The sequence below is a fragment of the Pantherophis guttatus genome, chromosome 4 (assembly GCF_059756535.1).
Source record: "Pantherophis guttatus breed Tessera chromosome 4, ASM5975653v1, whole genome shotgun sequence".
Lineage (NCBI taxonomy): Eukaryota > Metazoa > Chordata > Lepidosauria > Squamata > Colubridae > Pantherophis > Pantherophis guttatus.
In genome coordinates, this window is record NC_142066.1 from 102,616,270 (window position 1) to 102,673,627 (window position 57,358).

At 38.7% G+C, this 57,358-nt stretch overlaps 1 protein-coding gene across 3 annotated transcripts; it reads left to right on the top strand.

Moving 5' to 3' along the window:
• The first annotated feature begins 771 nt into the window (after positions 1-771).
• On the top strand, positions 772-49,012 carry MTURN (maturin, neural progenitor differentiation regulator homolog). 3 transcript variants are annotated; one of them, XM_087894223.1, is made up of 5 exons: positions 964-1,045; positions 1,179-1,440; positions 16,795-16,917; positions 30,142-30,287; positions 45,670-49,012. In XM_087894223.1, the coding sequence occupies exons 2-4, from the start codon at positions 1,279-1,281 to the stop codon at positions 30,247-30,249; spliced, it is 393 nt and encodes a 130-aa protein (XP_087750349.1). In that variant the 5' UTR covers positions 964-1,045; positions 1,179-1,278; the 3' UTR covers positions 30,250-30,287; positions 45,670-49,012. The 3 variants fall into 3 exon arrangements, with proteins under 3 accessions (XP_034259927.1, XP_034259926.1, XP_087750349.1); XM_034404036.3 differs by having other exon boundaries at positions 772-1,440; XM_034404035.3 differs by lacking the exon at positions 45,670-49,012 and having other exon boundaries at positions 913-1,045; positions 30,142-30,697.
• The last annotated feature ends 8,346 nt before the right edge of the window (positions 49,013-57,358 follow it).

A 57,358-nucleotide genomic window follows, 5' to 3' on the forward strand; every position in this document is an offset into this window, starting at 1 on the left:
AGACAATTCAAAAAATCCCTTCAAATATATTATGGTTCTAAACAGTCTAAAATTATTTCCACCTAGTAAGTGTCCAGTTATAAAGGGGACTGTCTTAATGTTTGTTCATTCAGTAGTTTTTTTTATCACACAGTGATAAAAAAACCCTCTGGTGATTAATGTAAGAAAGGACATAAAACGTATTATAAAACAATAAACACCTACTGTACAAAGCATCAGGATCATACTTTGATGGCTAAAAGGAACATAATGTTAGTGCCTTCTGATCACACAAGAACCTGAGGGTGGGGTGGGTGGGAGTGGGGGAGCAAATTGAGTTTATAGGTTTTTCACTTACAAATGTTGCCTGCCAATTTAGTAATCAATAAATACTAGTCAAACAAACAGACTTCTGTGTAAAACACATAAGGCCAGATTGCCCATATATTTCAAGACTGGAATGTAACTAAAGAGCATTCTTACACTTTTAGTTTTGAAATACATCAAAGGCAGATCTTAATATTCAAAAATGCAAGTTCCACTTTGGTTGGATTTGGTAAGATCCAGAATGTTCAGTGTGATTTTGCAAGGCTTTAATGCATTCGATTGCTTTGGAGTAGAAGAGGCCCAACTTGGTTTTTGTTTTGGAGCAAAAATCGACGTAGAGAAAAAGAGTTGTCATGCAAATATTGGCAAGGGGCCCTTAGAATTTATATATCCGGTTTTATATATGCGTGCTGGCAGAATATTTCAAAAATTACTATCTTACCAGTTGGTAGGAGGGGCCTTCAAGCAGGTGGAGAGGTGGATGCAGCTCGCGAGCTTAACAGAAAGACTCGGGTTTGAGAAGAAACGGGTGGATCCTTTAAAATCCAAGTAGGATCTGCCAAAATCCAGCTTTTACCCACACCCGTTAATTGACACCCCCCCCCCCACACACACAAAACTTAGCGAAGCTGCCCTGAGCCTATATTAGGCGGCCGCTGAAGAGGAAAAGGCGGCGGCAGGAGGCGGGGAAGAGACAGTGAACTAGCGAGCGACAGAGCCAAGCAGCCCTCTACACTCAGTATGTAAACAATATATGGAAGTTATCAAGTAATGTTAAGCTACTAAGCAGCAACAATCACCCAGGGTGCAAAGGAGGCCCTTGGCCTGAAGCGCCCCCACCCTACCCCAGTAACCCTTCCTTTTCCCTGAAGGGCCGACTGCCCGGTTTCCTAGCGGGCGAGGGGAGCAGAATCGGATACAGTCACATACCGAGGAAGGAGAGGCTGAAGGCAGCAGCCAGTACAGAAAAGGATGAATTTCCAGCAGCTGGCTGATGTTGCGGATAAATGGTGCTCCAACACCCCCTTCGAGCTTATTGCCACGGAGGAGACCGAGAGGAGGATGGATTTCTACGCAGACCCAGGCATTTCTTTTTATGTCTTGTGCCCGGAGAACGGATGCGAAGACAATTTTGTAAGTGGAGGAAGAGGAGGTGGGCGAGTGAATGGGGAGCGAGCGAGCGGGAACCATCGTGTTTTTTGGCCGGGGCAAAAGGCTGGAGCCGGGAGGCTGCTCGCGGTTTTTGATTTCGTCCAATTTCCATTCCTCCTTTCCCCGCTCGTTTGCGGAGATGGCGGAGAAGAGACGTTTTTCCCTTCCTTCCCCCACACCCATACCGGGTGGAAGGAAGATGGAAGAGTCTTCCATGGGTGAGAAGAAGGACCGCCATCCTGTTTATTCTGGATCGTTTTGGGGAAGTCTAGCAAGGCATTATTCCACTCTCCCCTCCCCTCTCCCCAGAACATAGTGGAAATGTCACCTGCGTTTTTTATTCATGTTGGTCCTAGAAGGTTAAATGGTGAAGTGTGTTTTGGTGTGGTATACATCATGGCCTATTGTGGCAGTTTAACAATAACCAGTTACTGTAATTTCTCCCACTCTCTCATCTATTCAGCATGTGAAATACAACCTTTGCTTGTTTGCTGTTGCTTTTCTCAGAAGATATCCTAAATTCTGGTTAGTATTTAGTCTCCCCTCAGGGCTGTGCTTGCGCTCTGGAACTTTCAGAGTACCAGAAGATGATCTCTGAGGTTATGGAGGGTATGTAACTCTATGTAACTTGAGCTTTGGAAGTAGAATCACATTTAGGTTATCTTGAGAACAGGAATTTCAGATACTGATTGAGTTCACCACAGTTTGGCTAAGGAACCCAAAGCTTATTCTGGTTTTCTAGACCTTGGCCTTTTGAAAATATGTGGACTTCTACTCCCAGAGTTCCTCAGCATTACTAAATGAGGAATTCTGGGAATTGAAGTCCACATATTGTCAAGTCAAGATTGAGAAACACTGCTTTATTCTGTTAACCAAGACGAGGTATTTTGTTACCCTGTTTTCATAACACTTTCAACCATGTGGCCTTGGTTTTGTACAATGGGCTGGGCCAAACTGTTTGGTTAGCTGTTATTGATTTTGTATGTCATGGAAGCATCAGTAGGCAATATGATTAGTTATCAAGAATATTGAATATTATCTGAAGAGCCAAGAGTTCCCAGTGTTACTCAATACATGGATTTCCCCTTTTGCAGTTATCTATAGCAACCTCTTTTTTCTATTTTCATCTGATGCCTAGCACATAACTGGTAGTTTTAAGCTATTAAATATCAAAATAAGAGTTTTCTCCCCAAACAGGTTTTGCCATGGATACTATCTGACTCATTTTACTAATAATTGGTCAATGACTTCTACAGAATGTGATCAGCCTGGCACTTACTGACCACTTTAGATTAGCATGAATTTACATACCCCACTTCAAATCCTGGGTACTGTTTTCAAGGGTTTGCTTTTGATAGGAAGCAAGTCTGGGCCTTTCAAATTCAGCTCACCCTGTTTAATCACAACTGGTAGGTCTCAAACTGATCCTTGGGACAGAACTGGATCAGCCTGAAAAGCAGCTGATCAGTGATTATAGTGGGATTGTACAGTAGACCAAAGAAAGAGAAACTTCACTTTTCCTATGCTCTCCATGGCACAATTCTCTCCATGCCAGTTTTCACACTACTTTTGAATGGGGTTTAATGGTGGTTAGGTACCCCACTTCAAATCCTGGATACTGTTTTCAAGGGTTTGCTTTTGATAGGAAGCAAGTCTGGGCCTTTCAAATTCAGCTCACCCTGTTTAATCACAACTGGTAGGTCTCAAACTGATCCTTGGGGCAGAGAACTGGATCAGCCTGAAAAGCAGCTGATCAGTGATTATAGTGGGATTGTACAGTAGACTAAAGAAAGAGAAACTTCACTTTTCCTATGCTCTCCATGGCACAATTCTCTCCATGCCAGTTTTCACACTACTTTTGAATGCGGTTTAATGGTGGTTAGGTCGTGTTGAATATAGCTGACCAAAATATTTGAGCAAGACCAGAGATGTTTTGCCAGAAAGCTAAACCCCACAGTCTAGTCATCTATTAAAACTTACCTCCTGTTCCAGCTCCAGAGGATGGTGGATGTCTCTCCCCCCTACACACAAACACATCAGTTGGTGACTTTTGGTGGAGGAGGAGGGAAACAAATAATGTATATTCCCTCTCCCCCTCCCAAGTTTTTTTCTGAAGAACCACTGTGGAAGAATGCCTTTGATTTGCTGCCTTTAGTAATTTAAATAAGCAAATGTTTTTAGGATGGGACATACCTTCCTTAACCACGCCTGCCTGTAGAACATGACACAGGCAAGAGATAGCTACTTTCTGCCAACAGCATGTCTTAATTTGCCAAAGTAGCAAGTGTCCTACCCTTTTTCTTAGTAATAATAGAGATAAAAAGCAAATCTAGTTTGGTTAACCATAAGGGGAAAAGGCAATTTGTGTTATTTTATTCCATAACTTCTAATCTACTCATTAACTCAAATTCTCCAGATAAATTAGAAAGTTAAAATATAAAATCCGTACTCAGCTAACTCAGGATCACAAAATAGTGTGCAAGCTTTGATTTCCCAGAACTATGTTTTAGGGAGGGGTAAAAAGAAAAGGGTTGCTATTCTGGTTATTAGTCTGCCTTTAATTTCAGCTGCATATTCCAGTTCAGAGGCTAAATATAATCTTTATAATAAAAACTATTAAGGGCTTGAATTGGAAAATAGAAAAGTCCCAAAGGTGCTTTGGATGAGAAGCGAAATGTTTTCAAGGAAAAAACCTAGGAAAGTCCAGTTGCCTTTCTGAAAAAGCACCTTTGGGATAACCATGACCTGGATGATTGGCAATCTCCATAGACATATAGACTTTGAAAACTGGACACTTAGAGATTGCTGCAAAAATAAATGTAATAGGAATCCACTGTGTTTCTTCTGTATACTTACATTTTTCCTACTACCTTGAATGATAGTGGAATGGTCAGTTTTTAAGTGTGTGTTATAATACCAAGAGGGTTGCAAGTTCTTGGTATAAATCAATTTAGGCCGTCAGTTTTAGATGCAATCTCACAAATCCACTCTATATTTTTAAATTATTTATTTATTTATTTTTATTTAGTTTGTCGATCATGTACTAGATAACAGGTATAAGTATAAACATGGACATGAACAAGGAATGAGTACAAATAAATGGGGACAGTAGGACAAGGACGGTAGGCACGCTGGTGTGCTTATGCACACCCTCTTTACGGACTTCTTAGGAATGGGGTGAAGTCCAAGGTAGATAGTTTAAGGTTGAAGCTGTGAGGGTTAGAGGATGTAACAACAGAGTCAGGTAGAGTATTCCAGGCATTGATCACTCTGCTGCTGAAGTCATATTTTCTGCAATCGAGTTTGGAGCGGTTTACTTTGAGTTTGTATCTATTGTTTGCCCGTTTATTGTTGAGATTGAAGCTGAAGTAGTCATCAAGTATTGCAGTACTTGAGAGGCTGCCACAAAGAGGAGAGGGGTCAATTTATTTTCCAGAGCACCAGAGGGCAGGACAAGAAACAATGCATGTAAAATAATCAAGGAGAGAAACAACCTCGAATTAACGAGAATCTTCCTTACAGTGAAGACAACAGCTTTCCTTCAGACATTGCGGTTGCTTCATCACTGGATGTTTTAAAGAAGAGACTGAATAGTCACTTGTCTGAAATAGATCCTATAGGAATGTCAATAGATCCTGAAATGGTATAGGATCTCCTTGAGCCGAAAGTGTGGATAGGGGCGCCAGCCGCTGAGGACTTGTACTGAGCTTAGGACTTCAGTCACCAGGGCTCCGTCAATTCCTGGATGGACAGAAGAAAAAAGTTGTTTCTCTGGGGGGTCTTTAAAAAGAAAAAAAAATCTTCTGATTCATTAGTAGATCCAGAAGTGAATTAAAATCTTTCTCTAACAACTCCCATCTCATCAAATTGGAACCCCAAAGTATTAACAAAGGTGTTTTTTTTTAAAGTCACTATCCTCCCCACTTATTGGATATAATTGCCAAAAAGTCTCCAAAGATTGTTCAGGACTTTTGGTCTTTATTGTAAAAAGAGATGAATATTATTAGATGACTTGAGCTATTGCCTTTTTGAAATGTTTCTAATTTTAACTCTAGTTAAATCAAATTTAAATTTTGTTGCATACCATTGCTTGCTTTTTAAAGCGCAGCCATTGACATGGCAATAAAAAGGCCAAGTCTGGCCCTAAGATTAAAGGAAATTTATTTATTTATTTATTTATTTATTTATTTATTTATTTATTTATTTATTTATTTATTTCATGTATTTATATGCTGCCCTTCTCCAGAAGGACGGCAAACACAAGTTAAAGACATCTACAACAAAATCCCATTTTAAACCAAATTAAGTAATAAATAATAAAACCCAGAATCAGAGTCAGCCTATTTGCTTGAACAGCCAAGTCTTCAGGTCCTGATGGAAGGAGCGGAGATCAGGAGCCGTCCAGAGCTCAGTAGGCAACTCATTCCAGAGGGTGGGAGCACCCACAGAGAATGCCCTACCCCTGGGCGCCACCAGACGACATTGGCTCACCGTCGGAACCCTGAGGAGAGCAGCCCTATGTGAGCGAACAGGACGGTGGGAGGCAGGCAGGAGAAGGTCCTGCAAATATCCCGGACCTAAGTCATGTAGGGCTTTATAGGTGAGAACCAGCACCTTGAAGCAGACCCAGAGAACCACTGGTAACCAGTGCAACTCACGCAGGAGAGGTGTTATATGGGAGTAACGAGGGGCTCCCGTAACAACCCGTGCGGCTGCATTCTGGATCAGCTGGAGTCTCCGGGTGCATCTTTTTTTTTTTTTAATTTGATTTATATGCCGCTCTTCTCCGGAGACTCAGGGCGGCTTACAATGCATTAAGCAATTGCCTTCATACTTTTTGTATATTTATACAAAGTCAGCTTTTATTGCCCTCACAAACTGGGTCCTCAATTTACCTACCTTAGAAAGGATGGAAGGCTGAGTCAACCTTGAGCCTGATGAGATTCAAACTTACAGTAATTGCAGACATCTCAGGGGCAGGCCGATGTAGAGGGAATTGCAGTAATCCAAGCGGGAAGTAACCAGGGCATGAGTGACAGTGCGAAGGTCACCTCGGTCCAGGAAAGGGCGCAACTGGCGCACCAGGCAAACCTGTGCGAAGGCACCCCTGGTCACGGCCATCAGGTGGTCTTCTAGGAACAGCCGAGCATCCAGGAGGACACCCAAGTTGCGAGCCCTATTAACGGGGGCAAGTTTTTCCTCACCCATCAAAAGTGATGGGGTCTCTGAAACCCGAGATGCCGGCATCCACAGCCACTCAGTCTTGGAGGGGTTGAGTCTGAGTCTGTTTCTACCCATCCAGGTCCGCACCGCCTCCAGGCAACGGGACATCATGGAAAGAGCATCTCTGGGGTGGTCTGGGGTGGAGATGTATAACTGGGTATCATCAGCATATTGATGATATCTCACCCCGAAGCCATGAATGATCTCACCCAGCGGCTTCATATAGATGCTAAAGAGCAGGGAGGAGAGAACCGACCCCTGAGGCACCCCACAATTTAGGGGCCTCAGGGTGGACCTCTGCCCCCCCGCCCATACAAACTGCAAGCGACCTGAGAGGTAGGAAGAGAACCACTAAAACAGTGCCTCCCACCCCCAACCCCACAAGTCGCTGCAGTAGGATACCATGGTCGATGGTATGAAAAGCCGCTGAGAGGTCAAGTAGGACCAGGATGGAGGAACAACCACCATCCCGAGCCCGCCAGAGATCATTCACCAGAGCGACCAATGCCGTTTCCGTGCTGGGCCCGCGTCGGAAGCCTGATTGGTACGGGTCTAGGTATTCCGTTTCCTCCAGGAACTCTGGGAGCTATTGCGCCACCACAGTCTCAACAACCTTCGCAATGAAGCGAAGGTTGGAGATGAGACGATAGTTATTAAGTGAGTCTGGATCCAGGGAAGGCTTTTTGAGGAGAGGTCCTTAAGAGAGGCGGGGAAGACCCCCTCCTTCAACGAAGCATTGACAATTGCCTGGATCCAGTCTCTAGTTACCTCCCTGGCAGCCGAAACCAACCAGGAAGGACAAGGATCCAATAGGCAAGTGGAGGAACCAAGTTTACCCATAATCCTGTCCACTTCCTTGACAGAAACAGGGTGAAACTCAACCCAGATACTACTCTCAAGACCTACCCTAATCTCCCCATTGGATTCTGCCCAGTCAGAGTCCAATCCGATCCGGATCTGAGCGATTTTATCATGCAGAAATTGTACAAAATCCTCAGCTCTGCCCTGTAAAGGGTCTTCCCTCACTACCTGATTGAGGAGGTAGCGGATCACAATTTAAGATCTATTGAAACAAATGTAGATCAATAGAAAATGTAAAAAGGAAAACCTAATAGTTAAATACTCAGCATTGTTTTAATAATTATGTAACAGGTAGGGAAAAATTAAATAATTTGACCTGGCTCTGACTTGTTGACCTTTAGTGTAATTTATGGCCTTGCAAATTAATTTAACATAGTGTTAAACTTCTTAAATTCTAAAAAGATTAATTAATATGTCGAATTGTGTATTACATTGAAAAATATTATGACAATATTCTCAATGATTTGGGGCTTTTGAAAGGTAATGGAGCAGAGCATATATAGAATTTAATATAGTCAGTGTCATCATAGCATGATTTACCTAGTGCAGTGGTTCCCAAAGTGGGCGGTACCGCCCCCTGGAGGGCGGTGGGATGCCTTAGGGGGGGCGGCAAGAGGCAAGGGGGGTGGCAGGGGGGCACTAGAGGCAAAAGGGGGTGGCCCCCATCCTTTGTTCTGTGCCTCGCAGCAGTTACCTCCTTGCAAGTAAACAGCAAGAAAAAACTCCTTTCAGCTTTAGCATAGGCTAATTAGCCGGTTTATTAGATCAGCCTCCTGACTCTCAGCTGATTTGCTCTCAGCTGTTTTGCACACGGCTCTGCTGCTTGCTGCAAAGAGCTAAATTGCTGGAGCAGATTTTTATTTTCTCCTTGTGCTAATCAAGCTGAAAACGAAACTGAAAGTAAAGCAGGCTGTTGGCTGTTTGCTGCAACATTGGAAAATTAGGCAGAGGCAGATTTCTTTTTCTTCTTTTTCCTCACCAAAAAAGGTAGGTGCAAACAATGGGAAATTTAGGGCAAAATAGGAGAGTTCAAGATTTTAAAACACAAAACAAAAAAAAAAGAGAAAGAAAAAGGCAAAAATGGGAAGGGAGAAAAAGAAATGAAAGAGAAAGATGTTATACATATTTAGAATTGAAATATGAATAGTAGTAAGAAATAAATTGGAAATCATGATTGTAAAAATGAAATGAATAATGATTAAGTTGTGGTTTGGAGGAATATATGGGGAAAATTATTTTGTTTATTATTATTGGTAAATATAATTAATTGATTTGTAAGAAATTGGATTGCATGGAAATAATTGGAATATTCATGTTCATATTGACTAATATACAAAAAAGATAGTTATATAACTAATTGATTTATATTAAAATGTTGAATTTGTATTAAACAACTGTAATATTACATCATTAACCAATGTGAGGATGGATATAAAAATAGATGACAATGGGGGGGTATAATATAGAATAGAAGGGAAAAATGAATTTGATTAAGTTTAGAGATGAGGATGAAGGGTAATATTGGTTTTTTTAAAAAATAGATGAATAAATATGGCAAAAAGGAAATATAGAAATTGTAAATTTAATTGAAATGATTAAACACTGTTTAAATTTGTGAACCGGCCAAATACTCTGTTCAAAGAAAATACATTGTATGTTTGTATGTGTTTCTAATTATTGTTATTTATTCATATTTGTTCTCTTTTATTCTTTAAAGTTTAACAATTCATTCTTTATCTTAATATCTTTATATTTGTTTGGGGTTGCCTTTCTTCCATTTCATCTTTTTTATTGTACAGCAATCTTTCTCCTCAAACCTACCACCTCTCTTTTTTCTTTCTTACTTTCTCTTTCCCCCCTCTCTTCTTCTCCCTACTTCCCCTTCCTTTCTCCTTCTCCTCTCTTCCTCCCTCTCTTACCCTCATTCCTACTCTAATTTCCCTTCCCTTCCTTCCTCCCTTCTCTTCCTTCCCTCTCTCTCTTTCCTTCTCTCTTCCATCTCTCTTTTCCTTCATCCCTCTCTATTGCTGTATTCATTTTCAGTTTTATATTTTCCACTATGGAGTCCAGGCAACCCTGGTCTTTCTTTCATTTATCAAGTATATTTCTCAAAATTTCCCCTCATCTTTTTAATTATTAGCAGTATATTTCATCTTATTCCACTTTTTCTTATAAATCTTTACTCAAACAATCTTCTAATCCTTAGACTTTTTATTTTTAACAATATATTTTTACTTTACTTCTTACAAGTATATCATTTGAATCACTTTTTGCATTTCAATTTCATTCAGTTTTACATTTAATTTCCATATTCCATCTTATTCAATTAATTCTTATAATTTATTCTCTCCTTTTAGTGCTTCTTCCAATATCATTCTTTCTTTCACATTACATTGTTCTATTTTTCATTTAACAGCATTTTCACATTTAATTTCTACAACTAGCATCCTTCTCTTTATTAACAAATTAACATTTTCACTGACTCTTAACCATTTTCTCTTAATCTCTCCACAGTTCTCTTTCTTGATGTTTTCCTCTTTTTCTCCCATTTCTTTACCTTCTTCTTTTTCCTGTTCTTATATCTCCCCTTCAGCCTTTTTCCTTTAATTTTAACTCTATTACTTTTCATTCTCAATCTTAACCGATTTATTTCTCTTTTCTTCATATTTGAGATGTATTTTCCCATATCCATTTTTATTCTATCACTATTGAACCCAGGGTAATCATCTTTATCTTTTTTTCCCCAATTATTTCCTTTTCAACATTATCTCCTTGTTTCTCTTGCTTCTCATTCATCTTTTCTCTTTCTTTTTTTTGCAAGCTAACCAATTCTCTGTTTCTTTATTTCCCTTAAATGCCTCCCTTACTTTTTGAAACATCTCCCTTAGTGTCTCATATTCATCTTCCCAATTCTCCATATTTTCAATTTTAAAAGGCTAGGATTTTTAAGCTTATTCTTTTCATTTACATATGTTGGTGGGGGGATGCTTTTCAAGGAGCCACAAGGGGGGCTGAGAACAGAGTCATTCTGACTGTCTTTTAAACTTGCTTGGAAGACCCATTTTTCCCCTAACAATAATGGTTTGTATACTTTGGAATAAAACATACAGTCAGGTCCAAAAATATTGGGACATCGACACAATTCTAACATCTTTGGCTCTATACACCACCACAATGGAATTGGAATGAAACAAACACAATGTACTTTAACTGCAGACTGTCAGCTTTAATTTGAGGGTATGTACATCCAACTCAGGTGAACGGTGTAGGACTTACAGCAGTTTGCATATGTGCCTCCCACTTGTTAAGGGACCAAAGGTAATGGGACAATTGGCTTCTCAGCTGTTCCATGGCCAGGTGTGTGATATTCCCTCATTACCCTAATTACAATGTGCAGATAAAAGGCCCAGAGTTCATTTCAAGTGTGCTATTTGCATTTGGAATCTGTTGCTGTCAACAGATGAGATCCAAAGAGCTGTCACTATCAGTGAAGCAAGCCATCATTAGACTGAAGAAACAAAACAAACCCATCAGAGAGATAGCAAGAACATTAGGTGTGGCCAAAACAACTGTTTGGAACATTCTCAAAAAGAAGGAACGCACCGGTGAGCTCAGCAACACCAAAAGACCTGGGAGACCATGGAAAACAACTGTGGTGGATGACCGAAGAATTCTTTCCCTGGTGAAGAAAACACCCTTCACAACAGTTGGCCAGATCAAGAACACTCTCCAGGAGGTAGGTGTATGTGTGTCAAAGTCAACAATCAAGAGAAGACTTCACCAGAGTGAATAGAGAGGGTTCACCACAAGATGTAAACCATTGGTGAGCCTCAAAAACAGGAAGGCCAGATTAGTGTTTGCCAAACAACATCTAACAAAGCCTTCACAGTTCTGGAACAAGATCCTATGGAAAGATGAGACCAAGATCAACTTGTACCAGAGTGATGGGAAGAGAAGAGTATGGAGAAGGAAAGGAACTGTTCATGATCCTAAGCATACCACCTCATCAGTGAAGCATGGTGGTGGTAGCGTCATGGCGTGGGCATGTATGGCTGCCAATGGAACTGGTTCTCTTGTATTTATTGATGATGTGACTGCTGACAAAAGCAGCAGAATGAATTCTGAAGTGTTTCGGGCAATATTATCTGCTCACATTCAGCCAAATGCTGCAGAACTCATTGGACGGCGCTTCACAGTGCAGATGGACAATGACCCAAAGCATACTGCAAAAGCAACCAAAGAGTTTTTGAAGGGACAGAAGTGGAATGTTATGCAATGGCCAAGTCAATCACCTGACCTGAATCCCATTGATCATGCATTTCACTTGCTGAAGACAAAACTGAAGGGAAAATGCCCCAAGAACAAGCAGGAACTGAAGACAGTTGCAGTAGAGGCCTGGCAGAGCATCACCAGGGATGAAACCCAGAGTCTTGTGATATCTATGCGTTCCAGACTTCAGGCTGTGATTGACTGCAAAGGATTTGCAACCAAGTATCAAGGGAAAGTTTGATTTATGATTATTATTATGTCCCATTACCTTTGGTCCTTTAACAAGTGGGAGGCACATATGCAAATTGCTGTAAATCCTACACCGTTTATCTGAGTTGGATGTACATACCCTCAAATTAAAGCTGACAGTCTGCAGTTAAAGCACATTGTGTTTGTTTCATTCCAACTCCATTGTGGTGGTGTATAGAGCCAAAGATGTTAGAATTGTGTCGATGTCCCAATATTTCTGGATCTGACTGTATACCTGGAAAAAGTACTTGCAAAACTTGGACAGAAGGAAAAGAAAGGCAGGACTGGACTCATTATCAGTAGCTAGTAGTTCATTGTTATCAGTGACTCCCACTGATTCTAAACTAATTTTAAGACTGGGATTGGGGACTACTGAAATTTAAGTATTCAACATTGGTCTCAGAAATCTTTGATTTGAACTATGGCAAAAAAAAATCATAAAATGGGGCAAAACTCACTTAACCATAATAATTTCTAGATATTTTAAGTGTAGAGAATTCAAGTGTTGAGAATGACCCATTATTTCATCTCTTTTTCCGCACTAGGTACCACTATTTGATTTCATTTTATTCAAATAACAAGAGAAAACCCAATACAGTTCAATATGAATTGGCTTTCCAGTCCTTCCTTGATGCACTTTTTCACATTGGTTATCTAGTTTAAATGCCAAAGAAAAATCAATGATATATTTTTCAGATCTTTGGAGGATCACACTGTCAATTGTTCACACTGCTCAAGCAAAACTAACAGGTGTGAATTAAGTTTTAGCTAAAAAATGGAGCTTTAATTCCAGAAGTCCATTCTTTAAACTTGGACATCTGGAATTAAAAGGCTCTGGATTAAATGGTACTCCAGACAAAAGATGGAGAAGAGTATCTTGCTTTTAGACATAATAATAGCTGTCTAGAAAGGTGAATTATGAGCTATTTTACGTCATCAGAAATTTAATTTATTACCTGTTAAAAATGCAAAGACAAGGAGTACAAGGAGCAAATAAAAGACCTTCATGTTGGGGTTGGTTCTGGACCAAATCTTACTTGTGGGACAGAAACCAGCTCTCAGCCCTCCTCGTGACTTCCTGAAAAGCATCCCCCACCCACACGCTCCACCGCCTGAGGAAGCAGGGGAGGGCTGCAGGTTGATCCCAAGGGGGTCTGGGAATGGGTGTGAATTCATCCCACAGCCCTCTCCATCCCCTCCTCTGTGAAATTGCTTTCTCCCACTCGCTGGTGGTCAGCAAATTCAAAAGGAACCCCCAGCTGAGAATCACTGCTCTAGATTGGTTGATTCAGGGGATTTCTTTAGTATTAACTAATAGTGTTGGCTATTTTTGTTACAGGGATAGATTTGTATTGGAGTAGCCCGCAGGCCTCCCAAAGGCTCTGTGCACCCTGTTTTTGCGAAAAATGGGCCCGTTTTTCACAAAAACGGGACATGCGGGGCAAGGCTTCAGGAGGCCAAAAATGGCTGTATTCCATGTACTTTACTGTTACTATCTTACTTAGTGGGTTGTGCAAACTGCTATTCTGAACAATGCTATTTATAGGGGGTGGGGATGGGAGCAGTGGTGGGTTGCCCCGGTTCTCACCGGTTCTATAGAACCAGTAGTAAAACCGGCAGGAGGCCCCGCCCACCGACCCTGACATCACCAAAACACTTCTGCGCATGTGCAGAAGAGCGTGTGCATACGCGAGCGAAATGAGCGCGCGCGTGCCCCCGCTGCATGACCACCAAGCCACGGCCACAGAACCAGTAGTAAAAAATTTTGAATCTGACCACTGATGGCATGGTAGTATAATTTATGTTCTTTTTTATATTCGGGAATCCAGAAGATTTACTCTTAACCCTTTAAAATATCCAGTTCTGCATGTTATTGTTTTTCTTCCTCTTTCAAGTGTAGATTAATTACTATTTTTCCTTTTCAGCTTCCTATACAATTATAGTGGAATCTTTTCCAATGTGAATTTTTATTCATTCATCCGTCGATGGGTTTTACGAAGCATAAAAATACAATTCCTGTCTGAGGATCTTACAATCTAAAATTCAATAGATTGGGAAAATAAACTGAGAAAGGAAAAGGCAATGAAAAATTAAACAATAACAAAAAAAAGCAACCATGCCTTTATTTTATTTGAACATACTTAGTTCTGCTGTTTTTCTTGGTATAAATGAGTAATCAGTGATTATTTTATTGAACAGATTTTATTCTACTCACTCCTAATGGTTCTAGACAATTTATAAACATAATGAAAACAGTAAAACTTTATCTACCAATATGCACAGCATAGGAACTCTAGAAAGTCTGCTTAAAATATTTAAGCTCCATCGTGAACTGGATGACAAATGCATAATATTGAAGAGGTCCTATCACAGGAAAATAATAGCAGGATGTCATAGAATAATCTTGTAATTTTTATCGTTCCTTCTGTTCTATTTTTATACAAATAATTATTAGTTGGGATATAATGTTTATTGCACACACACTTTTGGCCAAGCTAGACTACTGACCAATCCAACCAAAATACTCCATTTGCTGTCATCTGGAAGATCTCTTGAATGTTGAAATTGCTTCCACAGACAAATCTTGTTTTTTTGAAGTGATGCCAGGTGTTGAGAAAGCTTGGCCTCCCTCATGATGCATGTTAATAAGTCCTCCTTTGATGTTCCTGACATTAAGTGATATAGAGTATCTGAACTTTTATTAGATTGATCAGCCCATAGAGAATGCAGCAGGGGTGAAATTCACTTACCTTCCCTACTGGTTTGCAAATGTGCGTGCGCTATACGCGCATTCACTTCACTCACATGCATCATCATCCGTGCATGCACAAAACCACCTGTGCATGCACAGAAGCTGAAAATCATCGCAAAAAAGGGATATCATGACATCCGCACGGGTGGGCGTGGGCAGAGCTTCGCGCAGTTGACCCTACCTGATTGCACGATCCGGAAAGAACCGGCTGAATTTCATCCCTGCAATGCAGACACACTGAGAGGCACTGTTGGTACTTGCTCTCTAGCTCTAGGATTCAGTGGTTCCTATAGTCTGCCAAAATTTGGCTTGATCATCTTCTGTCAGATTTATTTCTATGGATGATCATTTAGAATTAGTGATAAACAAGATTTCTCACACTAGAGCATCTTAAAATCTGAGCTGTTGTTTGATGTATGTATAGAACGGATTGATACAAGATCTGAAAACAATTTTCTTAAACTATATTTTCTTAGTGTTTGGAAACATAATGTGCAAAAATTTCTAGCCAGCATATCCAATCATCCAACATATTTAAAGATCCTAGTTTAGGAAGAGATGATTTTACTGAAAATACTTAATCCACAATTTGACTGAAGAGGTTTTTTTTAATTTGGACTAAGGCTTTGAAAATCTGTGCCTTTAAGGTCTGCCTCCATTGGTGCCCATCAAATTTACTGCCATGCCTGGCATTTTAGATTTTTTTTAAAATGAGAAGTTGAACAATTGCAAGTCCAAACTAAGATAGTGGAGCTTTCCTAAAAAACTAAAAATATGGCAATTGTAGTCCAATGTTTGAAGCGTGAGTAATTGCTAAAAAAATGACAAAAGTGAATGGCAATTAGAATGTTATGATAAGTGGAATAGTAAATTATCTTCTGATAAATTGGTGCTTTGTAGCTAATACAACAAAATCAGTTTTGGCATAAGAGGATTTATGGACCCTTCCCCCCCCCACCTGCAAGTGTAATCTAATTAACTATTCCAGTTAATTGCATTATTCATTACTTAAAGTTGATTTGCACTTTTTGCTTAATGGAGACTAAATGGAAAGGAAAGGAAAAATATCAAACGGTTACAACTTGTTTACCCAAGACAGGCAATCAGCTGCTAAGAACAGAAGAAGCATCAGCAGGTTCAAGAGGCTCTGGAGTTTAGCTGAGCACCCTTGGTAGTTGCTTGACAATGCCAATGTTTTGCATTAAACCTGGTCATTTTCTGTCCATCTGCTATGTTATGAGCAAGGAACTTGCATGTTGCGTAGGTGAAAAGTATAAATTTTCTTGTCACATAATAGCCGACATGTGCAGAGATATCTTTTTGGTATTTCCTGTGTCTATATGACAGATGTTATTCATGGAAAAGGTAGGATTTAAATGGAACTATAATACAGTAATAATAAACTAGAGAAGGTTGTATTTGGGGGTGGGGATAGAGGTGAAATTCAGCAAATTCTGACAGATTCTGGAGAACCGGTAGCGCAAAATTTGAGTAGTTTGGAGAACCAACAAATACCCCCTCTGGCTGGCCCCAGAATAGGGTGGAAACGGAGATTTTGCAATATCCTTCCCCCAGGAGTGGGGAGGGAATGGGGATTTTGCAGTATCCTTCCCCTGTAGTGGGGTGGAAATGGAGATTTTGCAGTATCCTTCCCCTGCCACGCCCACCAAGCCATGCCCACAGAACCGGTAGTAAAAAAATTTGAATTCCACCACTGGATGGGGATTCATAGTGCCGGATATTAAGTTCTTCCTTCTTGATACTCTACATAGATCTGATTAAAACCTATTGTCTTCCAGATATTGCTGAACAACAGCTTCCAGCATCCCTTACAATTGGCCATGCTGACTAGAGTTTCTGGGACCTGTAGTTCAGCAACATCTGGAGCATCAGAATATCATCTTCCTCTTTCAGAGTTTCAAATAATATTTGTATGTTGGCATTTTTTATTTCTGGTTGGTTACCCTTACCTTGTCTTTCAGCATGTCTGGAGTGAAAGTGAGGACTGCTTGCCTTTTCTGCAGTTGGCTCAGGACTACATTTCTTCTTGTGGTAAAAAGACACTACATGAAATTCTGGAAAAAGTCTTCAAATCATTTAGACCTGTAAGTGCACATTTTCTTATCCAATGGTTTGGATCCAATACACTAAGTGAATATGATATGTTTCTTCTAATGTCTCATAAGCTGTCTGGCAAAACACAAATAAATAAATGTTTATTTTCATCCGCCTCATTTTATTTTCTCCATCTCTGATCTTCCATTTAACAGACTTTCTGCTGGGACAGAGACGGACCATACTGACTCCCCAGCCAAATGGGAAATTATGTGAGGCTTGATATTTAAATGTTGGGTCTGAAGAACTATAGGGAGGATGTCTATATTGATTTCTATGGTGGAACTATTTTCTACTACTTTTTATGGAATTTCATAATGTAGATGTATTGAACAGATGATCAAGCACTCTTTTTTTCCTCACAAACTGAAAAAAAAAAGTGTATCCTGTTAGAAAAGTTTACTTCAAGTGCTTTGATCTTTTCCACACTTCTAAAAACACTCAAAATAGGGACTTCCGGTGGTTCCGCTAGCCTCAAAGATGCTCCTTTACGAGCGCCCATTCCCTGGTTCCATTAAAGCCCCAGAACAGCCGAAAAATAGCTGTCTGGAGGCTTGGAACCCTCTCCCCGGGCAAAGGGGAGAGAGAAGAGCAGATAGGTGGAGGTTGAGCCCCCCCAAACGCCCTAGGAAGGATCCTGGGGTGCGAAGGGTGTGCGCTCCCTAAAAGCCTGTCAAGCCGCTCCGGACCAGGGACGAATCCACTAATTAGCGGATTTAGAAGCTGCGACCAAGTCTGCCGATGGAAATGAGGGGATTTTAACATTCTGAACCAGCAGCAGGCAGAACAAGCAAGGAGAAATCAGACTGCAAGTATCTTTACCTAACTCTGATGTTTGTAGCCTCCTTCGGAACTAACAATTAGTACTTTGCAACAAAATGGCAATTGAAGCCTGAAGGGGCGGGAGAAAGTGAAAGCCTGAGAAAGTTTTGTTTTGCTGGCAGCCCTTTGTCTGAAAAGAATTTTGTACTGACAGAAGGAGGATTTAAAAACGCTAACTAAGACTGGGACTTTTCTTGAGGAACTTTTCTTTCTGGCTTCTGATTAAAATATAAAGAATTTTAAATTGGAAATGGCCTCAAAATCTGTAAAGACTGTTCCTATTAAAGGAACAGGAAGTGCTGGTAGCTCCCCAGCTCATATTCCTAGACTGCAAGCCTCTGCCCCTCCAGCAGATCCACAGACTTTAACGTTGGAGATGTTACAACAAGCCCTCCAAGTTACACAAGAGAAACTTGCTATTTTGATTAATGAAAAAACTAATGAAACCAATGAAAAAATACAGGCTGTGTCAGATGATATTGCAACTCAGAATCAGCAAATTAGGGATGATATTATAAAGACATTTAAATGTTTGGCAGGCAATATTGAAATGGTGGATGATAAAGTTGAAGAAGTTAAACTATCTATGGTAATCTTGGATAATAAATTAGATGAAGCTCAGAACAGAATTCAAAGGGCTGAAGATGATGTAGCTATGATACAATACAGAAATATGGAATTTGCTTTAAGATTTAGAGGGGTGAAGGAGAACAAACAAGAGAACTTGAAAGAAATGATGTCTGAGGCATTGGCACCGTTGGTGGGGGAGTCAAAAAACAATCTGGGCTGGCAGATTGACAAGCTGTATCGCATTAATTCTTGGGTTGCCAGACAGAAACATTTACCAAGAGACATTGTGATATATTTCAATACAAGGAAAGTACGCAATGAAATTCTACAGGCCACTTTTAACAATAAACTCCAGGTTGAAGGCCAGGAAGTGATGACAATGAAAGAAATCCCTCCTAAGATCTTGAGAGCCAGAAGGGAGTATGCATTTCTGGTGGATGAACTGAAAAAACGCCAGATACAGTATAGAGGGGAGGTGCCGGCTGGATTGGTGGTGACCTATTCAGGAGAGAGGTATCGGCTTAACACAATATGGAAGGCAAGAGATTTTTATATTAACGTATTAAAGGCTGGCACACCCAAATCCCCCAAATCACCAGAGGGCAAAAGAAAGAAGGATGTGATGGAAGATGAAAAAGAAGAGCTCCTGAGAGTAGTTCAGGGGGGAGTTTTGACAGGCAAAGGAGAAGAACCATTACAAATTCAGATGGCTGTTCAAGAGTTGGAATTAATTGATTTATCGCAACCCAAGGATCAAAGACAGACCAGATCGGTGACAGCTAGGCTCAAAGAAGTATCAAGACAGCAACAATTCCAGATAGCAACTCAAGAAACAATTCAAGAATCTACCAAGACAGAAGCAGTGGGAGGAGCAAGACCTAAAGGTCAAATGAGACAAGACCACCAGAATCTGCTCCAGTTGCTTCAAGGGCCCAGAGATGGGAACTAGATTTTTGACTTGGAATGTTAATGGTTTGAATTCTCCACAGAAAAGAAGAAAAATATTTCATTATCTTAAACAATTTAAAAATGATGTGATTTGTTTACAAGAGACTCACATAAGAGTACAAGACCAAAAATACCTGATAAATGCAAGACTTGGTACACACTACGCAGCAGCAGCACCAGAAAAGAAAAATGGTATAGTCATATATTTGAAAAGAGACTTAGTTGCTAAATTAATTGAAGCAGACGACCAAGGAAGATTCTTAGCGATAGAACTTTTAGTTAAAGGAGAAAAAATATTTGTAATTGGAGTCTATGCCCCGAATTAACAACAAGAAAATTTCTACAATTTGCTACACTCAAAGTTGACATAATGGGCATATAAAACTTGCATCCTGTTGGGGGATTGGAATGGTGTCTTGGATATTAAAAAAGATAAGAAGGGACCTAAACAAAATGTTTTAACAAGAGCAAAATTGCCCAAAGCGTTTTGGGAGATGATGGATGATTGGGAGTTGAGGGATATTTGGCGTGAAAGAAATCCGGAAGAAAAAGATTTTACTTTTTTCTCAGACAGACATCAATCCTTTTCAAGGATTGATTTTATTCTAATTACTAATGATCTTTTACCTAGGGTGAAGAACACGAAGATTTGTTCAAGAATCTTGACAGACCATAGTCCAGTTTGGTTGGAATTGGAGTGTGGAAAAGGGTCTAGGAGGTCCTGGAAGTTAAATGATAATTTGTTTAGGTATGAAGAAAATGTAAAAGAATGTAAAAAATTTATGAAAGAATTTTTTGTTATGAATATGCAAAAGGGTACATCTATGGAAATGGTATGGGATGCAAGTAAAGGATATATGTGAGGAATTTTGATATATTTGAATAATAAACATAGAAAGAAACAGGGGGCAAAAAGAAAAGAATTAGAAGATGAGATTAGTAAACAGGAACTGGCTTTAATAGTCAATCCAACAGATAAGAAAATTAAAGAGGCAATCAATTTATTGAAAGGTCAATTTAATATGTTAATAGCAGATCAGGTGGCAACTAACTTACGATATGCAAAACATAATACTTTTTATAACGCCAATAAATCAGGCAGATGGTTAGCATATCTGTTAAGGAAAAAGCAAAAATCAAGGACAATAGAGAAAATAAGATATAAGGGTAAGGAGGTTTATGAGCAACAACTGATTAAAAAATCTTTCCTAGAGTTTTATTCGAGGCTGTATACTGGTGATAAAATCAAAGATATAAATATAGATAGATATTTGCAGAAGGAAAATAAATATACAATCTCAAATGAACAGAGGGATAGTTTAAATCAAATGATAACTTCCAAGGAAATTGTGTTAGCAATTAAACAATTGAAAGTGGGTAAACTCCTGGGACGGACGGTCTGACAGCTATTTACTATAAAACTTTACAGGAGGAAATGGTGGAACCATTAAAAGAATTATTTAATAATATACAACAGGGAGGAGAGGTGCCTCCAACTTGGAAGACAGCATTTATCTCATTGATCCCAAAAGAAGGGCAAGACGAAACAGACCCTAAAAATTATAGGCCGATCTCATTATTGAACACAGACTATAAGATTTTTTCTAAAATTTTAGCAAATAGACTAATGACAGTTATGCAGCAAATGATTAACCATGATCAAACTGGATTTATAAATGGCAGACAAATGAAGAGTAATGCAAGGCAAATTGTTAACTTATTAGAGTATCTGGGAAGGAACAACCGGGTCCACCGCAGTGTTAGTGTTTTTGGATGCTGAAAAAGCCTTTGATAGATTGAATTGGCAATTTTTATTAAAATTAATAGAAAGGATGTAATTTGGAGAACAATTTATACAATCTATTAAGGCAATATATCAAAAACAATCAGCACAAATAATAGTTAATGGTGGCTTAACAGATTCTTTTAATATAGAGAAAGGAACAAGGCAAGGTTGTCCCCTGTCTCCATTATTGTTTGTGTTGATGCTGGAAGTTCTACTAAATAAAATACGCGAGATGGATACAGTAAAGGGAATTAAAATTAGACAGCATGAGTATAAGTTACGAGCATTTGCGGATGACCTGGTTGTTACCTTAACCCAACCGGTACAATCGATTACAGCCTTGATGGACATAACCTGCTTATATGGACAAGTATCTGGTTTTAAAATAAATGCAGCAAAAAATGAAAATAATAGCTAAAAATATGGTGAGAAGCCAGAAAGAAGAGATAGAAAGGTTAACAGGATTTGAGGTAGTTAAGAAGGTTAAATACTTGGGGGTTTATATTATGACTGCAAATATGAAATTATATCAGCACAATTATGAACCACTATGGCATAAAATACAAAAGGAGATGGAAAATTGGAAAAAACTACAATTGTCTTTGCTGGGAAGGATAGCCGCTGTAAAAATGAATATTTTACCAAAATTCTTATTTCTTTTTCAAATGATACCTATACTTAAAAAAGATGAAAATTTGAAGGAATGGCAGAAGGGCATAAATAAGTTTGTGTGGGCAGGGAAGAAACCTCGAGTTAAACAAAAGATAATGCAAGATATTCGAGAAAGAGGTGGTCTTAAAATGCCCAATTTAAGATTGTACTATGAAGCCGCTGCCCTCTCAGCAATTACAGACTGGATAAATTTAACAGAGGAGAAGATAATGAATATTGAAGGATATGGTTTGGTCTACGGCTGGCATGCTTATTTAGTCTATGACAAGAAACTGGATAAGGCTTTTAAAAGTCATATTTTAAGAAATTCCCTATTGCGTGTCTGGAAAAAGTATAAATATAAATTAAGTGACAAGTTACCAATATGGACAGTACCCAGACACGCAATAGAGAATATAAACTTAGAGCAAAAGCAAGATAAGATTACATATAAGGAACTTCTTTATAAGGAAGGAGTTAGATTACAATTAAAATCAATGGAGCAATTAAAAGAAGAAGGAATTATTAGGACATGGTTTCAGTATGGACAGCTGCAGGCCAGATGGAGAGAAGATCAAAAAATTGGTATTTTGCAGCAGGATGAGAATTTGATAAAGCAAACAAGAGATAAAGATCAAATGCATATAAAAAGGTTATATAATGCATTAGTGGAAATAGATTCAGAAACAGAGTTAGTTAAGGACTGTATGATAAAATGGGCACAAAACGTAGGTGAACCAATAATGATGGAAACATGGGAAAAGATATGGGTTAGAAATGTAAGATTTACACAAGCACAAAATTTAAGGGAGAATTTTTATAAAATGTTTTATAGATGGCATTTAGACCCAAAAAAATTAGCCTGTATGTGTTCAAACTTACAACCTAAGTGTTGGCGATGTGAGTGTAAAGATGCTACATATTTTCATATATGGTGGACATGTAAAAAAATTAAGGCTTTTTGGATAAAAATATGGTGGATTGTTCAAAACATTTTAAAGAAAAAAATCAAATTTATTTTTTCTGTTGGGAATAGTCATGGATTGTAATGTAATAGAGACTAAGTTGGTTTTGAACTTAATAACAGCTGCCAGGTTACTGGTGGCACAGTACTGGAAGAAGGAAGATCCACCCACCATTGAGGAATGGACATTAAAAGTTGTGCACTTGGCAGAAATGGCAAAAATTTCATCATATCTTAAAGACCATTCAAATGAAAGATACATATTGGAATGGAGAAGATGGATCGATTATATACAGAAGAAGTATCCGAATAAGAAGATTCATATAGCATATGAATGAAGTAATCTTAAGTAATTTATGTATGTTTTTTGAATTATAAGGAGTTAAGGATCAAGGGAGAATATGAAATGTAATAATTTGTTAGCATATTTTAGCTTTTGATTTGTGAATGCTATACCCTGTGCTTGTTCTGGGAAGTCTAGGGAGGGGGGGGAAGGAGAGGAAGGGGGGTGGGAAAGGGAGGGGGGTTGAGGGGGGAAGGGTGGGGGGATGAAAATGTTTGTACTTTCTATAAAACTTTTCAATAAAAAAAAAACCCACTCAAAATAGGTAACAAAGTGATTTGCTAGCTGTTTGTGGTTTATTTTTTCCAAAACTAATAAAACCCTCTCCAGATACAAATAACATGGAGGGTAAGTATTCTTATAATTCCTCAGATGATCTTATATGTATTAGTAGATTGGTGTGAGATAGACAAATGCAGGAAAATAAACTTTGGCCCTGAATGTGTAACTTTTAGATACGATTTTATGATTCAAAATCATGTAAATTATTGAATGTAGTACTTAAGCAGTACTTCAAACACTTGTCAATATAGACACAACTATTTATAAACATATTTACTTGAAAGTGGTTTTTATGTAAATAAAAGCATCAGCTTCAAAAAGAACAAGAAACATTGGGATGTGTAATCTGCTGTCATTCATACAAAAGAAGCCAAGACTGAGAAATGAACAACACTAATTTGTATTGTTCATTTTTTAGTCATGGCTTCTTTTTGTACATGAATGAATTCAGATGCATTTTATGCACATTACTAATATATACTTTCTGCAGTTTTCAATTTTAGTACTTTTAGTACACGTTTTCTGTGGATTTTCATGGAAAACTTAAAAATTCAAGTACAATACATTTGTACCTATCAGCAGAACAATAGATTAACTTTTTGTTCCCCAGCTCAAAATATATGTAGCAGTCTTATAGAGAATTAGAGTATTAGACGAATATAATTTTAATTTGATAATTCCAATGGTTTTTCAGGGATATTTATTTTAAGGGATGTTTCCTTCTGGAGGTTTTCTGGTGCTGTCATTGAAAAGCATTTGTGCATCTATTCACTCTCTTTCTTCAGTTGAATTTTAATTTAAAAATATAGAATCAAAAAAGTTACAGTGCTGGGCTTCTTATTTTTTTTATAACTATACACTATTAAATATATATTCCACCTTTTTTCTTATATTACAAGCAAATTCCAATGCTTATAATTTGAATAATTTGAAAGCCAATTTCACATCTTTCATCTGGAAATGCTCATATTTCTCTTGATACCTAATGTCTCCTCTTTCTTGATACCTAATGTCATTCTCCATTGTTTGGTGGAGACAGCAGCCAGTGTGGGTAGCACTTGCCCAATCAGCTGAAGGACTGAGTCAGCCAATAATGTTAAAGCCCGCCCTTGTTGCCGGGCAGGTCCAGCTTTTGACTCAGTCCCTTCAGTTGATCGGGCGTGTGGTTTCTGGCTCTGTTCTTCTATATCTCTTTATATCCCTTTCTATCGCTGAAAATTGGATTGATTTATTGTGTTTTTTGACCTTGGACTGCTAGACTACGTTTCGTTTCTGAATTTTTGGTATTTCGACCTTGGATTGATCGACTTCGGCTTCTCTTCCTGGACTGTGGTCATTGTGAGTGACTCCTGCCTCGCTGCTCTGTCCGGGGCTAGAGGGAGAGCCTGCTTCCCTTGTTATCCCCTCCGGGGATTGGGGGGGTCTCCTTTCCTCATTGTCGGCTCGGGGTGAAGCTTTTGGAGTGGATTGTTCATTCTGCCTCATTTTTAACCTACAGAGCGGCGTTTCGCTCTCCCTTGCTTGGGCGCTGCTGCGGCAGCCATTTTGGGACTCCTTTCGCGCCGTTCTCGCATGGCAGTTAATTGAAAACCTCCGTTTCGCCGTTTCCAGCCATTTCCAGCTGGAATCTACTAATTTGGCTGAGAGGGGCGTTTGGACCTGGGAGGCCTGCTTCTCCTGCCTTTCTAAAGTTTCTACTTTTTTGACTGCTGCGAGGCTTGTCATTGCCCTTTGCCTGCTTGCACCTGTCAATCAACCTGGGAAGCCTCATTTGCTCTGTGTCTGTTCTTCAAAGTGGGACTCCTCATTTGACAAGACCTGAGCTTCTCCTTGTGACAGTTCAGCCACCTCAGTTACTGCAGGGTTTTCCTGGCCTCGCTTGAGTCGCCCGCCATTTTGCCATTGATAATTGCGGCGGCGGCCATTTTGGTGAATTAGACTTTGACTTTTGCCTGGAGCTGTGCCATCTTTCCTATAAACTGACATTTGGACATTTATTGTGGAGCGTTTGCGCCCCCTATACTCAGCTTTTCCAATCTCTGGAATAAAAATTTATTTGAGGGGTCTTGTTACGTCCCCACTACCTATTATAGCGTGATACTTGTGGAGTTATTTGATGCTCCCTTTGTTGAATTACTGTATTGACAGGGGATAATTGATGGAGTTTTTCGCGCCCCCCCCAGTCTTAATTGAGGCTCTTTCTGGACACACTGCAGCCATGCCAAAAGCACTGGCAAAAACTAAACATGGCCGTTCGGCCAGTACTGCTGCTCAAGACCAGTCTCATTCTGGCTATCAGGATAGACCCGAGGAACTTGCTCTTTGACTCTTTGCCTTCGGCTGAGCCTCATCAACATCACCATAAGGGCCACAAGCACAGCGGGGCATCTAAATCGGAGAAACGCAGAGACAGAGTCTTACAAAAGCTTTGCGAAAAAGCGAGCGCTAATATTGCTGCGAAGAGAGTGGCTCCCACTCCAGTAGCTGACAATCTGCCTCTTGAGTCTCCTGCTTGGCCTGATATGCCGGATCAGTTGTCATTGAGGGATTGCCCGGTGACTATTTCGACTTCGGATTTGTGGGGTACTTCTGCTCCTTCTACTTCGGTGGCCCCTCTTCCAGAGGTTGTGCATCCTGTTGCTTCTGCTCCTGCGAATTCTTCTCCGGCAGCGACGGTTTCCTGTCAACATCTTCAACTTGAGCAACTCCAGCTTCTTATCGAAACTGCTGTGCAGAGGTCTTTAGCGGCACGAGACCAATCTCGCAGTCGTCCAGAATCGGTGCGTTCAAATTCATCCGCTTCCCCGGAACGACTGGTTGCTGAGGAAACTCGACTTCGGGCTCCTGATTCTCCGACTTGTTCCCACTCAAGCCATCCCTCGGCCTTGACTGATGTGGACTATTCTGACTCTGCTTTATCTGACGATGAAAATTTACCTCAAGATCAACCGTCTTTCTCTGGACTTTTTCCACAAGCCTTATTTAAGTCCTTATTATTTAAGGCCGTTAACACTGCTCATTTGTCTTCACCAGCGGTGGATCCAGCTCCAGCCTCCGAGGCTTGGGATCCCATGTTTGCTGAGCCGGCCAGACCTGTTACCTCTATCCCGACTCCTCCCCTGTTTGTCGATGTGGTAAAACACCAGTGGTCTTCCCCAGGTTTGGTCCCGTCGCTTTCTTCCAACGACTGCAAGAACTTTCAGGTGGCTAGCGAGTTAGACTCTCTTCTTCAGGTGCCGTCTGTTGACGCCCCTATTGCCGCCCTCCTGCCCAACGCCAACGTTCCGGGTGATCCGAATGAAGGCCTTCGACCGGATGAACGTCGTTCGGACTTGGTCCTTCAGAGAGCACATCAAAGTTCTGCTTGGGCTATTAGGGCGGCTTCCTCCGCCTCATTCTTCAACCGTACTACTTTACTTTGGCTTCGCCAGCTTCAAGAGAAATTGTCTCCGGAGGACCCGGCAAGATTTAAATAAAATTGTCACTGCCTTGCAGTTTTCAGCGGACTCTACCTTGAGCGCTGCTTGCTTCGCTTCCAAGGCAATGGCTTCCACAGTCGCTGCTCGTCGACTTGTCTGGCTCTGTCACTGGCAAGCTGATGCCCGCCATAAGTGGCGTCTGGCTTCGGTTCCATTTGGGGGGTCCCGTCTTTTTGGTGATGCTCTGGAGCCATTCCTCACCGAAACCAGAGATAAGAAGAAAGTGTTGGCAGCGGCGTTTCGACGGGGAGAGTCCCGGTTTGCTCCTTATACCCCTCGGTCTCAGTTCCGAGGTTCTGATGGTGCGAGATCTTCTTCCTCTTTTTCTTCTAGGCCTTACACTAGCGTGGGCAGGCAGCAGGGCGCCTTAGATAGGTCATCTCGAGGGAAACCCTTTGTATCCAGGCGGCCCTTTTGAGGGGGAGGAGGTCGTTCCTACCGGCGCCAGCGCTGATTGCATCGCGACTCCACCCATTGGCGGCAGACTGGCTCTTTTTGTCGCCGTGTGGGAGAAGTCTACTTCTGATAATTGGGTCTTGGCTACCTTAAAATCTGGTTTGGCCATCGAATTTCTTTCCCCTCCCCCGAGTACCTTTGTTTGCTGTCCGATTTGTCGTAATCCTGAGAAAAGAGCGTGTATGGACGCTGCGGTTCAGCATCTCCTTTCCATCAGGGCTATCCAACCTGTCCCTTCCGACCAAGTCGGGTTGGGGTTCTATTCCCGGGTTTTCCTGGTCCCTAAGTCCTCGGGGGGGGTGGAGACCCATTCTGGACCTAAAACAGTTAAATCGGTATGTTGTGTACCGTAAATTTAAGATGCAATCGTTGAAATCCATTCTTGACGGTGTTAGGAGGGGCGATCTCCTTTCTTCAATCGACCTGACTGAAGCCTACTTGCATATCCCTATTCTCCCTTCTCATAGAAAATATTTAAGGTTTTGTTACGGGGGGGTTCATTATCAGTATAGGGCGTTACCCTTTGGGCTCTCCTCTGCCCCCCGTACCTTTACAAAGGTATTGGCGGCTTTGGCTGCTTCCCTCCGGGTTCAGTCTGTTAGACTTTTATGTTATTTAGATGACATCTTGGTGTTGTCTTCTTCTGCTCACCAAGCTGTTTCAGATATTAAGTTAACTCTGGAGACGTTAGCTGCCCATGGCTTTTCTGTTAATCTAGAAAAGAGCAACCTTGTTCCCTCCACTTCTCTAGTTCATCTCGGGGCCCTAATTGATTCTGTGCAGGGTAAGGTGTTCCTTTCCGCTGACCGCCAGAATAGTTTACGGGACTTGGTAACTAAGATTGAAGGCTGTAGGTCTAGTTCCCCTTATCTCCTTTCTCAGTTATTGGGAAAGATGATTTCGGCCATTGCCATTGTTCCCTGGGCACAGCTACACGCCAGGGAACTTCAGTGGTTTCTCTTGCCTTTACAGAAATCAGGCAAGGGCACGTCAACCAGGCCTGTTCCCGTTCCATCCTCAGTTCTCAGGTCACTCCGGTGGTGGTGATCCCTGGCGATATCAGCAGACTGTCTCTTTCTAGAACCCCAGCGGGTGGTGGTAACCTCCGACGCCAGTCTCCAGGGCTGGGGTGCCCATTGCCAAGGCCAGCTAGCCCAGGGGACTTGGAGTGCAACGGACTCTCTTCGTCCAATCAACTGGTTGGAATTACAAGCTGTCTTCCTGGCTCTCCGGGCGTTTCGCCATCTTGTTTCAGGGTTCCATGTGCTTGTATTGACAGACAATGTGACGGCCAAGGCACATCTCAACAAGTTGGGCGGCACCAGATCCAAGGCCCTGCTGTCTCTGTCCATGAAACTCGGCCTCTGGGCGGAACGTCACCTCGAATCTCTCCGGGCGGAATACATTTCAGGTGTCGCCAACACCCAGGCAGATTGGCTGAGCCGTCAGGAGGTGGACAATGCAGAGTGGCATCTTCACCCCAGGATCTTTCGACGCCTGGTTCTTCTGTTCGGGGCCCCAGTTGTGGACCTATTTGCGACGCATGTCAATGCTCAGTTGCCCCGCTTCTTTGCCCGGTACCCGGAACCTCAGGTTGAAGCCATCGATGCACTTCGGACTCCATGGCCGGACGGTCTTTTGTACGCTTTCCCTCCAACTTCCTTACTTCCCAGGGTTGTTGTCTTCCTTCTTGGGCTTTTCTTTTCTGCCTGGCCACACGCCGAGTCTGCCATTATAGTCCTTCATCAAAAGCTGGACCTGCCCGGCAACAAGGGCGGGCTTTAACATTATTGGCTGACTCAGTCCTTCAGCTGATTGGGCAAGTGCTACCCACATTGGCTGCTGTCTCCACACAACGAGAAGGAGCGTATCAGGTAGGACCAACGCCCCTCCTCTTTGCTTTAGCTGCTCTTGCCTTCTGGCAGCTCTTCTCATACGTGCACTAGGAATAGGCTCCTCCTGTTCCTCTGCCTCTCTACTATCAGCCTCTGGAGGCTCTGGAGTCTGCACATCGCTCCCCGATGGCCTGGCCCATCTCTGCCGAGCCCTCATCCGGGTCTTCCCCAGCCTCCAGGACTGGCCCATGTTCTTCCTCAGCCTCATCGCTGTCTGACTCTGCTGCCAGCTCCGCCGAATAAATAAATAAATGTCCCTTCAGATTTATCAATAATTGAGCAGCAATAGGTTTATAAGTCTGTTGCATTTTTTCATATGGAGATTTGTAAAATATCCTTGAATGTACAAATTAAGAACAAACAAGTGTGTTTGCAGACTTAAGTATTTTACTTAGAATATCTGAGAACTAGAACTGGCTGCAGCTTCTGAATAAGAAATATTTTAAAATTCTTTGTATCAGGTGAAATTCTGACATTGAATGAGATGAAGCACGGTGATAAAATTATGCTGTAACTAGTCACTTATCAAATTATCTGTTTTCTTGCAAACATCTGTCATCATGCTACCTTTGCTTTTTTTCCTAGCTAGCTTTTTCTGAAACGGATGAAACAGAGTTAGATTTTAGAAACCTTGATTCACTAATAGATGTTAAAAATTTGCGAGCAAGTTCATGGTTCTATCTGATGCTTTTCTGCCACTTGTGACTTAGCCAGTTCTATGTTGTCTTTCATCTTTCTATTCAAAAGACATCAAAAACTGGTCAAAATAGTTTTCATTTTCATTGTACTGAAAGCTAGATTCAGAGAGAGAAAGGGCTATTTGTCTGGAAGTGCCTTTAAATAGAATCTAGCCTAATTTTGCTTCTTATATATGAAAAGTATTATACCAATGCCACTTACTTGACATGTCTTTTCATTTTAAATATTTTTTCAGATTTTTTCTAGAATATAAATTATATTTCTCATGTGATTTTTTCATATTAAACTTACAGTTTATTTCTTCCTTCTTTACAAATAGCTATTGGGGCTTCCAGATGTAGACGATACCTTTGAAGAATATCATGCAGATGTGGAAGAAGATGAAGCCGAAGCTGATCCCCAGCAGATGGGTGTTAGTCAGCAGTAATATTCAGAGGAATTAATATATATATATTATCTTACCAGGTGGGGTCTTATGCTTCTGCATTAGCATTTTTAATTAGCACATCATACTGGAAAACCTGACACCCAAACCCAAAGTTTAATAATAAAACAGCAATATTATTTTTGAAAGTCTGTGATGAGCTTTGCTACGATGTGATGTGAATTAATTCCTGCTTCAGTTAAGATTTTATGATGTTGTCTTGGTAGCATTCTGCCATTGTTAACTTATTTTTTTTCTCTCACAGATTTGTCTTTTTTTGTTGTTGATATTATTATTATTTTTGTTTATATAGAAGAAGGATTAACATTTCACTGATCTGAATGTGATTTGAATGTTGAACTGGTTGGTGTGTTAAATACTTGCAGGCCCTTACTGAGGACCATCCATGCAGAGAATAAATGCAATCAGCACTTTTGGTTCCCCCCCTCTCTCTGTGTGTCTCTCTCACTTTTGTTTTTAAAGAAATAATTACAGATTAAGAGTCATGTTTCAAATGGATAGCATGCCATCAAATAATGCATTCCCAAGTCTCCCTAACTTTTGTTGGAATATTTAAACAGGTATTTATTTTTATTAAAATCTGTAATTGAGGTACAATCTTCAGTTTCAAAACTGTGTGTGACCTCCAGATCATCTCCCCCCCCCCATTTCTTGCAGCCTACAGTGATCATGATTGCTGAAAAATGAAAGTGGTTTCCCAGATACCTTCCTAATAGGCTCTTCATAAATTCTGCAGTGCTTGGCTCACCACCACCAACAAAGTTGCCCAAAGTTGTTCCTAAAAGCCTTGGGAGATGCCATATACACCTTTATCCATCTCTTGCAAATATCTTCCTTTCCTTCCTATATTTTGGTTTAACACTGATGTAGTATTATAACTCTGGCCATATTTCCTCGTGATTTGCTTCTTAATTATTTGCAACCTTTGTTAAAATTTCATGCTCATAGTTAGTAACAGTTCAGGTTTCCAGTGTTCTGGTTGCAATTCCAATAATTGTCCAATTATCATGGACTCTGGCTGGAAAATACTGAAAGTTGCAATAACACTAATGCATAGGACTAATGAAAGCTGCACTGATTATAGTTGGGACTAACACGAGTATTAGCGTAGGTAGGGAACAGGTGTTATATCCAATGTCTAATCATATTTACTTATTTTGGCCAGAATACTCAATAGATAATCAGTGACAATTATTGCAGAAAGATCCTTATAGATTAAACAGTTAATGAATAGTACTTAAATATTGTGCAGGTTTTTGTTAAAACAAGAATTTTCTGAATTTTTAAATTTAAAGACAAGGGGTAAAACAGAACTGACATTATCGATCTGTTTTCTATACTTTTGTTATCAAATATACACACAAATCTTCCTTTAACAAAAAACACAAGTAAATTAAAAATACAGATTTACTCCTTATTTTCTGTATTAATACAAGAGGTGGCAGTGAGTGAAAACTATCCTTTGTGACTGCTTTGCATGAGGAAATTATTACTGGTTTGCCTTTTAGTAAATATCAGGGCCGAAGAAATCTTAGTACAGAACTTTTCAGTATCTAATGTCAGGAGCATACAGAAGACTTCCTGGGAATCTTTCTGTTAGAGCAATGTCATCAACTTGCCTTCTGATAAATGGGTGTTTTGTGAACAAACATTGTGATTTTATGGGAGATTCACGGTGTGTTTTCCAAATTCCAAATATGTCCATTGGCCCCCAAAGGTTGCCAGCTCCAGCCATTTCCTAAAGAGCAGAGAGTCTATAAATTACTGCAAGTCTGGGAGTCCTCTACTGAACTGATGTTGAACCCCATGTGATGCATAACCAATGAAAACTTTCATGATTAATAGTGTAATTGGCAGCATTCTGTATACTGCATCACTTCCTTGCATTGTGACACCATTTAGAAACAGCTCTTCTACTTGTCTCTACCTTTCCCAAATTTACTCACACTTACCTAGCTAAGCAAATGAGCCATCCTTCAGTATTTAAATGGTGGTTGTCCACTGCTTCTTCGTTGGCTCCTTACCTTTCACCTTCTAATATATAAAAGGGGCTTCCCTCTTCTGGATGGCAGCATAAATCTTTGTCTTAGGCAGCTCCAACAGTTTCATCTGTTTTGTAAGGCTTGGATTTGATTTCTGCATTTCAGTTTGTATAACTGATACTCCATATCAATGTTACATTCATAATCCCTGTCTATATCACTTTGTTCAAAGCTCTTGGAGATTTGATGTCAACATTTACAAAATGTAAACTATTTTTAAAGTTATATCTCTGTAGCTTTCTGGGTAAATTAACTTACCAACAATTAAAAGCAGTTTTTCATATTAAAAAAAGGACAAAAATATTTGATCAAAATTTTATCCATGAATTTGCCTCTATATCCAAATGTTAGCCACAGCTGGGTTTCTAAATAAAATAAGCATAGCTGTTCATCTAAGATTTTTTGAGAGGAAAATAATATTCTTAAGTGCAGTTTAATTTTTACAAAACAAAGAGATCATATTTTAAATGTCTTTAATAAAGGAATAATTTTATCATTTCTAATGATTGATATCATTGTCGCTGCCAAGACTATTTCCAAAGAAAGGTTTTTTTGAGACAGTATTTTCTTCTGGAATTTGTGCCTCCTGAAGATTGTTTTAAAGATTATTATCATTATCCTCATCTTTTTATATATAATTCAAAGCAGTGAATATTTGTAATACTCCTGTCTCCTGTTTTCTCCATAACAATCAGCTAAAAATAAAGTCTCAGTTTATGTTAAGCAAGTTTTCATGTAGGGAACACTATTAAAATAGGAAACATCTGTTACCTGCTTTTATAAAAAAACATATACTACTATTCATGCGGGTTCACATGTTTCAATAAGCTATGGTTTGTATAACCATGGTTTATAAAAAGTAACTTGGCTAAACCAAATTTAAGAGTATTATAGTTCAGTTCAGCATGATTTATGAATCATGTCACTGTCAAATTGTGTGTGTGTGTGTGTGTGTGTGTGTACACACACATTTCAGACATTTAAAGAAGTTAACCAATTCTTACCCTTTGATCATTTGTTATTTAACAATTCAGAATAATCAAAGTAGAGTTGAGGAGCTTTCTAGATAATTCATTGTATTATTAACATATTCACATCTGTCTGAAACTTTACAAATATAATATAGTCGATTTAAACTTCTGAAATAAAGTTTTGAATTTAAAGACGTAGGTTCCATTTAACACTAGCAAGAGGGTACTAAAAGAAAAAGTAACGTGTAATTGTACTCAGGCTAGGAGGTGATATAAATTTACCTGCTAGCTGTTTTTTTAAGGACATAGCTTTATTAAGTTTAGCTTTAAATTAGCTTTATTGACTGGTATCTGTGAATCCAATCCAGTTTATGTTCTGTATGCTTTTTAATTAGGCTAACTGTGCAGTTAGGGCAAGTGTATCATTTGAACAAAGCCAGTATGGAAATAAGCTCTTATCGAGCTTGCTGCTTATCTGCTATATATTCTCAACATTCAGTTATATAGTATATCAAATCTGGTCTATGAAAAACCAGATATCTACTAGATCTTTGCTAAGGGAGCATCTGGATTTTTGCAGCTTAGATCTGGTGGCTTCACATATACGTGACCAAAAATAGAATCAAGAGTGCAAAGATAAAGATGAAAGAGAGAGGTTTGATAATCAGGATGGATGCAACAAAAACTGGAAGCATTTTTGTTTGCCTCGTTTTAATTTCTCAATAAATATATATTTACATTCATTTTAACAATGGAAAAAAGTGACATACAGGTAGTCTTTGACTTACAAACATTATGCCCATTATGGTCATAAATCATGACAGTCCTAAAGCAGGTCACCCAAGTGACTCACTTAATTTTACAGCATTTTTTATTGCAGTTGTTATGCGAATCACCATGAATGTTAAGCAAACCCATTGTTCACTATGGGGTGTTTTTGCCCCAAACTGGAATGTTTTTGCAAAAATGTAAATCATGGTTGTGTGATTTACATTTTTGTGCAGTTACATGATTTGGGGGGTGGGGGCTTGCTGTCAGAACTTAAGAACCAGGTCATAAGTAGCTTTTGGAGGGTCTGTCATAACTTTGATCACTAAACAATCAGTCCTAAGTCAAAGACTGCCTATATAGTATTTGAAAATTCTGTTGCAAAATATGTTCAGTCATTATTGAAAGATTTCCTGAGTTGTGATATTTTATCCATCATTGATACCAATCAGTATTGCATAATAGCCTGAGCTGATTAGTAAATGAGCCAAGGATTTTTACAAAGTGGGAAGGAAAGGGGATTTTTGAAGGAAAGATTTAAGAGTTTGCAGAAGGAAATTCTAAGTAAGTACAAGTTCCAGCTTTCTGTAATATAATTCTTATTGAAAGTCAAATCCTTCAAATTGAGCAGTGTTAAATACATCCAGGTTTTATATTTGGGCATTACATTTATTGAAGAAAAGACTAAATAATAGGAGCAGAAGAAAAACACTTTTTTTTTAAAATATACTTTATTGGTTTTAAAAAAAAAATTAAAAAAGAAAACATCAATCTCTATTAACATGAGAGGTGTTGTGTAATTACATATATATGTTATATACATTATATACATATCAAATATCTTCGAATCTACCATTATTGAAAATAGACATATCCTTACAATCTCATTCTATTATTCCACCATTTGTACCACCTTTCCCATACTGCCTTGAATTTTGAATTTGTATCGTCGTTAAGAGCACTTGTTAATTTTGCCATTTCTGCACATTCTAGAATTTTGTTTATTATTATCACCTCTGGAGGGGTTTGTTTGTCCTTCCAGTATTTTGCAAAGATTAACCTGGCCGCTGTTATGACATGTATTATAAGATGTATCTTATCTTTAGAAAGTCCATCTCCCATCATTCCTAATAAGATTTCAGGGGAAAATTCTATATCTTCTTCCACTATTTCTCGTAGCCAGTTTCGTATTTTTGTCCAAAACTTTTTTGTCTTGGAGCAGGACCACCACATATGAAAGAAGGTGCCAATCTCCTTTCCACACTTCCAACATATTGCTGAAGCACTGGGAAATATTTTTGCTAATCTAGCTGGCACTAAATACCATCTATGAAAGATTTTGTAATGGTTCTCCCTATAAATTGACAGGGGGCAGCGGTCGACCCCAAGGCGCCTTGTTTGTGGGGTGCCGCAAGGGTCGGTCCTCTCGCCCCTCCTGTTCAACATTTATGTGAAGCCGCTGGGTGAGATCATCCGTGGTTTTGGGGTGGAGTTCCATCAGTACGCTGATGATACTCAGCTGTACATTTCCACCCCAGACCATCCCAATGATGCCTTGGAAGTGATGTCCCAGTGCCTGGAGGCCGTGCGGGTCTGGATGGGGAGAAACAGGCTTCGACTCAACCCTTCCAAGACCGAGTGGCTGTGGCTGCCGGCGTCCCAGTATAGCCAGCTGACGCCATCGCTGGTTATTGGGGGCGAATCATTGGCCCCCACGGAGAGGGCCCACAACTTGGGTGTCCTCCTGGATGCGCGGCTGTCTTTAGAAGGGCATATGACAGCCGTGGCCAGGGGGGCTTTTTGTCAGGTTCGCCTGATACGCCAGTTGCGCCCCTTTCTGGACCGGGACTCCTTACGCACGGTCACTCAAGCACTCGTCATTTCTCGTCTGGACTATTGTAACGCTCTCTACATGGGGCTCCCCTTGGGGTACACCCGGAGGCTCCAACTGCTGCAGAATGCAGCTGCGCGGGGGATTATGGGAGCGACGGGGCGCCTTCTGCCACCAATAGCCTCCCACCGGCCGGTTCGCTCCCACAGAGAGGGCCTCCTCAGGGTGCCGTCGGCCAGACAATGCCGGCTGGCGACCCCCAGGAGGAGAGCCTTCTCTGTGGTGGCACCTACCCTATGGAACAATCTACCCCCAGAGATACGAGTGATCGCCGACCTTCGGATCTTTCGTCGGGCCCTAAAAACTTATTTTTTTCAGTTAGCCGGTCTGTCTTGATTTTAGGGTTAGTTTTAAATTTTTAATATTGATTTTAATTGACGAGTTTTAAATTATGGGCCAAATTTATAAATTATTTTAACTTTATTTTTAACTGTGATGTTTGTATAGATGTTTTTATCTTGGCTGTTCACCGCCCTGAGTCCGAAAGGAGAAGGGCGGTATAGAAATTTGAATAATAAATAAATAAATACATTGCTGATTTAGTCAGATTATAGTTTCTGTTCCAGGCCTCCTCTCAGTCATTGAAATTTAACCTATAACCAATGTTTTTTCCACAAATATTTAATTGATTTCTAGCTATTCCTTTTGCTCTGTCCTCGCCTAGTAAAAAGTTGTAAAATCTCGCTAGCATTTTCTTTTCAATCCCCAACATAATTTTGTCCAAATTGTTGTGCTTCGCCTCTATACCAAATTGATCCCTATCTTTTTGATATCTTGAACTTATCTGTAGGTAGCTCCACCAGTCTAAATTGAAGCCTTGATTACTTAATGTTTCCCGTGATTTAAGTATACCATTATCATCTAATATGTCTTTATACATGCCGAATTTCAAATTATCTCTTTTATTAGAGGCAGTCAGGGCCTCCATGATTGAAAGCCAATTCAGTACTTTCACATAAAATCGTTGCCTAATTTCTTCCCATGTTTGAATAAGGGTCTCCCTTAATTTGTGTTTGTGGAAATATGATTTTTTTTTTTTTGTTCTTTAAATCCCATAAATAAGCGTGCCAGCCTGCCTGTAGATCGTGGCCTTCTAACGTCAAGATTCTCTTGTTTTGTAATGTAACCCATTCTTTGATCCATACTAGTTTAGCCGCCTTCTGATATACTTCCCAATCGGGTAATCCAAAGCCACCCATGTTTCTTTTCCCTTGCAGTGTCTTGTATGCAATCCTTGCCTTCCTCCCTTCCCATAAAAATTCTCGCACCTTCTTTTCCAGATCTAGGAATTTTTTTTTATCGAGATTCACTGGTATAGTTTGGAATAAAAATATAATCTTGGGGAGAATATTCATTTTAATTGCTGGGATCTTACCTGTGAAAGATAATTTTAACTTCTTCCATCTGTCTATATCCTGCTTTATTTTTTGTAATAATGGAATGTAGTTATCCTCCTTTAAGGAGGAATATCTTGCGGTGATCCATATTCCCAAGTACTTTATTTTCTTCACTATCTGAAGATCTAAGGACTTTTCTAGCTCTTTCTTATTTGCCTCTGTCATGTTTCTTGCTAAAATTTTAGTTTTGGTTTTATTAAGCTTAAAGCCGGCGACTTCTCCATACTGTTGTACTTCCTGGAGTAATCTGGGGCCAGATTTCAAGGGATCTTCTGTTATTAAGGCCACGTCATCTGCAAAGGCTTGTGTTTTAAATATTTCTTTCTTAATTTGTAGTCCTTTAATTTCTTTGTTATCTCTGATCTTTCTAAGTAGAATTTCCAGCGCCATTATAAAAAGTAGAGGGGACAAGGGGCATCCCTGACTAACTCCCTTTTGTATCCAAAATATCCGCATCTTGTCCCCGTTTATTAAAATACTCGCCCTGTGTTATGGTAGATATTTTCAATCATTTTTCTAAAATTTGTTCCGAATCCCATTAAGTCAATTTGGTTGACCATAAATTTCCAGTTCAAGTTATCGAACGCCTTTTGGGCGTCCAAAAACACTAACGCCAGCTGTTTTTCCGGGTGCTGCTCATAATATTCTATGACATTTATTACAGTCCTCAAATTATCCCTCATTTGTCTCCCTGGGAGGAATCCCTTCTGATCATTGTGAATCCAGCCATTTAGAATTTTTTTTAATCTTTCCGCGATTATACTTGTAAATAATTTGTAATCTGAGTTTAACAAAGAAATGGACCTATAATTTGCTATCTGTTTCGGGTCAGCACTTTCTTTCAATATGAGTGTAATGTAAGTTTCTTTCCAAGAGTCTGGGATTCTTGTACCAACTAAAACCTCATTAAATATTTCTAATAGTTCTAGTTGTAGTTCTTCCTCAAATTTTGTATAAATTTCCCCCGGGAGACCATCTGGGCCTGGTGTTTTATTTTTCTTAATTTTGGTAAGAGCCAATTTGAGTTCTTCTATTGTGATTTTGTTGTTTAACATTTCTTTCTCTTCTTCCGTTATCTGTGGTAGGTTAGCTTCCATCAGGTATTGTTCAGTTTTGTCTGGGTCGATCGCTTCCTCTTTATATAAGGCTTCATAAAATTCTCTCGCTCTTTCTAACTTATCCTCTTCTTTTGTCAAAATATCGCCATTGGAATCTTCTAATGTAAGAATTTGATTTTTTTCCTGTTCTTTTTTTAATCTGTACGCCAGCCACCTTCCTGACTTGTTGACATTCTCAAAGTGGTAGTGTTTTATTCTCTTGATTTTTTGCACCAACTCCTCCTGATCCAGAATATTGAGATTATGCCTTGCCATCATCCATTTTTGTTTGGCCACCTCGTCTCCCGGGTTTTGTTGTAGTTTATTATCCGCTTCTTCTAGTTTCCTATTATAAGTCTCTCTAACTTTCCTTTCTTCCTTATTTTTGAACGCCATGTATGATATCGCTACTCCTCTCAAATACGTTTCATGGTATCCCATACAATTTCCTTCACTGTGCCTTGCTTGCCATTCTCAATAAAGAAGCGCTTAATTTCTTCATTTAATTTTATTATAAACTCTTTTTCATTCAAAAGGTTAGTCCTTAGACTCCATCTCTGTTGCTTTCTCTTGTTGGTATAATGCCAATTTACTTCAAGAAGTTTATGGTCTGCCCAAGTATTTGTACTTATATCCACTTTCTTAATTTCTAGACCTAGTTTTCTAGTAGTCCATGCCATATCAATTCTGGACCAAGAGTTCTGTGAAGTTGAGTAAAAGGTGTATTGGGAATCATGCGGGCGTAGAGTACGCCACATATCAATTAAGTTAATTTCATCCACTAGATCAAAAAAGCTTTTTGGCAGAGGTAATCTTTTATTTCTTTTTCTTTCCCCACTTTTATAATCTTTCTCTGGGTTAACAATACCATTAAAGTCACCTAACATACATATTTCAACATGGGCCCAATTTCCTAATTGTTCGTGTAGTTTTTTGTAAAATTGTCCCTGTTTCTTATTCGGGGCATATACCCCCACCAACATCATTTTTGCATTACCTCTCTTGATTTCTACCATTAGAATTCTTCCTTTAGTATCTTTATACTTTAATTCTGCCTCAATTCCTTTTTTCACATACATAGCCACTCCCCTTTTCTTTTTGTCTGCTAATGACACAAATAGTTTGCCAAGTTTAGTAAATTCTAGACAATTTGTCTCATCTTTTTTTATATGAACCTCCTGTAAGCAAATTATGTCTGGGTTCTGTTTTACCAGTTTTGATAGAATTATCTTTCTTTTTTTATGATCGTTTAAGCCATTAACATTTAAGGATAGAATTTTTAAGCCATCCATTTCTTGTATTGTGTCCGGTTTCTAGTTCTTGTTTGTCTTTAACGTTACTGCTCTTACTGGTCTAGTCTTCTTTCCTTGTTCTTCCGCTTCTTCTTTTTTCTTCTCCTCCTCTATTTCTTCCTTTGTACTTTGCTCTTGTGAGGTTTCTTCTTCCGTGTTTACCGTATCGATCTCTTCTTTGCTAATTTGTTCTTCTTCCCCTCCTCTTAGTTGATCTAAAAAATCTTGTGCTACGGCTAAACTATCAATTTTGACTTTTCTTCCTTGCCATGATACTAACATCCCCTCTGGCAGGATCCATCTAAATATGATATTTCTTCTATTCAGTTGGCTCGCCAGAAACCTGTAGTTTTTCCTCACTTCCCTCACTCTTCTCGGTATTTGTTTCAGAATATTCACCTCCTTTCCTTTAAATACAATCTGTTCTTCTCTCGCTATGTTAAATAGAATATCCCTCACTTTCTTTCTGGTGAACCTCATGTGGACCTCCCTGGGGAGCCTGTTTCTTCTCACGTAATTCGTTTGAACCCTGTAAACCTCGTCAAGTTCTTTAATAATATCTTGTTTATCTTGTTGAAGGGCATCAGCTATCAGCTCAGCTATTTTATCGCCTAAATCCTCTTCCTTTTCTTTGCAGATATTTTGGAAGCGAAGGTAGTATGAAGCCTTGTCCATTTCCAATTGTATCAGGGACTCTTCGATTCCTTTGTTCTGTATCGCGAATGTCTGATCCACCATATCTATTTTTTTCTCACTTTGTTCCATCCTTTGTTCTACATTTTGAATTCTTCTCTCATTGTTCGCAATAGAGGCTTGAATCTCAGTCATTTTTGAATCCAAAACGTGAATGTCCGTTTTTAATTCGGAATGACTATTTAACAATTTCTCCTGCATTGCTAACATGGTCTCTTGAATCAGCGATAGAGAAGATTGTACTGTTTGAAGAGTTGGAGTTGTTGGTGGCTTGTCTGACTTCTGTATGCCTTCTAAGGGTTTCTGGATTACTGGGGACAGTGTTGTTAAAGTAGGATTAGATGGAGCTTTTTTGCCAGATTTCAGGATTGTCGATGTCATTGTTGCCATTTCTTTCAGAATTAACTTTTGTTCTCTTATAATTTTCTCAATATTTTTCCAAATGACCATTCAATGGTTTTGCCCCTATTTCCTCTATTAATTCCTCTTCTTAAGCCTATTTAAGAGATTTGCTATCTTCACTAGACAGGATCATTTCATCAAACTATCTTTCTCAAGTCAAATCTTTATAACGCACCAAAATTGTCAAACTTCCTTAATAGTTTAAAACCTATGAGTTAAATCACACTACCAGATTCCAAATTAATTCTCACATATGAGCCAAAAGTTTTATACCCATATATCCCAGTAAATATTATGATTTCGATATAGCTATATTCAAACCTTAATATAAAAAGTTATTATAAATAAGTTAATAAATACTACCTGTAATTCTTATATAACTAAATTCAAGCCTTAGTATATGGAATTGATATAAATAAGTTGTTAAATATTACCCTTAAGAATAAATATTCTGAAATAGATAGATATAACTAGATAAATATGAATAGATATAATCAATGCAATTAATTAATTAATTAATTGGTTAATTATAAATCTGGATCCTTATATATAAATATACCTAATGACAGCAAAATAAAATCAACACTTAATTTCTATATTCTATATTCCCTATATTCCTTAACAATTTGTAATTCTTATTAATATTATTATTTAACAAGAAAACCAAAGTTCAAGTATTAGAAACCCAATTACTCAAAAGAATAGGGGGGAGAATGGGAATCAGAGTATCACAATTTATGTATTTAATAAAGTATGAAGGTCGTCTTCTTCTTCTTCTCTTTTTTTTTCCCTTTACTTTTTCCCTTTAGTTATGGGTAAATAATAGTGACTGCAAGGTCATAAATCTTCTTCTCTCTGCTCCTAATAAGTTCCGACACTTCTCTATGGTAGATCTCGCTGCTAGATCGTCTCTTTGTCAATCCTCTGCTATCTCACTCCTTCAGTTCAATGATGGCCACACTTCCTGTTTTGCTGAAGCACTCAAAAAAAAAGTTCAGTAGTTCAATCTCTTGCTTACTTTCCTCCTCACTTATCAATCACAGTGCCAGCCACATCGATACTCGTTTCCTTCTCCCTCTCACCATGCTCTCCAGAGATCTTTATACAAGCGACCTGCTCCCTGCATATGCCTCGTCGGCTTGTCGGGTCTCCGCCGTTACGATCTACTCTGCTCTGCACTCTCCCGCACCGAGCAGTCCTCTCCCGACTCCGCCGATGACCTCTCTCAACGCTAAATCACTCCAAGGTATGGAAAACGCGATGTCAGATCTAGCACGGCACCTCCAATCTTCTTCTTAGCTCCTGTCCTTTTGCTGGCTATTGTGACTTCAGGCCCGTCATCAAATGACCGGCTCACCACGTTGGATCAACAGAGCCGCCCGGTCTTGCGAGAGGTGTTTGTGCCCCACTCTCTTGTTCGCCTGGCTCTTTCTTTTGTCCGCAGGGCTCTCCGAGACCCGCGCCCCCAAAGGGATCCCCAAAACGCGGTGATAAAGCGTGTCGGGGAGTAGCAATCACTCACTCGACACCATATCGCCGCAAGTCACCAACCGGGAGTCCGAAAAAAACTTTAATTCTCTGTGTAGCAAATGTGAGCTAAGATGAATTTCTATTAATACCAAGCATGAGAGAATCCAATGACCTTTCCCTATACTGATTTTGAGTTTTCTCAATATCTCAAAGTTTTGTAGTTAGATATCAACTAAAAGTATTTTTCTTATCCCAGTGTCCTTTAACTATGTTGCATTACAATTCTCATCCAGAAATAATGTAAGTAAACTAGCTAATTGTGAGAAATGATCAATATAGGGACATAGAACATCCTACACCCCCCCCCCCCGAGTGCAATCTGCCCCCACCCTTCTTTGGCCTGGGAATCCAATGGGGAAATTCCACATTGCAGGTGGCTGCTGGATTGATAGCATGCCCTACCTGCTCTGCATTTCCTGCGTCACTCCCGTCCATCTTTTCATAGTATTGTATTTTCATTGTTTATTTTATTGTTTCATTATTTTACTACTGTTAAGTTTACACTTCTGTTCATTTCTGTTTTTACTGTTGTAAGCTGCCCAGAGTAGCCTCATGGTGAGATAGTAAGCAAATAAATTTAATAAATAAATAAAATATCTGTAGAGCCTGAGAAAATAGTATAATAACACATCCCTTCTCTCAACTGTTGCAGAAACATGAAAAAGTGTGTGTATCTCCTTTTCTGAAATATATACATATACACATACATACATACATACATACATACATACATACATACATATATATATATATATATATATATATATATATATATATGTCTCTCTCTCTGTGTCAGTGTAGTGATTGCATTCCCATAGCTTTCTAGTTCTGGCTCTTGGATTTTTTTAATGTTGCTTTATTGTATATTGTTTATTAGAATATTGAAGTATGCTCTTTAGCCAAAAAGCTTCCAAAGTAATTTCATTTGCATACACCAATTCAATAGGTACAAAAGGATAATTGGTAGGCAATCTGAAAGATTCATGACCAAGAAAAAGGAATGCAGAGGGAGAATATTCAGTTGATTCAGTTACCCTACTGAACAAGCATATCTGTCTGCCTGTCTAAACTTGGATTTGAACTACATTTTATTCTCTGCTTGGGTTGGCCTGTTCTTTGCTAGCTTAGTCTTCTTTGATTTTTCTCTTCTTTTGCTTCCTGTTATTGAGGCAGAACTTAATTTACTTTCCCACTTCCTTTTGTTTTCTCCCAGGGAGGAGGGAAGAGTAACTAAAGGAAGCTAATAGTTGTTTCTTCACTAATGTGTAATAAGATTCATCAGAAGCCCTTTTTCAGAAATAGGATTTATTTGGCAGTTACTGAGAAGCCATTTATAGTAGTGCTGTATCTCTTTGTCTTGATTAATGGTTCATCCAAGAAAGAAAAGGTTCCAAGAAGGAGCAGGATGTCCTTGGGCAATGCTGGCTCAGAAGATCCAATTCATTATCAAACTACATTTTCATGCTAGTTACAGGTAGTCCTCAACCTATGACTGCAATGGAGCCTGAGCTAGGTCCATAAAGGAGGCAGACAAGCAGCAAAAAGCTCTGTTAACCCAAAAACCTCTCAGCAGAGGGAAAGAGTTCAGATAGATTACGGCTGAATGTTACATTCCATTGCTAGAAAGGCTTTCAAACAAGCCTCAGTGCTTGGTCAATTAAGCCATGCTTGTGGGCTGGTCCTCTGCCCCAAACAGTTGGCCATCATAAGATAGCAAATATTGCCAGGCTCTTGCTAGGCTTTGGGAAAACTCAGGAGGAGCTCCCCAAAACCTTTTCCTTGCTTAACCTCTCCTTCCTTCAAAAATCCACATTTCTTCAATAAACAAACATAAAAAAGGGGGGGGGGAAACAGACTTGTTTCTCTAATTAGTGCTGGAACTAAACTCTCCACCTTTGCCCTCCAGTCTTGATAGGGTGACAAAATCAGTAAATTACTTACCATGATGAATAACTGCCAAGCTGAAGAGCAGAGAAAAGGAAGGATATAAGCAAAGAAAATCTTTTTGCTTCTTGCTTGCATTGAGGAGCTGAAGAAAAAGTTCAGCTCAAAATAAGCTGACTTTGTATTAAAAAAAAAAGAACACGGCTTGGGGGGGGCCAAAAGCCCTACTAAGCATACAAAAGTATGAAGGCTATTGCTTAACACATTGTAAGCTGCCCTGAGTCTCCAGAGAAGGGCGGCATATAAATCGAACCAACCAACCAATCAATCAATCAATCAATAAAATGTTCAGCCAGATAGAGTGCAATCTGCACAGCATATAGCAGCAGCAGCAGAAGCTGGGTCCTTTTCATGTAGCTTTATATAGCTGTCATAACTTTGAATGACTGCTAAGTGTCTGATCGTATCCTGAGGATTACCTGTATACATGTGCAAAACTTGCAATGAAAGTTCAAACAGAACTTCTGTTTGAACTTCTGTATTATGTGATGTAGATTTCTCTGTGTAGCAGTTCTTACAGATCTATTTTCCTGTGACTTCCATTCTTCCCTTCTCATAATCCATTCAACAGCAGAGCTAGGAGAGGACAAAGGGGAGGATACTGATCTGTTATTTCCATTCTGGTGTCTTATTTGGTAACACTGATGTTTTAATGTAGAAACTCTTTGTAAAGAATGTAGAATAGTTGTGATTAGACGTTTTCATACTAGTTATGATTAATTTTGTATTCTTTCAAAAGATGCAAATTTCCATGCCAAAAAAATATTTTACGATTCTTCCCTATCAGTTCTCACTCTTAAATGAAAGAAACTTTTCTTTTGAAATTTCTTTCAAAGGAAAATTGGATTTTGACAAAAGTCTCATAGTTGGAATGTAATATTCTTACATTTACTTCATTGTAGGATGGCCATAGAGTAAATATCCTCTCTTTCATTGTCAATAATATCTTTACTGGTCTGTAGCCTCCCTGCTTTTCCATGCCATTAGTTAAGTTCTAAGGGAGAAGACATCATGAGAGAACTCCATTGAGCTTCTTTCAAATTGGAAAATGTGGACATCCAGGGTTATTTCAGGATTATGGAAAGGTGTGTGAGAGAAAAGAAGTATCCTTCAACAATTAAATAAGTAAATTCAATTAAAAGAAATTCAAAAGAAAATGTTAAGCACCTTGCGAATAAAGTACAAAAAAAGTAGTTTTTTCTCAGGTTGAAAAAATCTAAAACTATAAGACAGATTTGAGAGTAGCCTTTTTGTTAGAAACGTTATGGGAAATTAGTCATTAGTATGAAATTTGTTGGATTTGAAAATATCATTGAGAAGGCACCAAAAGAAATAGCATAATAAGATTATTGACCGGAGAGTTTTTTCTTTTCAGGTTTCCCTTTCTATCAGGCTATTTGACAATGAATAGCGGTATTGCTGCACTTCAGAGACCTCAGTTTTCAAATTTGACTTAACATTTGTTTTGTTTTGATTGACTTTATATTTTATTTGTAATACATGTATTGATCCAAACACAAAGACATGGAAAAAGAAAAGCACCTCTATCACAAGAATGAATGAACAACTCTCAACTATTGTCCAGGCTGGTGGAGGATTGCTGGAATTGTCCTTCAACAAATAAGTGCATTAAAGTTACAAAGTGCAATAAAAGCTTTTGAATATTTATGCACAAAAAGGTGCTCTTTATATATCTGAATTCTCTATGTTTTAGCAAGATGACTTATAATACAGAGATTAGTTACCTCACTGTAACTAGATACATCCTTGATTAACTAGAACCCAAAATACATTGCGTTTCAAGTTTATAACATTAAGGAAGGGAGGCAGGTTTTTATCATTTTGTTGGCATCTTTATTTGTGTTTTAGGAATTGAAGTTCTGCAACGTTTGGAGGGCTACAGATTCCTTTTTTAAAAAATAATTCTTTTTAAGAGGAATCCTTTAGTATGATAATTATTATTTAGAGATTGCAAACCTGTAAAATATATTGCAAAAGAAAGAAAGATATTTGTTAACCTTCTTAAAATTAGTGTTCATTCAATGAAATCTTATCCATGTTGCCTTCTCCTAAATGCCTGGGCATAAAATAAAAAACTGTAGCTCAGCATCACTATCTTGCAATTAAAAAGCTTACCAAATTTTTCATGATGAAGTCTTTCTTTTCTACTTCTACTGAAGAATGTATGTTATGAATAACATTTTCCCCACAGAAAACTACCCACATTTTCACTTTCTTTAAAGGGGAATGACTAACGAGGAAAGGCTGAGGGTGATAGCTTAATAAGAAAAAAGCAACCCATGACCAAGGCTATTTCATTGTAGTTTTAAGTGTCTGGACAAACCCATAACTTATACTGTTAAGTTCGAGCAGCTATATTATGTTTTCTCAACTTTTTGGGATTTGTAATTTGATAACAAAAATAACAAATTCATTCAATAAAAATGAGATGGATGGGGATAATAGATGGATGATAGGTTTTGCATACTGTAAAGCTGCATTTACTCTGTTATCTTGACACAGAGCAAGAAAATAGTTCCATCAGAACTGAAGAGTTGCAATAATGTAATTAATTAGACAATTCCAAGCTAAATGAAGCCACAGGAAAAGACAGTATATTATATACATTAACATAGAGCTGTGCAAATTTGAAATTTGAAATAGAAACAGATGCTTCAGTTAGAATAAAGGCTGTTTTTTTCCTACCCAAAGACTTGCAGCAAGTATTTCATGAGCAAAAACTAACAACATTTCTTGTCAACCTCTAGGGGCCAGTGCAGCCTAGATTTTCACCATACTTCCAATTTTTGCTGTTCTATTTTCTTAGCAATGTAACTTTTGCTTGTATCTCTGATAGAAAATTGGCACTGTCATTGTCAATTGTAAATCACATGACACTCCAATAGATTCTGAAAAGGACTCCCTAGTCAAGGAAAAAACAATTGTTTACAAAGTCTTACCTTGTTAAGTGAGCAGCAACATTTACATAGACTAAGTGAAAAGAAGATACTGTATGATTTATCTTGTCTTTGTCCAAGAACTAAATATTATCAGAATCTCTAACTTCTGATGCTTTCATTTGAATTGGAAAAAGCAGAAACTCAGTTTTGAAGGTTAAAGAAACCCATGATGTCTTTCGTTCAAGAGAAAATGGGACTAAATGGTGAGGATATTAATTAATTTAAATAAATCAGGGAAAGAAATAGCTTAGGGCATGAAGCATAACAAATGGGTAGAAATTAAGTGCTGGCTTGAGGGGCAGTAATTTCATGCCTGATGTAGAAAAAAGGGAATGGGTGCAGTGGTGGTTTTTGGGGTGCGAACCAGGAAATTCTGTGCAGCCTGTACACCCCCCACTACCCCATTTCTTCATGGGTGAAGATTTAAGTTTAAATTACACCTAACCAAAAGTATATAGTTCTTAATTCATTTATATTGTAATCTTTTAAATATCTGAAATGACATAATATCTTAGTGTAATTTACACTGTAAACAATGCTATTTCTTTCCACTTGCAGATGGAAAGAAAATATGTTCCTATGACCAACTGTGTTTATCAGGTAGTTGTGGGGATTAACCAGTTATTGGTCATTAATTGGAATGAGAAAACTATTAACGGAATGTGGCATTTATTATAAAAAGAATACATGCAAATAAATTATTTAAAGCCATCATATTGTTTGCCAAAAGGCTTGGGCCTTTAGCTTTTTAGCAAATAATCCTAGTTTTTAAGAAGATAGAATAAGCGAGGCCATTCACATATTTGAGTGTCCATTTCATTAAATGTTATCATGGAAAATATGTAACAGCAAGAATAATGTGCAAGATATGAGATCTCGTAGTAGACATAGGGAGCCTCAATTTGAGGATTAAGTGAACCAGAGGAATGATCTAGGACAAATTTGTGACATAAGTATTGTTTTACCTGATGTACACCAGCAGCAGCATTGAAATTAGATGGGGGGCATCCATTGATTTGCATAAGGGTAAAGAAAACAATTTCACATTATAGAGGACAAGCTCTCATGGCAAGACAATGCCTCCACAAAAAATTCAGCAGTACTGGATGAGCAAATTCATGTTAAAATCTATTCTCACAATTTTCACTAGGTCAACAACTATTGAATGGCATAAATCATCATACATTATTGAGACATTATTTAAAGATGATGATGATTATATAATTAAAGATTTTAGAGAGTATAAAGAGCACGTACACAAGCTTCAATTGACTAATATCAATTTCTTAAAAAATGGAAAAGGAATATTTATTTACATCTCTCACATCCCATCTCCCTGAAACAAGCTTTCACACAATTTTGTTTTTTGATAATGCCATCAGCCTGTTCGTTGGAAGGTATAAAGGATTACCAATTATACACCATTTATGCATTTGTGATAATTCACAGGTGAAAGATCTGATCCACTGCAAATTATAACAGGAACACATAGTAGATTTATTATGCTTTTGTTAACCCAGTTTAATCAGTCTGGCATAGGAGAAAAAATCTATTTCAGGCTGACCCATATAGACATGTACAGGAAAAAAAAAAAAAACCACCAAGCTGTGTTGTTTGAAATGGCCATAAAGAAGACAATGAATGCCAATTTTGACAGTACTATTAATTGTAGGGTATGTATGAATTAAACAAAGATTGTTGTAATTTTATATGAATTTTGCTAAAATCTATGATTGCAAATAAATGTATTAAATGTAACTAGTTGTCAGTTGTCAATTTTGTACTTTTGCAAGTTAATATTTTTAAACTTTCATTTTTTTAGAAAAAGGATAAAATACATTTGAAAAAAAATGATACTCAGCTAAATCTCTAGCCATTCTTAAATTGGAGACACCAAAAGTAGGGATGGCAGTTTTGTCACTTCAGTTGCTATCTATTACAATGGAACAGCTGTAAAAGTATTTGTAAAAATTGTAACACAAAGAAGATCTAGGAGAAATGCTTCAGCTTATCTTATCTTTAATTTAATTTGGACTTTGTATTTGAGAGAGATCCCTAAATTTATGCTAAAATCAAAAGTGGAAGCATTACATTTTGAGGAAATACTAAAAAAGAAATTCCTTCCTCTTAACAATAGATAATTATTTTTTGGCTTAACAATATTGTTTGCTAAGAAGCTGAAAAAATATTTTTTTCTCCTGCACATCTTGAAAAAGATATAAGAGAAAAAGCTTCATGGATTTCAATAATCAGAATCACAATCTTGGTGACCTGCTTATATGCTGTTTCTAGGTTCAGAAATGGGATTTATTTAATGAACAAGTAGAAACTAAGCTTTATTACCATGTTTATTAGATTCAGTTGTGTAAAGTTCTTGTAAACCATGTGAAAAGACAGCTGCAAGAGCACAACTGTTTCTCACAACTATGAAAAGTAAATGCAGTCAGTAGGACTGAGGCATGCAAGAATTTGGCTTGCTTCTCTTCTTATAGTTCGCCCTGGATTAAACGTTCTTGTCTCTAACAGGGCAGGAAAACCAGCTAAATATCCCACCTTGGCTCTTTGGTGAAAAGATGCAGATAATTTCCGAAAATTTCTAGTAACTGATAAAACTTACATTCAACCCAGATTGAAACTTGAGTTTCCTTCACTTGTAAGAAACTCTGAAATATTTGACAACCAAGTTCAGGGTCTTTGAATTTGTATGCCCTAGAGTTGTGTCTCTGACAAGAAGGGAAAAACATAGTGAGAGGCCAGAACAGAACAAAAGACAGAAGACAAGTGATGAGAGGAAGTGCCAACATTACACTCTACACTGCAACAACTGTCTTTCCCTGCTGTGACATACAGGTTTTGTCCATTATACCATGTGTAGTTTGTTTCACAGCTGTGAAAAATGAGTTAAATAAAACACACAAACCCAAGCAAGGAAATCTTCATCCACCTTCCAATTCCTTTTTGGTTTTATAATGAACTGAATGATAAAATGCTATATACTATTTACTGTAGGCATTGACTTCCGTACTTATTTATATTGTGTGATTCTTAAATAATAACCAGGTGAATTTGGTTCGGGAAGAGAAACTTGATGTAGCTATTATTCCAGAACAGCTAATGGGATTCAGCATCCTTACTTCTATCTAGCAAACTCTACTGTAGACAGATGGAACAACTGCTATCTGGTGAAATGTCAGCCTAAACCAGATAGCAATCACAATCAGATGTCAGCCTACCAATAGACCAGACAGGAAACAAACAAGATCAATTAATTCTACTTTATTGTAAGGATACATTAATAGAATCATGCAAGTCTGAATGCACAACTCTCCTATCGCTTCTTTTTATCACCTGATGAGTTAGGGCAGATCCTTTCTTAGTTTTTTTTTCTCTGCCTGTTACTCAGTTGCGGGTTCCTGTTTCTTTTATCTGATCATTTCTCAAGCAGCATCTCTTTCCCCTCCTAACCCTCCTCTTCCAAGGTCATTCTCACATCCATTATCTGACCTATTCTACTTTATTATTAACATCAATAGTTCACAGAATCTTACAAGTCTGAAAACAATCCTCTCCCCCCCTTATTTACAGCCTGAGAAACTAGGGAGGCTCTCTTCTGAGCCTCTTATCCTATCCACTTCCAGTTGTGGGCTATTCTGTCTCTGATCATTTCCTTTACAGCATCTCTTTGCCTAGTCTCCCAAAGACTTTCTCATATTGTTACAGGATAACTGAAAGGGGAGCTTAATAGGAGGCTTGCTTGTAGAATGGCTTCAACTGCCCAGCACGCATTATATCACCACAACCTGCTCTCTTTGCTGACCTGTTGAAAGACATAGTGAAAGGGAAGAAACCATTGGTGATCAATGGTCAGAGGAGTAAAGTTTGATCTAGCGATGCTCCATGACTTTCAAGATCCAGAACATGTCCCTCCTGCTGAATATGATGGGACAGATAGATATAATTGGGCATAATTAGGCATAAGTGGTCTCTTGTCACCATATCATATAGGGACTTAAAGAGCTTAACCTGCACTTTGAATTGGAAAAAAATTGACAACCAATTCAATTTGTGGAGTAGAGGAGTTCTTGAAGCACACATAACTGCCTCCGCCACAGCATTTTGCAGTAGCTCAACCTTCTAGTTACTCTTCAAGTGCAGGTCCATATAGAGTGCAACACAGTAATCCATTTGGGAGATGATTAAAGCATAAGTGACTGAGAGCAGAGCCTCCTAATTGTGGGACAGGTGAAACTGCCACACAATATGAATCTGTACAAAGACCCTTTGGCCATAATTACTACCTGGTCTTTTAGCAAAAGTAATGAGGACAGAAGGATCCCTAAGTTGTGCACGAAGTTATTATGGGGTAGTATATCTCCATCCACACATAATAAGGTAAATCCATGGCTACCAAAAGTTTTGCCAACTGCATGTTTCCTGTGATCTTTTCTCATTCCCTACTGTAAACTGTGTGATGTAAACTACATGTAGCCTAATTCTGCTAGTGTTATTTTGCTCTAATATCTGGCCTTGAATTGAGGAATGCCTTTATTGAAATCTTTCACAAAGCTTGTCTATCTGAGAAAGAAAACTAATTATAAAAACCAAGCTATCCTTGCTCTCAAATATCCCAAAAGAAAACAAAAGAGAATGGAAGGTTGTTCAGACAACAAGAACCCCTGGTACTGATGGCTTGCCTGCAGAAATCTATAAAACCTTTACAGATCTGTATATAAAATATATGAAGGAAATTTTTAATATGGTATTGATGGAATCTAAGGCTCCCAAATCATGGCTAGAGGCCTATATTTCTTTAATACCGAAGGAAGGGGTGGACCACACTCTGATACATAATTATAGGCCTATCTCATTTTTAAACGCCAACTATAAAATTTTTGCAACTGTAATGGCAGCTAGATTTAAGAGATACCTTAGCGAATTTATCCAAATAGATCAAAATGGTTTTCTACCGGCCAGACAATTGAAAGATAATGCACGGATCATAATGGATGCCCTGGAATATTACGAGGCCCACCCTGAGAAGCAGGCGGCATTCCTCTTTTTAGGCGCCCAGAAAGCCTTTGATAGGATCAATTGGAATTATCTTATATCACAATTGAAATATATGGAGGCTGGCGATCATTTCACGAATGCAATCCAGGCAATTTATAGTCAACAGAAGGCCAAGATTTTGATAAATGGAGAAGGGTCGGAGGAGGTGACGATAGCGAAGGGAATGAGACAAGGCTGCCCACTCTCCCCATTGTTATTTATATTCATGCTAGAACCTTTACTTAGGTCAATAAGACAAGAGGTGAGCATAAAAGGACTAAAGATCAGAGAACAAGAATACAAGGTCCAGGCGTTTGCGGACGACCTGGTCTTTGTTCTGGAAGAGCCACTAACCTCTGGAGGGCAACTTAATGACATAATACAGAAATTTGATGAAATAGCTGGATTACAAATAAATAGGAAAAAAACAAATATCATAGTTAAAAACATGACAGAAATACAAAAATTAGAACTACAAAACACTTTGAGCCTCCAGGTAGTTCGTAAAGTTAAATATTTAGGGATTTGGCTGTCTGATAGATGCTCCTCAATAAAGGCGGATAACTATTTAAAATTAACTGAGCAATTAGACAAAGATTTGGAGAAATGGGGCAAGATACAATTGTCATTAATGGGGCGGATAGCCTTAATTAAAACTCACATGCCCAAAATGGTATTTCTCTATCAAACGGCCCCAGTTAGACTAGATAAAACCATTTTTAGGAACTTGGACAGGCCTACAAATAGATTTATTTGGCAGGGCAAGAAGCCTCAAAATAAGTTGAAAACGATGTAGAAACCGAAAGAACAAGGCGGGTTGGGAGTCCCAAATTGGAAGTATTACTATAATTTGGCGGTTTTGGTTTGGATCCGTGAATGGATTACACTACAAGGGAGACGTCTGTTAGCACAGTGGTGGCATGCCCACCTATGGTGGGAAAGAGGCAAACCCATAGCATATTTTATGAAACATCACGTGCAAGGAGTCCTGATTGAGAGTGGGATGGAAATTAGGAAAACATTATAATAAGGTATCACTCTGGGTTTCACCTGTAGAAGCTATGATCTATCCGATTCTGTATTATCCAGAGAAAAAATTGACCTACAAAGTAATATTAGATATGAATGGGAAGTTAAAAACAAAATTGTCACTTCAGGAACAAGGAGTGAACCTAGACTGATGGACGTACATGCAAATTAGTAGTAAGTATATGAGAGATAGACAGAGATTTGGGATTAGCCGAGAGGTGCAGATTCTAGATAGGATATTATTGGGGGTGGATGAAAAGGTGTTATGTAGATGCTATAAATTCTTTATGGCTATGGAGGTAGGCTATGGAGGTAGGTGCGAAGACTTCAGTTCATGCCTGGGAGAAGAATCTAGGTTATTCAATAGAGCCTGAGAGGTGGAACAAAATCTGGACTAAGAATATTAAACTAACCCAGTCAATAGGATATAAAGAAAATATATATAAAATGACGTATTAATGGCATTTACCGCCGGCCAGACTCGCCAAAATGTTCCCTGGAACACCCTCAGTCTGTTGGAAATGCGGTGTTAAAGAAGGCACATATTTCCACCAATGGTGGACCTGTCGAGAGGCAATGAAATTTTGGAAGAATATTCAGAAGTGGCTTAATGAGATGTTGGGGCAGCGTATACAATTGCGTCCTGAGGTATTTTTATTAGGGATAAGACCTGAAAATGTTAATAGAATGGCATGGTACCTGCTGCTACATATAACAACAGCTGCAAGATTGACATGAGCCCAATACTGGAAGATGGATGTTAGCCCACCTGAACAAGTAGTAATTCAAAAAATAATGAATTGTGCGGAATCAGATCGGCTTACTATGATACTGAAAGGATGAGGGGACACAGATTTCTATATATCTTGGAGTCAATGGTATAATTGGATGTCAAATAGAGCTGCAAATAGAGGTATTGGATAAGCATGTCACTTGGTATATTAATAGACTTTTTTAGGTTACCCTATATATGTAATGGGACAATTTTATTCCCTTCTCGAGTTGTGATGTAGACCGCTATAGATTTAATGTTTGTTGGATGTATAAGATAAAAGAAAAAAAAAAGAATTTAATAGGGTTGTGCAGTGTTTAATATACAGCAGTGATTGATTGAGGCACACTTTCTTTCTTAGGAAAGAAATTAATTGAGGGGTATTTTATTGTTAACAATATTTTAATATTTTAATTGATCTCTGATATTCCTTTAAATAGAGGACAGAGATAGGTTCAATGTCCTACCCTTCAAAATACTGTGGTCGTATGCTCTAATAGAGTAGGATAGGATAAATAAATAATAGTGGTGCCACAATCTGCTCATGCCATGATCCCATTTCATAGAAATTAAATCAGGAATATATACAGTATGTTAATAATGAAATATTAGCAAGAAATTATACAGGAAGCTGTGTCTCTGTGAAGCTCCTCATGAACCATCATGAACCCTAACTAGACCAAGTTAGAAATATCATTCAAGGCTCACAAGAAAAAAGAAAAAAAAACTATTTTTATTGTTGGTGGAGTTGCAATTAATCTGAGTATATAAAATAATGCCATCTCCAAAGAGTGGTGGGGGTAGAGCCTACTACCAGGTAGGCCAAGTAATTAGCAGTAGTCCTTATGTTGCAATAACACTTATTTAATTCTAACCCCTTGCTAAATCCTTGTCTGCAAAGTATCATGCTTGCTTCCTGTCATCCAGGTGTCATCCAAATGCAGTGGAATTTGGTGCACTATCTTCAATTTAAAAAGGACTCAAACACTAACAAAACACAAAAGAGACATATCAGAAAATAAAAGCAACAGAAAACTGAATGCAATGTCTTGAATAATATAGGCAGCGTAAGTCTTTGAATTTAGAATGACTGTCTAAATTGCATTATTCTTTTCATTTGTTTTTCTACAGTTCAGAATTATTCCAATAAATAAAAAGTGAGTTTGGTGCAATGGTTAAGGTGCCTAGAAACCAGGAGACTGAAAATTTTACAATCTGACCTTGGGCCAGTCTTTTTACATTATCTACAGCTTAGCACAATGTTCACACAAAGCAATGTGGAGGAAACCAGAACTGTTTATTTCATTGCTTATTATGCCTGATCCCTACATTGTAAATATTTGTACCTGGATTAGGCAAGCCAGTGTCTTAAACTGGCTTTTTTTTCTTTTTTGATAGGTTTGGATAACATGGATATGTCCATGAATTTACCATACCTGGTCAAATCAATTTGAAAGACACTCAGTTGTGAAGGCAAAGGTTAGGATCTCTCTGTCTTTCTCTCTCTCAAAACTTGAATCTAGGTTTATCCAGTAAAGTTGAACAATGCTTAGATTTTACTACCACAAGATGTAATAATGGATTGATAATAATGGATTAGAAGAAATTTAGGGGAAAAAATCATCAAAAAGAAGACTATTGTTATCAGTTACTCACTAGGAATATAACTAGTGGTGGGTTCCTCCCGGTTTGGTCCGGTTCGGCCGAGCCAGTAGTGGTGACGATATGACGTCACCGAACCGGTTCTCCCCCCCTGCCCTCCCACCCTCCCACCCCCCCACGTTATTCTTACCTTTTATTTGGTCCCACCCCCAATCTATTGCTGCCTCCTGAGTCCCAACTGATGACTAGAGGGGAAAAAAACTGTTTAAACTCTTGCCGCGGGGCTTCAAAGGGCCGTCTTACAGCTGATCAGTGTTAAAAGCAAACAAATGTGTCGGGTCGTAAGTGCGAGGACTGGTTGTAAGTGTGAGGACCTTCCAGAAATGACTCTGACCAGCTAGCCACGCCCACATACACATGACCTCCAAGCCATACCCACAAAATAAGCCACGCCCACAGAACCGGTAGTAAAAAAATTTAGAACCCACCCCTGAATATAACATATATTATCTTCAGTATCAAAAACAATTCCTTTTGATTCTGAACAGTTGTTGTGATTTTGAATAGGAATGTAGGGTACTTTGGCACCCTGTACCACTATGAGAATAAAATGCTGGATTGGTTCGTTGTAGGTTTCTGGAGTTACAGGTAGACTTTGATTTACAACTAGGTATTGGAGTTACAACAGATCTCCCTGGGGATACTTATGAGCCAGTTCTAAAGTTATGATGGCTGCTCCCCCTCCCTGTAGTCAGATGTCCGCATGACTTGCATTTATGGCCAGTGTCCCAAGGTCACATGACCACTTTCAGTTTTCAGCAAAACTGACCCATAGCAAATGACTGGGTCATTTAGTCACTAACTGGGTCAGTTAGTCATGTGGGTGCTTTAAGACTGTCATGATTTACAACCATAATGGGCATGCTTCATTACAGTTATAAATTAAGGATTTTCTATAAAGGTAAAGGTTTCCCCTTTCCAGTCATGTTCAACTCTAGGGGCGGTGCTTATCTCTGTTTCTTAGCTGAGGGAATCAATGTTGTCTGAAGACACTTCTTTTTTTTAAAAAAAAACTTTTAAACATTTTATTAAGTTATAAGATAAGATACAAAATACAAAATTAAATAGGAAAGCAGTGAGGGGAAGGAGGAGAAGAGAATTGAGAAAAAGTTGGGGGGGGAGGAAATGTTGACTTCTGACTTCCTCTGTTGCAGTAAATAAGGCATCAACCTTAAACCACAACTTTTTACTTTTTCATAATAATATAAATGAGCCATTTCTATATGTATCTATCAATCTAATTGGTAAAACTCAAAATCATAGTTTCATTTTTTTCCATCTCAAGCATAAAGTTCAGAAGTGGTCTCCATGTGGAAACAAAGATACTTGCATTCTATTCTTTAATCAAAATAGTTATTTTAGCCATTTCTGCCAACTCCATCAGCTTCTGCAAACATTCATCCATAGTGGGAATCAAAGTGTCCTTCCATTTTTTGTGCATACAATAGTCTTGCTGCTGTCAACATATATAGAGTCAAAGTTCCAAATTTTTTCTCCAAGTCTTTTTCCATTAGATCCAAAAGAAAAGTTTCTGGTTCCATCTTTATACTTTATACTTCAGAATTTTCTGTATTAAAATATGAACAATTGAG

Excerpts from the sequence above, each read along its gene's own strand:
- MTURN (XM_034404036.3), top strand. The coding sequence starts at position 1,279 with ATGAATTTCCAGCAGCTGGCTGATGTTGCGGATAAATGGTGCTCCAAC. Across the intron at positions 1,441-16,794 it reads ACGGATGCGAAGACAATTTT|CATGTCTGGAGTGAAAGTGA; the intron begins GTAAGTGGAGGA and ends CTTGTCTTTCAG. Across the intron at positions 16,918-30,141 it reads TCTTCAAATCATTTAGACCT|CTATTGGGGCTTCCAGATGT; the intron begins GTAAGTGCACAT and ends CTTTACAAATAG.